Source organism: Papilio xuthus, unplaced genomic scaffold, assembly GCF_000836235.2.
Source record: "Papilio xuthus unplaced genomic scaffold, Pxut_1.1 DF825946.1, whole genome shotgun sequence".
In the NCBI taxonomy this organism is placed as follows: Eukaryota; Metazoa; Arthropoda; class Insecta; order Lepidoptera; family Papilionidae; genus Papilio; species Papilio xuthus.
Window position 1 is genome coordinate 4,469,175 of NW_013532703.1, and position 72,089 is coordinate 4,541,263.

General features: G+C 31.4%; 3 protein-coding genes across 11 annotated transcripts in view; all 3 read right to left on the reverse strand.

The window, feature by feature from the left end:
• Positions 1-223: 223 nt before the first annotated feature.
• fj (four-jointed box kinase) lies at positions 224-30,329 on the reverse strand. The gene is made up of 2 exons (XM_013321691.1): positions 30,067-30,329; positions 224-2,133 (listed from the first exon to the last, which is right to left on the reverse strand). The coding sequence occupies exon 2, from the start codon at positions 2,086-2,088 to the stop codon at positions 349-351; it is 1,740 nt and encodes a 579-aa protein (XP_013177145.1). The 5' UTR covers positions 2,089-2,133; positions 30,067-30,329; the 3' UTR covers positions 224-348.
• Positions 30,330-59,284: 28,955 nt separating this feature from the next.
• snsl (snustorr snarlik) lies at positions 59,285-65,268 on the reverse strand (the record flags this gene model as incomplete). Its single annotated transcript, NM_001312592.1, is given in 5 exon segments — positions 59,285-59,636; positions 59,788-59,870; positions 60,077-60,175; positions 60,358-60,438; positions 65,091-65,268. Coding segments are annotated over 5 exon segments (636 nt in total). The 3' UTR covers positions 59,285-59,306.
• A 5,746-nt stretch (positions 65,269-71,014) lies between these two features.
• Positions 71,015-72,089, reverse strand: part of Wdr62 (WD repeat domain 62) — a 64,000-nt gene continuing 62,925 nt past the window's right edge. For all 9 annotated transcript variants that reach the window (XM_013320995.1, XM_013320993.1, XM_013320991.1 and 6 more), the window contains one exon: positions 71,015-72,089. This exon is cut by the window's right edge and continues 246 nt beyond it. The gene's annotated coding sequence lies outside the window, so the exon portion shown is untranslated.

The following is a 72,089-nucleotide window of genomic DNA, read 5'->3' on the forward strand; positions in this document are numbered from 1 at the left end:
ATTAAATATCACTTCGAAATACATACTGGCACATTATTTTACTTTACAATAAATAAGAGTATTTGGTATCGAAAAATGCTTAATAGATCACTCACACGACTTGTACTGAAAATTGTAACAACACACAAAAATTCATAATAAATTGAAAAACATACAAATTATTTTGTTCCATTTTTAAAATTGTTCGACCATTAACACACAATTTTAAAAAATGGATGTTTTTTTACTATCCTTTTTTAAATAAATTTGTTATGATTTCGCTTCACCTAATTATTTCTATATGTATAAGAAATAAAATGAGAAGGGACATTCTGTGGGTACAATTCAGTACAAGTTTTTTGTCATAAATTATCTATTAGCGAACGCTTGTTCACACTTCTCTATCTGAGTTAACACTTTACCTATTCGTTCGTGTAAAATTTTCGCATTTTTCTCCGGTAATGGTGGTAATATGTCTCTAATAACCGCATTGTTCTTTTGATGGAACATTTCACTAAGTTTAACACCCACTGATTGTTCATATAAAGATTTTAATGAGTCAACTGTTCTCTTTCTAAACACACACAAATTGTCTAACATAAGGCTATGATATACATTATATTTTTTCAATAATCTGTACCCGTGGAGAAGTCCGGATTCGTTATCGAGAAATAATAATAATCCACTATCCATTTTTCTCGCTAAATTATGTGCAGGACCGTCCATTATGTTTACATTCCATTGGTAATTGAACAGATTATTTACAATCCTGTCTAAATTCGCTGTTAGGTAATCAAATATTATGAGATCAGACCATTGCGCTAATTCAACGAATAGTTGAATTGTTGATTTCGTCAGCTTCATGTCTATATGATCGAATGGTTCCTCAATATCTTTGTTTGGATATTTATCTTTCTTCGCTTTTAGTTTATTTATCATTATCTGCTTCGATGTATCTTCAATGTCGTTATCTTTTATCGACATTTTTAATACATCAATTTTGTTCAAATGTCTATTAGATGGTTTGAAGATTTCGGGGATTGTTGCCGATTCTAAACTCGGTATGTACTGAGTAAGAACAACCGCTCTGTTTGTGTTCCACTGCGCATTGGAAATATCTCCTGCTACACTTTGCCATAGCTTGTCTTTTAAGTCCACAACTTTAACAACTGAAGGCGCTAAATTAGTTAAATTTAATAACCTTCCTACATAAAAACTGAAAATCTCTCCTTGTATTTGATCAGTATTCTGTCTATACCGAACACAAGCTTGAATTCCATCTTTGAATGTCACAAGTCGATTCTGCATTCTGCCACAGCCGTTTTCCATTTTAATAACCTCACTTTGTTCTACGTATCTTTCCCAAATCTCTGCAGTATTCTCTCCGTAACCTTGAGGCATAGAATTTTCGACTTCAGATCCCCAATAAATATTATCGTATAGCACAGTATTATCGTTAGGAACATAGTCAGTTTTATTGCTAAGAACATTTGCAATAGAATGTTTGTGATGAGAGTTTTTGTTATCTTTTAAAATTTCTTTCATATCCTCAGTTAGACTTTTTGGGTAAACATCTTTAACATATTTTTGCGTCTCATTCTCTCCAGTAAATGAGACTGAAGCGAATTTATTTAAATCTTTTTCTTTTGTTATTTCAACTTCATTGCTTGATCTAACACCATTACTATACTTTAAAGAATTCAAACTCCTTGAATGGATATCTCGGGAATTATTCAATCTTAAAACTTTTCTAGAGCTTACAGGACTAAGTACTTGAGTTTGTGGCGATCCCATTATGACCACACCAATCGATAACCCAAGTATAAAACTAATGCAAACACTAACGAAACAGTAATTATAAAATCCATATTCCCTTTTGATTGACACTCTTCTTGACAATTCCTCTTTGTAATGAAAATTTTTATGCATAAAGTAGCTTGGTTTCTTCATTTTGCAATAATTATTTATTATCGTTACTGTTTTTAAGTTATCTTTTAGATCTTTCGGGTCGTTAGGAATATTGTTTTTTAAATCTTCTAATGTTGGAATCCTTTCACTCTTCCCACATACTTCTACGTTTGTTTTCGTATTTCGAGCGCTGTCCTCCATTTTTATCTTCTATTATTACATCTAAACGATGTATTTTTGATTCATCTGTAACAAAAGAAAATAGTTTTTTAATGATTTTAATATTTTATGACATTTTTTATGTAATTACTTATGATTATAGGTATACTGGTAGATAACAATCCAGTAAATAAAGTAAACAACAGGTCTTAAATAAATAATTTGTATTAAGTTTTTTTTTTATTAAGTCTATTTGTTGAAGTATAATTAACGTGCAAATGTAAATACAAATGTACTTATATGTATATCATAAATGTATTTGGCTGCAAATTATAAGCCTTACACTGAAGCGTAACAGCGGTAGATAAAAAACTGAGATATCGCACGAATCAAAGTAATTAAGTGATTAACACCGCTCGTAAAAACACAGTACGAACGGAACAGACAGACGGACAGAAGTACGAGTGTCAATCATTTAAGAGATTACGGATGCATTTGACATGTAACATTATTATATCGTGTTATTAAAATAAACCCGTTTATAACGCACGACTTAAAATATCGTCTCGTATACGGATCGGAGGACTAAAAATTTTATCTTTTCATCTTTGCTTAAGAACTAAGTTGATTGATTGAACAAATCCTTTGATGCTTAAGATCGCATCGTTGTCAATGTTTTGAAATATTTCTTGTATATTTTTCTTCAGTTATAGATTCCTTTAAGCAGATAATGTGACGTGCTTATAGTTTAAAAATATAAAAGTAAAGAAATCTTATATTTCTAATATTACAATATTAATATGATTTATATCAAAAACTTAGAATCATATTCACCTATTTATGACAAATATAAGCGAGAGATATATTCGATTTATTAATAAAGATTAAGGACAAGGATATACTAGCTGGCCACATGGGGCGTGTAGGCGGACGCCAGAATATTACGAATGAATATATCTCGAATACTTATAACGGTCCTGGAACACATTTGTTTAAGACTTTATTATTATGATTCGAACAATATTTCTACAAAGAATTTAGTAAAAGAAGCTACCTTTATTTTCTTTTGGTGATGTTTCGATGTTTATAATGTTTTTATTAAACGTTATCATTGACTATATTTAAGTCGTATTACAAGCACACAAGTCTGTTGTCTGATATTATGACGGCTTAACACACTTTCCTCATTTTATAATTAGATTTGAGACGTTCCTAGTTAAAAAATCTAATTGATGAAGCGCTTTATATCTAAATCGCCCCAAAGTTGATAACAACAGAGTCCTTAACACACAATCCTTAAATCAACATTTTTAATTTAATTTGCATACATTCAGACTTCAAGGGAACTTCGTAGGGAACGCAAAATAATAGTTATATACTCCAAATGTTGAGTAACACCGGTCGATAACCTCAAAGCTCCAAAAAAATCTGTTAAAACAACAAAGCAATCAATGTGTTAAACAAATTGAAAATTAGGCGGTGCTGCTAACACAGCCCTTCAATTATTGTGTTAGCCGGCAATTTACTAATAATAATTCAACTAGGGGGATCGGTGTGCATATGTAATTGTTTTTATGGAACCACGCGGTCAGTTGTACGCCCCTCCGGTCGCGTGCCCGGATATATCTAGAGATGATAGTACCACTATTATTTACATTTTATCAATGAAAAATACAACTTTGGATGAATAAAGAACTGGTTTTACAATTTTGTATTTACAAAATGCAATTTTTTTATAAAGTTTGCTCATTTAATTTGCGGAAAAGGTTTATTTTAATGAAATATGGATATTCGGTATTCACAAATTAAGTTGATTTTAAACATCCATTTATTTCATTTTAATTTTCCCTAAGTTTTTATTGAAGGTAACAGTCTGCGAGTAAATAAACTAGTTTGATACGAAATAGGGTGCATAGACAACTCTATATAAATCCCTCTAAGTCAACTAACGAACCTTTTTGTTAGCAACGGGCCCGATGCCGGTCAACTTCAGTTTTTTTTTCCTTTTTTTTTCTTCGACTCCCTCGCTTGTAGATCGTTTTTTAAGTTTGACTGCTTGTAAGAATTTTGTAAAACACATTCTGTGTCACGGGTCGTTGGGAAGTTATTTTTTTGTACTTGTTTTGTCAAGTTATAGTCAAGTTAAGCGTTTCAAGTTGGGTAGTTCCTATTTGATTCGTCTAATATAGTATAGTTCTCGTTTACTATGACTGATTGACGCTTTATACGCTTTTTAATCTATGATCAATGAAATTATACATATTATACAAGTCGATAAAAGTTTTCGATATCGTAAACTGGTTTGTGAAATGTCGTTTCGTTTATGTTTAATCGTTGTTAACCAGTTGTTTATTTTAGACTAATAATGTAAAGCATGGTAGTAAAATATTTAATTTATAATACTTATACTTATTAGAACGTTTTACACACATTGTTATTTCAATTGATCAGAGTTATTTTATTTAAGAATGACATCATCATCTTCATTAGCTCACTATACGTCCCCACCGAGGGGTTCGGAGCCTACCCTAAGTTAAAGGTGATTAGGCCATAGACAACTACGCTGGCCAAGTGCGGGTTGGTTGACTTCACACATATCTTTGAATTCCTTTTCAGATATGTGCAGGTTGCATCACGATGTTTTCCTTCACCGTAAGAACGTCAGATAAATGTACATGTGTAAATCGTAAATCGAAAAACACATTGGTACATGGCAGGATTCGAACCCAGGGCCTGCAGATTGCAAGTCAAGTGCTTTTCCATTGAGCAACCGACGCTCTTATAAATATTACATACTCTGTTTTATTTTAGAATATTGTCGATATTTAACTCACAATTGTTTTCTGTGACTACAATCTCTGTGAAAAACATATCGTCATCCCTGTCATTATCTTTGAAAACACAGAGACCACAATATGTTTTAAACGGAGATTTTTGTCTCAGAAACCCATTGCCAGTGAACTAAAATAACCTATGTACATTAAACATACTAGTACCTTTTTTAGTCCTATATACTTTGAAAAAATTAATATTCTTATTTTTGGTGAGAATTATTTTGTTTCTTTTATTTGTGTTTGAAAATCTTCGTTTTATGTTTTAAAATTGTTCCAATCTCATCAGTCTAGACATATTAACCTTCAAGTTTTGATGTAGAATTCGTTTTAGAACATTTACAAATCAAAGCATTGTATAAGATCTTTATTGTGAGCAACAATTATACATTCGTGACGGTGCTACCTTCACTAAATGAGAATAAGTTAATTGTTTTCATATTTTTTAGTTTTTGTTTTAAACAAGCGACTATATCAAATCACTCAATATTAATTCATTTGAATGTACAGGGTGATTTTGTGCCCCCTCTAAGGGAAGTCGGCGACACAGAAAAAGTTTCCTTTGAGTAAAAAAACATATCATACTAATATTATAAATATGAATGTTTGGATGTATGGATTGTTATGGATGGTTTGTTAGAAAGTATCTTTAGAACGGCTAATCGGATATCTATGAAATTTGGCATAGATGTGGAAAATAGTCTGGAAGAATACATGCCTACTAAGTTTTTCTTTAATTCCGCGCGGAAGGAGTCGCAGGCGACAGCTAGTTCGTTAATATTTTAGAACAGGATGTTTCAATACTATGACAAAATATTTTTTTTTAGCTTTAATTGAATATTCCGTAAATTCGAGTACAACAGACCGATTTTATTATAATCTTCGTCTTACAAATCTAAACTTATAAAACATCTAAATATTGAGGCCAAAGTATTCTTTACCATGAATCGTTGATCATCGCAACTCAAGTATACGTTTTACAGTTAATTTTTTTATATTTTGTTTCGAACAGGTCAAGTAGTACGTTAGCCGACTTTCTAAATTCGAATGCTATGTTTACTTCGTAAAACGTCATGTCATCGGCCATAATCAAATTAATTTTGAGTCATAATATTATTAGTTTTCCATCTTAAATGGATACCATTATTATTTCTGTATTCAATGTTCCGTTACTATTCGTAGTCAAATGCCAAAATGTTTTATGGTTACATTTTTGTGATCAATAGCTTTGATATTGATAAAAGAAAATATTTATTGACACAATTTAAAAAAAAACATATATAACTTCAATTAAATAGAATTATAAGCTACTATTTGGAACTGTATGTTATGAAGACCGAAATCATTTGCAAATAATTTAACAAAAGCTCGAATTTAGGATTATAAGCCACAAATTGTGGATGTCTATGGGCAGCGCTCGCTTCGTTATCGGCACTTTATAATATTAAAAAAATGATTTTGGAAGTAATAAAGAACCAACAACACATAGCCTTAGATATTACTTAAAATAATGATGGGTTTCCATTGTAAACAAGCGTTAAGAACCATTAAAATTACTGTACCGATGGTCTATAGATGACCATACAAAAGCATCCAGTTTGCATTAAGGACGGGGCACCGTAGTAGGGCCGGGGGGCAGCCCTAGTATGGACATAGTGTTGAGCGTTACCGGGCCGCACCGTTACCGATGTTTCCGCGATCGAGACCCGCTGATATCGATACAAAACAGATACAATATCGATATAATCTATATTGAATGATCTATTCCAATCATACAGCGTTCCCAGGGTCAACTTTGTATAAAAACGTTGCAGGAATCGTGATAGTTTTATAGGTGTTGCTATTTTTGGTATACATAACTGTAAAAGTCGCGCAAGAGATCACTAAGATTTATGCAATGCTGTAAATATTTGTAAGGCCTTTTTATTGATATTTTAACTTGCATTTTTATCAATGATGCAATTAAATCTTATCACTTATTTTGTTCTTTCTTTCATTCAAAAAAATATTTTAGTAGTCAAAGAAATTATGTTTATATCAAATTATAGAAAGGATTAATCCATGCAATAATTTTGATTTGCGTTTGACTGAAAACTGCAAACTGGTAAAGACATAACCATTATTCAGACCGAACACCATTTCCCGGCCAGTATTTCCTTTGTTTAATCTAAACGCTTTATGTGCTTAAATTTTACATTGCGGGTAGATAAACAAGGAAATCACCCTCGAGCCGGGTCCAATACCAAAGTGATATATTCACGGAGTCGCGACGCGTGGGTGGACACAAACAATAGGCAGGCGGGTAAAGACCGCGGTGTGGGAGACCGTATTTGAACAGGCGTCAATAATAATAAAATTATTACTGTAAACCTCTCTATAAATAATCCACTGTAATGTCAACTTAAACAATACAAGTATTCAGTTTATTATTTATGCATTTATCTATTGATAAATTAAAACTAACAAGCTGTCTATGGGATACTTTTTAAAGGTCTAGATAAAAACATCTATAATATTATAAAGAGGAAAGATTTCTATTTTTGTATGTCACGAATAAACTCAAAAACTACTCGACGTATTTTTATAACACTAGACTTAAGTATTTTTTACTAGTTTTTTTAACTCCGCGAGGACAGTCACGTGTAAAAACTAGTAAACTATAAATTTAATAACATAGTTATGAATCAATGTATTCTAGTCATTATTGACTAAATATAAGTAAATCATCTCCATGCCATCACAAAAATCCTTTCCCTGTCCATCCTATTTTCAGGTAAAAACCACATGTCACATTATTGCTACGAAATACCTGTAATTATTCAATTGGATTTTTTAAGAAAAAATTGCACATAAAAGTTCCTTTCTAAAATGTTTTCTCAAATATTACCAAACGCACATACTATAGAACACATAATTTTTTAATTTACAAGTTATACAAAAAGTCAAGTATTGTAAAATCAATTTTTTACTTCAAACACTTGAGAAACGAGCAATTCAGTTACTACTTGTGCTGTTAAAAATCAAATATCCATTGTAATTGTAACCAATGGTTAGGAATTATTTTGTATTGACTTTGTCACGATGACGATGCACTTTCTAACTATTCTTGATTCGAATGATTAATGATAACAAACGGACAGACGTAAATAGTTACAAAAAAAGATTCAAACAGTTTCGTAAATTAAAGGAAAAATAGAATGAAGAGTTCAGAGTGCATAGTGAATTTGATTAATATCGGTAACAATACTTACTCGTAGTTTTCTTATTTTATACTAAGATGACTCCGTCAAAGCAACTTAAGGTAATATTACAAATTAATATTTAACATAAATAATTTTGTATAATTCAATTTTTATCAAATTCTAACGTTTGCCTATTTCTAAATGTTGGATTTACTACAGAACAGATTGGAAACACCCGAAGCGCGCGGATGTGAAAAATTAGTAGCCTATGTGTTCTTCCAGACTATGTTCTATATCTAAGCCATATTTTAGCGAGATCCATGCAACCCTTTTGGAAATATCTTCTTACAGACATCCGTCCAACCATGCATCTTAACAATCGCATTTATAATATAAGTAAGGTTAGATAGAAAGTAACTAGCGTTTTTTTGTTGTTGTAGTAAAAGCGTAAAATGTTATTAAGAGGTAATCTTAAAGGGACCTATTTTATTTTATCAGAGTGTAAATCCTATCAAAATGCTCCAAGTGTCTTATAGTCACAAAACACAGTTGCTGAATAAAAGGCAACAATTCAAACCGGACATTTCGCTGTATGCCCCATTAATCATTACTGCACGCGACATGCTCCGGGCCGGGTTTACTTGCCTCGTAAAACGCGACCTGAAGAATGTTAGCCGGTGTACACTGCTTGAATTCTTTAACATTTTTAAAATATTTAAACGACATAGACTAATTATTTAAACCACTGCAAACAAAGTAATAAATCTAATTTATCAGATGTAATAAAAGTTCGAGCGAAAAGTTTACTAAACTAAAAAAAAATTGTTATATATTTTGAATCAAGCTTTCTTATTGTCGGGAATGAAAATTGATTGTATTTGTTATATCTATTAAAGCCATGTCAAAATATTGTTTAAAATAAAAAAAAAACGCTTAACTATAATATAATAATGATTTCCACTGAATTAACTAACGTATTTTTATGGTAGTACTACGGTTTCATTACGATTTAATTATAACAAAAAAAAACTGCAATACTCCCTAAAGTATAACAAACGAGAGTAAACGAAATAAAAAAAATATTACGCAATTTCCATCACAATGTAGTCATTGTAAATTCCCCTCCGTGTGAACCGGGCTTAACGTAATGTGTTGTTATAGGTTTGATTTAATTACTGAATCTGGAACCATTCAATGCAATGTGGGGGTTGCGTACTTAACTCAATTAGGGCTCGTATTATAACTCCGTACCAAGGAGGTGGACAATGAACTAGTAAATAATGCTTCAAATGAATTGAAATTTATAATAAGTCAATTTCAATCGTATAAATTTTATTTTAATTGCATGTTAAGGTAGGGATGTAAATTACGTTTGAACAGCCGGTTACACATCATTATAATCACTTGAATGATTTAAAATTTGTTTGCATCAAGATTTTTAATGATACACCATAACTTTAAACTTATAAGAGTTGTTTATATACTTGGCAAGGACCTTACACTTATCTCTTTTTATATTTATTTTCCTGCTTCAAATAAAATGGGTATCATAGTGATAATTTTTGTTCGCATTACAATTTCCAAAAGAACATGTTTAAACTACATATAAGTGCTACACACCTGTATTAATAAGTAAAATATTATAGAGAAACAATCACTTTGTTTCGAAGAGCAAAAATAATTGTTTATTTTGTTGGAAAAATTATGTACAAGACGGATTTTTATCGTAGAATCACCACTCACGTTTTATCTCTTTACTTCCACAATAAATTGACAGTAAAGTCAATATAAAAAGTAAAAGTCAACGCGTCTGTGTACGTACCGGTAAAGGCACAAACCGACCTTCAATACTATAGGAGATATGCAAGTTTTTATTTTATATTTTATTTTCCATTATCCGATATCTTGTTTCAAAAGATGTTAAAATCGTAACTTTACTGACACATTCCCGGCACGGCGATCCCCGGCCATGATCCCAACAGCAATAGGCCGATAAAAAACGTCAAAAATAAATTTTGCATACATTTGCGCCAAACAGCGGGAGCCGAACACAAAAAGATCCCGGAGCCACTCAATCGATCACGCTCGACGGATTTACCGGCGTATAGTGTTAATACATTCGTACCAAGCTAATAAAAACTCTACACCTCAATGATAAAACACAAATTACAATGACAATGTTTTTCAATAATTCGTAAGAATAACAGAACAAATTTTTCGCATGTATTCGTCGGAAGTGTTGTTGTGTGGTGCGAAGATTGAGTTTGACGCGGCTCAGTGTAACAACAAAACGCGTGTTTCTCTTGTTTTGTTTCCACGTCATTTGTTTTTAAAGTACTGTATGAAAGTGTAACAATATGTCAAAAGTTTACGAGTTTATAGCTTTCCTTTGGAAGTACGGTTAACAAAATATAAAAAGATCATCATAATTTTTTTAAACATTAATTTTATAGATATGCTTAAAAATAAAATATATATCATATTGACTGTATAGTTTTTATAATTTTTCTATATCATTGACTGCCAACTATTTTAAAACAAGCAAAAAACACGCACGCAATCATATGTCCCAGCAACACTCATGTCACGAACTAGAACTACAGACTGTCAAAGTGAACTTAAATAATAAATTCCAAGTATTTATTTACTACTTGTATTTTAAGTATGTATTAATTATCATATTTTACTATGAAGTGAATATTCTATGATAGTATCTACTGTTTGGATTATTTAGTGTTAAACAAATTTATCACAAGTCATTGCTAATTCAAAATAACAAGCAAAATTTATTTGACGAAGTGAAAATAATCATTATCACTACTTACAACTTACATCCCACCCTTTTTCTTATGAGGAGAGGATTTCCGGATGGGAGGATGCATGGGAAGGGAAAATATTCTCTTCTGTGCATCCCCTCCTCCGTCGATTAAAGGTAGGCAACGCTTCTGCAATTGCGTATATCAATGGACAACATTTGCTTCGCTATTCCAGGTATTGCCGTGCATCGTTTGCTATCTTATGATATAAAAAATGATGAGTTGTGCAAAGAATGTGCCAAATTGGAATTCATAAACTCTACCTACACATAATCGTAAAGGGCGTACGTATTTACAACATAAATAACAACGTTAATACAATATTAAAACAATAAACAAAATCACACGGCATTGTATACCAAATGTGGTGAATCTCGCAAATTGGTTAAATAAAAAAAACAAATTTTACGACATCGCCTGATATTCAAGTGTCAATAATAGCCAATCGGTATTTCCGACGGCTTACAGATATGTATCAATACCGCTTTCGATAAGGTAAATGACATGTGCTTTTAACATCTCAATTTTGTATTCGTATCTTTTATTTGTGTATTTTTTAAAGATTGAATATTTTATAGTTCTGGTTCGAACGCGCGTATATTTTTAACGATCTAAAGTATAAGTATAAGAGATTGGAAATATCATGTGATCAGTATTAATATTTGTTACTTTGTTTGTTTTGAAGAAGGAAATTCAGATAAGTTTAACATATGTTGGCAGACTTACTGTTGGTTTCTTAAACCAAAATCTTTGTTTAAAACATATGTTCATCCTTGTCACAGTCTTTATCGAAACAGAGATAATATTATGTTTTAAATATAGATTTAGTTCTAAGAAACCCACGGTTATTCCAGTAACATCAGCTTAAATTTAAATCATAATGATATAGAAAACATCCTCTGTATACGAAAAGGGACTTGCGCAGGTTCTGAAACTCCTGAACTGTTTGAGAAATTCTTTCACTGAGCTACACCATCAACGGGTGACATAAGCTATATCTACTCGTATTACTACACTTTTATTTTAATTTCATTTAAGACGTTGAAACTCCTAATCACATGAAAATCCTGGGGCTACTATCAGATTGTAGTTCAAAGGGCCACCCACCAATTTGGCTCCGTTTAGGAAATCTTTTTAGAGCAATAGCCTCTCAACAGCTTTCACTTTATAATAAAAAATGCATCAGATGTGCAAAATGTTAAAGAAGACTTCTGTGTATTTGAGGAAATTCTTACGGGACTAATACATCCTGCGCAGATAACATCTGAAGGTACGTTCCATATTATAAAAAAAAACATGAAATGACTAAAGAATTTCATGGTTTAAATTGACTACCGTTATATGCATTCGCAAACATCGCAACTTTGTTTATTTATTTACGGTAGGAGGAGAATAAAGACACGGGAAAAGGAGAGACGGAGAAGATAGAAAAGTATCAAGGTATTGCAGAGACTTCATTTTTAAAAATATACAATGCTAGCTGTTGCCAGCGACTCTATCCACTTGGTGTTAAAAAAGATAGTAGCCTTTTCACATATTTACTGAATATGCCTATGAAATTTCAGAAAAATCGGTCAAGTCGTTTTAGAGGAGTATAGCAACTAAAATTAATAGCCATAAAATATAATTTAAAACAAAAAAATAAACAATGAGCCTTTCAAAACGAAAACACAATACTGGTAAGCGATAATGCCAAGTAAAACAGATACACAATACGGCAAAGTGCGCGACAAATCACCAGGGTAACAGAACAAATATGAGTTGCCAGTAATACTGAGCGTATTAACACTGGGATATTCAATACAAGCCAAAGTATTGGCAAACTGCGCACTTATCTAAGGAATTGTACGCAGTAGCGAAGTCAGAAAGTTATTAAAGAGTTTTTTTTAAAACAGAAATACGCATTTAATATTATAAAAATCTAAAATGTTTGTTTAAAAAAATTGCATTATTGCTTACTTGACGGACTCGAGTTCTATAGATATGTAAGTAGTCCTTTAGTTCAGATTCTTCATATTTAATGTAATTTAAGGTCTTCCTTAGTGGTAATTTAAACACCCTGACTAATACTTTTAATAAAATACAGAACTAATTTTAAATCTACTATTCACATGACTGAATAATTATTACAATCAACATTAGTTTTTATTACGTCCATGATAGAGAAGCAAAAAATATATTTTTATACATTGAGAAATATTTATGAACAAAAAGATTTCACGTATCAATGTGTACAGGTAGCCGACCCGTGAATAATTAAATTCAAACTTATTCGGGGCGGCTTTTATTTTGACAGATAGTATCTCGCCCATTAAAATGTAATATGTTAAACTTCCTTTTGCTTAAAGTAGGAATGACATTACGAAATACTTTTGTTTTTTTTAATAAATTTTATTTATTACATCAATTGCCATTCACATATTTATGGGTTTTCAATGTTGACACATTTGTAAAAAAATATATTTCCATCCCGTTCGTATTTTAAAAAGAAGATGATGATAGCTATCAGTTTTTGCCATGACTATGCCATATTTTTTCTTGCCTATCTTTTGGTATATAAATGTTATTTTAACGCTAGTGTGACTTGACCCTATATAGCATTGCTAGAGATTCTCACCGCACGAAGTTGCGTTTCGAACGAGTCAACAATGGAAACGCGATCGGTCAAACCCTTGCCCGGATCATATTACAGGCCGGTCACATCGTGCGATTAAAGTCTAGTTAGAAAATTTATCAGACAAATGAAATAAATCAAGAGCAATAAAAATATTCATTTATATTTGATATTGCTTTGTTTCTTTTTTGATCTAGAATTCCACGAACATAGCTACTTATAAAACACTCCTGGACACTAATTTCTTAAATACATTGACATATTTTTTTTTATTCTTTAGGAAAAAAGTTAATGACAGTTATTTTATATTGAATGTTAGTGAATAGGTACTTATTAACAGTTTAAAAGTTATAAACAACTTAACTTTTAAATCCACATCAAATTATCAGTATAAAAAGAGTCTTAAGAGTTTTCCTTTTGTCTAGAAAGTCGTAAGGTGTATTAATTAAATAAAATAACACATTTCTAAAGACGTAAATACGAGAAGGTACCACTTCCTCATAATAAAACGAGCCAATGTTTAATGTTTTATGTCGCTACTTTACGATATTATATAATCGTTGCTATAAAATTTATTGAAGTTATTTCATTTCTTGTAATTTTTATTAACATTAAAAATGTTTATATCGTACGTAATTGAAAAGTGTCGAGTATTAACACTGAACCTATATAATTAGTTAATTAAGTTATATCAAACAAACACTAAATAAGCAAAATACGTATGTATATAAATACAAAATATATTTTGCACAATTTTAACTTACATAACTGTAGTTTAAATTTCAATGATTATTCAAATTCAATTGTTTTAATAAATGTCTTTTAGTGTGTAAACAGCCTTAAGTTTTATGGTTTGCAGTTTACAGGAACGCTCAAGATGTCATTCTAGTAACAAAACTACTTTCAACAGCCATCGGAATACAAACGAGCCTTATCGTGTTACACATAAGTTTCTTTTTGCATCGTAAACTATTCTTAATGACAAAAATAAGTACAAGTTAGCCGAGGCATTTTGTTTTGCTATATTAGGTATCAACAATTTGTTGGATCGTAGTGCTTCGACTTTGAATTTTAATAGTAACCTTCTTTACTATTTGCATCGGACATTTGTCGAACTGATACTTAAACAGTTGAATACACCAACCAAAATATTGCGTACATTATTATTTAATATACATATACAAACTTTTAGATGTAGTTTTTTTCTTTTATGTTACATAGTTGAATTCAGTCATACCATGCTACTTTAGATTACGCATGATAGATATACCGTGGTTGAAATTAAATAAAAATATAAGAATGTTTACATAAAAAATCTTTCGATCACGATTAACTTGTAGGCACCTGATTTTTTTAAATATCTTCGACTTGCAACATATTATTTTCAGAGAAACTAAAGCACATAATTACGCAGACGTACGTTACGCAGAATTTAAATTATTAATTCTGCAGCCGTCCCTCACAAAAATAACTTTTTTTTACCACAAATATGGAATAATACAAAAAAATATTGGCAACGATCTCGTGGCCGATAAGTTACGGCCAACTTTTTAAGAATATAAAAGTACATACGCACATTAGCGCTGCGCCGGTGCCTCACGGCGGTTGAAAAAAAGTAAAAATTTAAAAAAAAGAGGCAAAAGAACACAGGTATACATGTGAGCATGAATGATACCAGGCCTGACGCTTTCGTCTACCGTTAGCATGCTAATTGGGAAATAAAAATTTAATTTAAACCAAATAAAAATTTATCTTTATAACTTAATTAATTAGGATCATGTTAATCGAAATAATCATGATTCGTATTAATTTTCTTTATTTACATTTTGCGACGATTAGCAACCGAATATAACACAGGAATGTCATTAATTAAGTTTCTTTTAATCTTTATAAACTATTAACTTATCAATAATGTTCACAAACATTTGAAATAATTTATAGAACTACATTAGATTTATTTTAAACTATTAAAACAATTGTCTCTTTGGGAATGCTTGTCGTATGAGTAACGAATACTTTAATCAATTTATTAATATTAAAGAATTTTTTATTCAATACATTCAAATTTAAGTTACTCATAACTCATAGTTTATATTGTAAAAAAACTTTTATACACCATCTATTTATAATAAAACTTTGTTGTAAGATTTATTTTGTTGTCGGTACGCGCTATCTCTGTTAAGAATTTTTGGAATACCGTCTGACGGCGGGCGGCCCGATGTTATCAGCCGTTCTAAATACGACTTCGATCCCTCGACCGCGGCCGCGGTCGACCGGTCCGATAGACGTCTCTATCCACCACCACGCCTGTCCGATGGATACCAGGATATCAGACGTTATAAAAATCCATCATTGTTAAAGTACAAGTTATGCGACTTTAACTTTTTTATTCGTTAATTCTACTTTAAATTTTTAACCTAAATTTACTAAAAGAGTGTCGTCTATCTATTGCAGTGAAAAGTTATTAAATAAGTGTATTAAAACATCTCTATCGTTTTCTTTTAAAAAGCAATGATAGCTATATGTTATATTACGGTTTCGAAATTTTACGGTAAGCCTGTGACATAGCTACCACAACTAAGGACCGATTTTATGTGATTTTTAATGTTCCAAATTCGAATGTTGTGGTGGTTCCTTTTCTGGGTGTAAAAAAATTAACTGTCTTTGTGTTGTATTTTTTGTTACAATTTTTATGAATACTAAGCTTTCGTACATTATGTACTTGCTTTACTATTTTAACATGATGTATCCAAAGAAATAATCATACAAATATGTTGACGTTTCTAAATGGGTAGGGGATTAATTGACTGATACGTGATATCATCGAGCTGTCACTTTGAAGAATGACGTAGATTCGAACAATGTAAGGTTCTTTTGCATAATAACATCTTTAAGTGCCTAGGCACTTGAAAGTAGATAACAGGCAAGATAATGCGACCTACAACATTATTAAAATTGCCTTTAATTTGAACCTTGTTGAATGTTAAACAACAAAATATGCATTTTCTTACAATGAAATTCCATTGCAGAAGTACTTATTTTAAAACATACTAGTGGTCGACACTCGATCATAATAAATATTATAATCAAAGATTATTTTTATTAAAAATACCTTTTATATTATTATATTGTACATTAACTTTAACTATTTCAAATTTCACGTTCATTCGTCAGGGCAAATAGGGTAACAAAGTTTTAACTCGACGTATTCTTAAAAGTTATTGTTATCTCAATTTTTTCAAAAAGAATGCAAGATATGTCACTATATTTTTGTATAAATTTTTGCAGAGCATACTCACTAAAAATCTCCAGTAGACTAAATGACAGGAACAAAAAAATAGTGCTTCCGTTCCCAGAGTAACGCTTCCTGTGAGTGACCACAGCACGCAACTGACTACCGGATGACATTTGCACAGTGTAAAAAATCTCTAGTGTAAATATAGTATTACAAGTTATAAGTAATATGGATAGTTTTTATTTAGTAATATTCTTCACTCAGAATTGTTAAGTGACTACGTGAGATCCTTAAAATAGATTGTGTATAAGAAATCTTACACTAAGCCGCTACGAAATTTAAGCTTGCATCTCTTTACAGATAAGTAATTTATGATTATTAATTTCAGGGTAGCTAGGCTACTATAGCCTAGTCACCCCTAACATAGGTTAGGCTCTAAGCCACTAGGTGGGGACGTATAGTGAGCTGACGATAGAATTTCAAAGTGATTCTCTTTACAGAATCAAACATGAAATGTGTGAAAGTAAAGTTCTGTCTTTTTTCCAGAAATCTGAACACAGTAATAGATAAATGTCGACACCATTAATGTTAGCCATTTTAATTGGAATGTGATTTAACAAAACAAATCAACTTTTTAAGAATTAATTCGGGTCTCCTTTTAGCGAACAATCGAATTCGTAATGTGTGTGTTCGCTCGTTAATAGCTCGTTATGGTCAACGCGTGTCAACTCTGTGGGAAATTTTTATACAACTGTCTACAGCGATTTTTCTGCTCAAAAACAAAACTAAGGCTGCATATTTGAAACCGATTATATTACAGAGTGAAAAGGCAAGTGTGATTGTATCAGTACCTTAGTTCGCGCTCGTTTTTCCGGAGGTTCTAAACGTTCAAGGGACTTAAAGGAAACTGTGTATTGTAAGTTTTCAATTCTTCGAAACTCTTCCGATTAAAAGCTCAGTAATCATATAATGTATCGCACTTATGTATACAATTTTTAATGTGTAGGTTCTTGTTATTTTTCATTTTAACATTTTTTAAATATATAAATAACAATGAAGTATATTGATGTCCGTCATGTTGTGTGTCAAAAAGAATTTGGTTTGACGTACAACATATTACCATTTTTTAAAAATTCACTACAAGTTTTCCTCGAGTTTATGACAGAAGTAATACAAATGTACATTTAATTCCCGCGACATAACACGATACCTAATTTTTATAGACACCTCACAACAGCGACCGGTTTAAAATAAAATGAAGAAATAGTGACGCGTTCCGCAATAAAATTTCATTGCCTGTTTGCATTTTACGTCGTTTAAACTTGATTCGAGGTGCTTATTAATGGCCGCATATTTTTGCAATTCAATGCCCATTGTATATTTATTGATTATTAAAAGCATATGATTTTAGACAAGTTTTGATTTGGATGTCGATGATTAAATGATGATTGGATCATTAATTATAAACAACTTTTTCATTTTATTAATGTCGTATCAATTTCGAAGTCGACATTTCGTCTTGTATAATTTAGCTTAGATTTTGCTGCTCCTAGATTAATTAATATATTTATTTTTAATTAATTCATCAATGATCCTTAAATTCATAACCACATTACACACCAATAATATTGATGATGTAAATTACAAAAAAATTGATTTTCAATGAACTATCATCACTCTCTTATACGCTATCATATCTAAAGGTAAAGGAATGTAAAATCAGTTTATCCGTAACTTTATTGAAATATACAAAAATGTTTAAATGTTATGAATTCCCTAAGTTTCGCTTTTGAGATTGAAATTAATAAACAGACCAATGTCTTTAGATGTTTTGTTACAAAGACATCTCAGCTTGTTTGACAGGTTGAGAATTAGACGTTTAGGTTAAGAAATCAGAGCGAAACGCAACGAAGAGATAGACGGACGCTTTGGTTACGCGGACAAAATCGAATTCCGAATTTTGCCGATCGCCGTTCGAGTCTCGTACAAAAACGGCGACGCATCGTACGTTGTCGCTAATGACGAAGGAATCTCTTTGTATAGGGCTCACGGTATTTATTCCCCGAAGGCCCGATCGGGATACAATTAGACGTTTTGTGGTGCTTGAATGACCGATTTTATATTGTTTTTAATTGTTCCAAGTTTTTAGAGATATGTTGAGTTAATTTCAAAAGTTCCAACTGTCTTAGAAGTGGAGGTGCAAGAACGATGTATTCGCAAGACGGAGCTAGTGGTCGCAATCCCTGAGGCTTGTAACGTGGATGTATGAAAAAGTGGCCAAACGGGCTCATTGAGCGGTATTCAAAGGGCTACGGACGTGATAGAAAGTGTGTTGAGCTGCAAAAACAGCTGGTACAATGTGTAAACATTGCTTGTTAAGAAACAATGTATGTAAGATTTAACGACCAAGTCTTTGTAGACCTTTAGTAAGAAACTTACTAGAAAATAAGCCTCTTATTCATAATACTATGAAAATGTTCCTGATCTAAAACAGCATTAATTTCAAAGTTATGCACAGAACAAAATGTTGCATACGCGTTGATGTCTTTTCTATCAAACACAAAACACGGTTGTGCGTTGAAGTCTTTTACATGAACATAAGAGATAACTTAATCGTAGAACTGTAAAATGTGTACTTATTACCGTTTAGAGTTATGGTTTCTGCAATTAATTGTAGACTATTAAATTATATTAAGTCACCCCTAATGGGTCTAAATTCTAAGATAAACAGATTAAAGTTGTACCTAACTTATGTTTAATTGAAAACTATGTAGTTCTGTAGACGAGATTCGGTTGAGTGCATGCGTCAACTTTTGAACTAGGAACAACTAGTCAATGACATAGAGAAGTGTTGCGTAAGCGAGAAACTTGGCTCCGTTCATGTTACAAGCTTTATTGTTATCGTGTTATTTAAGCTGTGGTAATTGATACCCTTACGGTCTATTTTAAGCATGATAACATATTCCTTAACAAGTATTATACCAAACACATGAGCTATGTACCAGCCCAAACTTATTAGGTAAGTTTTCAATGCAAACAAATTCGTAAAGATGTTAATCATATTTCTTTATATCCGACGAAAAGAGTAAAATTATTTATTATGCACTTACCTAACAATAAAGTAACAATTATTTTGTAATATTTTCTTTCTTTTCTTAGTACATTATTATATGTTGTGATATATAATATCACAACAGTGTAATGATGAATCGCCATTACAAATAAAATATATGATGTAACACATTCACAAATTATAAATAAAGGTAATAAATCATCTAGTCTTAGTTCGCTATTTACGATACATAAAGAGTTACTACGCTCCATCTAAATTTTTACGTCACCGCGCAAAAATATAGCTCTATGGTGATAATAAATTAGGTTTTACTGTTTAACCGCTTTGAAACAACAATGTTTACGTCATGAATAATGTAAAATAATAGTTGCGCTATACTAACATTAAAATCATCACAATAGGGGTGTGCGAATAATTCTAACTAACGAATTATTCGTTCGAAATTCGAATGAAATAACTAATATTTGAGCGATATTCCTTAATAACTAATAGCATTCCACGTCATCTCTGTAGCTAAATGTTCCGCTGAAACCTTTTTGGTATTGACTTTTATATTTAAATAAATCGAGTTTTTGAATTATTCGATTAGAATCGAACCATATTCATAATCTAAGGGTGTATCACGAATGTGCATTTTGTGATTGTGATTTCTAAAAGTTATTAGTTTGTGATTATGATTGTGTCCTAGTTTCTAGTTTTAATCAACACTTGATGTATTGTAATTTTTTAAAGGATATTAATGTACATTTAATATCTGTATTTTGCTACTAAATTAATTTTTAGTATCAAATTTCAGAATGTTTTTGTATTTAATAAAATTGTTTACATCCGGTTTTGTACATAACAAAGGTAAGTAAACCAAGAATGTGACAAGAAATAAATACATTTTTACATCTGTCAACGACATTAAATAAAATGTAATCAATTTATGTATGCGCGCAGGTTGATTTATGTGTAAACAAGTGTAAAAAATATAAATCAAGTTCGGCGCCATTTTGAAATCGGTTCTTTAATGGAACCCACGCATACGTAATATTGACAAATTTCTTCGCTTAATTTGTTTAAAAGCAAAAAGGAAATGTTCTTTATAATAATATTAAAAAATACTGATAGAACTGGACAAATTTGTGACAAATTTATTGGTCGCCGCTGTAAGTGGTCGGACCGGTCTGGAGCACAATAAGCTTAGAGTTTAATATTGAAATTTGATCGGTCATATGAATAAAAATTTAGGAACAGTCGTGACTTGTCTTTGGTATATTCTCGTATACTTAAAGTACCAAATTAAAAAAAAAACATGAACTATGAAATATTTTAAATATAAGTTTCTTTTAACTTATATCTCTAGCCATAGTAGATTCAAAGCTTTGATTATTTATCAAATTCCTTAATTAGACTTTCATTTATAAAAACATACATTTTTTATTAAAATATTAGCAGATTTTTATTAATATACTAAAATTTCTTGTGCCATTCCAATTAAGACCTATGCTTGTGCTAGGACATGGTTTAAGATAATAATTGAATGGATGGATTCGAACCCTAGACCACGCGGTCGGAAATCCGTACACTTAACCGTCATGCTATTGACTATTACGTCAAGCATAATCCTTAGTATATCTAATTCTTATATTTACGTTTACGTTTTATAAAAATTACCATTTTTATCTCGAGGAATTAAAGTTACAGACAAACCAAAATTACTTCAACGTATAAACAAATCGGCTACAACTCATTGGTGAGCGAACATGACCATAAACTAGACGATACGCCGACTTTAAGATTAGAATAATCAAATTAAGAGAAATTATAAACCATCCGAATGAAGCTACGCTAATCGATGTTCAGGGTTGATACATTGTAATAAAATTCATTAAGTTTTTTTTTTTTGAGATAAAAAATTTAATGAATGATAGAAATTTATTGAAGTGTAGTAAATATTGTACTAGCTTTCCATAGGGAAAAAGACAGGTTGAGATGATTTTTCGAAATATAACTAAAATATTAAGAAGTAGTAACAATTTTCCTTATTTTACAATGTATGTATGAGAACTGTACAATTTTTATAACGTTTCTTCTACACAAACGTATAAAATTTTATCAAGTTGCATAAATCAAGAACAAACAAGCGCGGTAGCCACATTTATTCCAAAGAACCTACTACACAACTGGCGGAATAAGCTTTGAGGCTTTATAAATTCTGGTTCGAATTATAGTCTTGGAGCAAATTGAAAATTGTGGCAGCCCTAAAAAAAGATTAAAAATTAGCCAACCAGTATTATAATGCTAAAACAACAACAGATTTTAATGTCTTAATTACCGCTGGCTTTACTACCTGAGCTTTTAAAATTTGCGTAATAAAAACGTCTAAATAATTCTCTGTGAAATTCTGGCCACTTAACCTATGGAAATTAAAAAAAAAACGCTCAATCACTGCATAGATTATATATTTTTATGACAGCTGTTGCCGTTTCGCGCCGAAAAAACATGTTTGTTTATTTTTTAATTTCCATTTCGTGTTGGTGAGTTGTTAATGAGGTTATAGCAACACGGCGTTTGGAAATTTTATTGATCTATAGACCGATGTTTATAAAATGTAAATTTGTTTACATTTAATGTATAATTCAAACATTGGTAGCGTAATATCTGTTGGTATTTACTTATCGCTAATTATGAGTTATGATGCAGCATTTTAGTTACGCTTTCATAATTTATCAATATTTTAATGATCACCATATCGTCGTTATTATTGACTTAATTTAAGTAGTAGTAATAGTTTCTTAGCAATGTAATTTTGACGCTTCTTGAAATTTCTAATAGTTGTAGTTTGGAAGTAATATCTTGAGCATATTAGGTGATTCCCGGTGGGCTAATCAGTAGGTAAAAACTCAACTCGTTCTCTGTATTTTTATCAAATAGAATGAGAGAGATAACACTATATTTTTGTCGAAATGTTTCCGCAGTAGGCTTACGATCACTTTTACTTTGTACCGTAACTATCTAAAACATATAATTAATATTGTAAAATTGTACAGTATGGTAATAAGTTATAAAAAAATAAAATGTTTTCATGCAAATACTGCATATTAATTAGTAATTGAATAACTTGAATATGAAATGAGATAACTGGACATAAAGTTATAAAACATGAACATATCTTCCGGTTTCTTAAGACATAGAGTAAACGAAAATTCTAAGGTAATATAACGTTAATTGCTCAAAGATTACACAACTATGCAATTGTTTTCAGATTATTTTTGACTAATCCATTTTCACGAGTACATTTTAAAATTACTAAACAGTAACATAATCCTCTAAACGTAGAGGTAATTTCTTCTAAATTTATAATCCTAGGTGTAGTTTTCTAAATACATTTACTCTAGATTATTTCAAGACATGACTGGAACCATATAATGTCAAAGTTCCGTGGGAATGAGTACATAGTGAATGCAAGACCGCATTGTCGTTGTAAAAAATGGAGTCATAACAATAAAGGAATGGTTGAACTTCGTGATAACTGACCAAGGCTTGAAATCGCGGGGTCACGAACTTATCACACGGTAGATGGAACCACACGCTTCATCCCGGTCATCCTATATTTTAGAATTCCATGTTACAAGAAACAGTAAAATAAATCTATTTTACAATCCCTTACTAAGTATAAAGATATATTTTTATAGAAGGGGATTATTAGAATAATTTACTGATATTTCAACTAAGCTTAAGTCTTCTGCTAAGATATGGCGAATATCCATACTCTCTACTTTGAGCCTTCTTTCACATCAGACTAAATCGCTGAAGAGAAAAATAGTATTTAACAATAAGTTATGAACTAATAAATTTAAATTAAATTATTTCTCATTACGAGAATACAAAATACTATTACAATTCGAGACATCATATAATAAAAACATAGTTGAGCATGACCGGATTTTTAAGTCACAATGCCGTTTAACATTTGTACGAATAGTCGTTTGAAACGAACAAAAACTACATTTTTAAAATCATACGCGCTATAATATTTTTAAAAACTAACTGGAAATGATTTCAAAACTCCTATGATATAAAATTTATACTAAGAGAAAATAAGGGACACCAGTCCAAGTAAAGATCGATACAAATTATATAATCTTGAACTATGTGGCCGACAAATTGTGAAAGTCGCCCGCTTGTAATTTTCTTCCGAAAATTACCTTTTACAATTTCCCTAGGCAAATTACTATCGGGCCGCATTCACAACCGTTCGGTGGCAAAGGTATACCGAGCTTGGATAAAAGGTATTGATTTAGACGCATAGCCAAAGATCTCGATGTTTTCAATTCAACTTTACGGTTTTCGCGCAAATTTCTACGTCGCTCAAGGTTCTTACTGTGAAATTCAACTGCATGGACACTTTTATACACACACTAGCCGTCGCCTGCGACTCCGTCTGCGCGGATAAAAACGGACTGTTCTACATCTATGCCAAATTTTAGTGAAATTCATGAAGGCGTTCTGGAGATAGGTTCAAACAAATATTTATCTATTCATCCATCAATCCAAACATTCGCAATATAGGTAAGATATTATCGTCTCTTTTATTTAAAGAGAATGAGAGAGATGATACGATTTTGTATTACTTGGCTTCTTTTATTCCAATTGGTTATCCTTTTATCATGTAAAATGATAAGTATGATGAAGAAATTATGACGTAAAAGTGAGAGGCAGTGAATATCAATGAGATCAGTTTTGGAAATGTTGGGACCAATTGCAAGTGACGTTAGGTCACGACTCCGCTCTGTAATTGACAGATATTTAAGTGGAGACTTTGACTTGATCGGTTTGACAAAAGCAAGACACCTGTATCATTGTGCTCAAATATGTAATAAATTCACGAAATGAGAGAAATTCTGTAACTTTTTGAATATATAATAGAATTTGTCTACTTATTACATTAAATAAATAAGGAGTAAATAATGGATATGTTACAAATGACGTTTATAGAGATATTATGTATGTGGTTATTTCTTTTCAAAAAATCTACTGCTGCTAAGACTACGTAGTACATATACAATGTCGTGGAAATCCTAAAAAACACATTTCTGGTAATTTATAGATTCAATCTGACAAATATACCGGAAACAAAACAAATTAGAATCACCCGAAACTCACAAGAGAGGCGTGACAAACGAAATCAATGAACGCGTTGACAAATGCATTCACTCCCAGCGCACTTTCCCATTTCCAATAAAACGCATGAGCGAGCGATTACTATTGTCGAAATACCATTATCTACATTCTGTGAAAAATTGCCCTCGAGATATGACAATGCGACTATCCGGGTCAGAGACTCTTAAAACAATAGACAGCCGATAAACTATGTTTGACAATGCAAGACTTGCAATTGTCCAAGCAATTCTAATACAGTCTAACTGAAAAGCAATGGACGGAATTTTGGCATTTATTTGTTAAGCCTAAAGTTGGTTGCGATATAATTATAATATTAAAAAAAATAAAAACCTCACTCACTAAACATCGCAAAATGCTTGAGTTTAAGACAAGTATAATCTACACCGTGCAAGATATAGAGTGGTTGGTTAAAGCCATGTTTTTATAATGTCATGTCTTAGCAAATTGCTGTGTTGACAAGCTGAAGGAATGCGTGAGCTGTCTACCGATAGAGCTGCCCAGTAGCCTTTCAACGAGAGCTCGCTTCATTTGCTACCTAATTGTACTTATTTATTGGAGCGCGATACGAATAGTCCAACATGTTTACTGCACTTATTTACTGTTATATTATTTAAAAAAATATAGTTAAAAATAAAAAATAAAAAAAAGTGATTTTGTTGCTAACAACTGCAAAGTTACAAGAAATGTTAGTAAATAAATCATTTATCGTTATTAATAACGTTAAATCGGGTCGTATTTTGGATCGGCAACTATGACAAAGAGCTTTATTAACTATGCTATAAGTTAATGCCATATTTTAAGCTAATACTTTAACCTTTTCCATAAAATAAAAGAATTATCAATCAAATAAAGTAGCCGGACCTCTTTGCAATTCAAGTGACATTACTAATCTGACGTCGGCCATTTTTTAATTTGACATTAGCTAAATGTCAAATTTGACAATCAACATAGTTCTGCGCTTAGCTTTAAGTTTTAATTTATAGCAGAGCAAGCGCAAAATGGCGCAATAGGCGTGATTAATGACAGCGTAATCGAAAGTTTTTGTTTTGTTCTGTCTCGAGAATGTGTTACGGTCTCACAAAACAGGGCAAAAAATACCAAACTTGATGACGTACGAAAATCAATTAAAACATGCAATATTCAATATAATTCAGATTTTTTACAGATTCAATGAAAAAAGACAAAATAAGATGTCTGCTATTCTGAAAAGTAGAGACAGACCAATTGAAATTTTACGTTACAATCAATACAATGTTAACAAAAATCTAAACACTTAAAATTGTAACAGAATATATTTAAATTCATTCTTTTTTTCTTTATTTTTGAATTTGGAACATTTAATTTTTAAATTACGGTCAGAATTAAAGCAATTAAATTTGAAAAACACTTTCTTCGGATTATTAATTCATCCAATACATAGAAATAATACACGCAATATCGCATTGAGCAATATGTAAATGAATTTAGAAAGTAGAAATATAATTACAAAGTTTAACATAATATAACAACGATCGTAGACTATTAATATAAATTATAACTTTATAGGTTAATGTAAACATATTTATACAGAATGGTAACCATCTATGCCGTTGCGTTGGTTTCGAGACTATTATAATGACAAATATTTCTTAGTAATAAGAAATATTTGTTTGTTTGTTTGCATTAAAAATGGTCTGAAACTACTGAATCGTTTTGAAAAACTCACTGTTAGGAAGCTACACCATCCCTGGTTGACATGGGCTATATTTATTACTTGATTTTTAATGCAGCGCGGACGATGTCTCGGGCAATTGTGTCATATCGAGGATATCCACTACCTAAACATGTAGACAAACAAATTGCTATCCCTTTCATTCTCTTATTTCTTAATATTTTGACCAAGTTTTGACAGTTTTATGATATTATACTTCACATTAATGGCTATATAACAGTACAAGTGTTTTAAAATTTTGTAAAATAAAATTGATTTGGGTTTATTTTTATAGTTGTATATTATATTTTTGAGCGTCGGTGGCTCAGGGGTCCCGCTATGTACTAATATGTTTTTCGATTTCCGATTTACATATGTACATTTATCCGACGTTCATACGGCGAAGGAAAACATCGTGATGCAACCTGCACATTTCTGAGAAGAAATTGAAAGATATGTGTGAAGTCAACCAACCCGCACTTGGCCAGCGTAGTTGACTATGGCCTACTCACCCTTAATTTAGGGTAGGCTCCGAGCCCCTCGGTGGGGACGTATAGTGAGCTGATGATGATGATGATATTATGTTTTATTAAAATACGTGACTATATCATTACTCTGTAGACCGTGTGGGCAAAAGTACACTGCGAATAATAAAACCAACAATTCAAACAATAGTTTTGTTATTAATGATGCCCATGTTTTAATGTTCATTATATTTAGTCGATAATTAACTACTGTCCGTTTGTCCGGAACTGTATTAACTTGATGAATTAAATTCGTTTGTATTATCCGGTTATTCTTCCCGGATATATGATCCAACTAGTATACCAGGTACACCAGGTCCCAGGTAACAGTACACCAGTATACCAGGTTCATATTTTTCTGCTTTTACGAGCACGTTACACATTGTCGATTTTATTTTAAAAATATTTCGATATCAAGTTGAAATAGAACAGATGGCATCTTTAAGCAAATTGTAATTTCTGCGTCTTGTATCCTTTCATAATCTGTCAAGTTTACCGGATAGTATTGTTCCACCAATCCAGTATTTTTGTAAACGAGACTATTCATACATTAATATAAAACAAAATTCCAAAAAGAGTTTTTAACATAAACAGTGTCAAAGTAACTGTATCATTTGTTTTCAGAATACCGTTCCAAATTTAAATCCGATCAAAGAAAGCTCACTGAAAAAAAAATCAGATCGTCCTAACCATTTTCTCATTTGTATTTATTTTCCCGATTCATTACAATTGTGGTGTGAATCGGTTCCCGCGAGAGAGTTGAGTACCACGTTAATGGTCCACGCTAAACGTATACCTTGTTTTACTATCAACTGACATTTATATCTATTAAGTAACGAAATATATCGTTTGCTTCATGTTCGTAGCGAGGGTTTCTTATCTTGTCGCTTCTACAGTTTATGGTAATCTTACAACTTCTGTTCACTTCGGATCAAGAATTTTTATATCGTTCCAAAATTTTATTGATCTGTTTTTTTTTTTGTTTAATCAACATTGTTTACAAGAGTTTTAATACTTTATTTTTAGTGACTTACGTTCTTGTTTATTGTTTTTATATTTCATGTCTTATATGCAATCGTGAAGTATGTAATCTCTGATACTATAGAGAAATAATTATTCCAAAATCAATTGAATTTTCTCAAAGTTATATCTTTGTATATGTCTGATTGTTCTTCGGTTAGCTAGTCATGTCTTGATCATTTAATCCATTCATTCGTGAATGAATGCATGAAATTTTATAGCTTATTTTGATTCACGTCCACATATCCGGTCGACCTCAAACTTTGTACAGATGCTTCAACGTTAACTCAATTAAAAAACCCCTTCAATTTGTTCTCGCCTTAATCTTATTGACTCTTGAACATATGGATGTTAAACTTTTCTATTCATTCGATTTCTTTCCTTTCTAACTATAAGATATGCAACTATGTATCTCTGTTTTTTACATTACTTTATTTACATTACGTCTATATAATCCTAGAAGTCCCTAAGTCCTAAAATCATTAGACTTTTCAATTCGAAAACACTATAAACTTTTTATCTCAATATATTCTTACGCGTTGATCTATAAATTGTTAAGCAAAGAACAAATAAAATAAAGCCTCTTATGTACATTTTCTAATAGAAATAATTCTTACAATCTCTATGATACAAGATCCATCAGTTCCTTCCCTAAATGGTATTAAAAGTAAAGAAGATCGCTCAAGTCGTACAGTTCTCGGTCTATCTTAAGTTATAAAGTATAGAAAATTGAACCACTCCAAGTGACGATGCTAACAAAGTAAACAACATAATTAAACGTCCGCAAAGGCGTGTAGATATTATCTTAGCGACATCTTGTTATAAGGTACGATATAGCATTGAGCAATTAATTAAAATTAATTCGTTAATAAAATACACCTACTGTGGAATAACACAGCGATACCTCAAAGCATTATTAACTTATTGCCGGCTCCGATTGAGCGGTCAATTTACATAATTATCGTTATGTATTATATAACATAGACTACATGCTTCATGTTATCTCTAGAAGTGTTATATGACACTTCTGACTACAAATTTACACTAAAAAAACTAAAATTATTTAGATAGTGTAACCTGTTTAGTCTAATACTGTAGCATGTGTTGTGACCATGTTTTTTTTTGTAACAAAATTAAACGTTGTATATGGCATTATGTACAATATAATGTTGATTGAGTCAAACATAGTTTCATGAATATATAAAATAGTCTTTTTCCCTGCGTAGAACTATTTAAAGTACTTCGTAGCACTGTTTTTTTTATTTTCTCTGTAATACATTTATTTCTTAATATCACTTAAATGTTAATATCAGTTTTAAACCATAAATTTAAAAGTGAACGCTTATATTATTGACTTCAGACTTAAATTGATATGAAATTAATTTAATAAAACCATATTGTGTTAATAACAAATATGTTTGACTTACCACAATAATTTAAAATTAAATAAACTTAACATTCAAAATATAGTTTAAGTTATTAGTTCTTTACATCGTTAATTATGATTTATTTTATTGAAATATGCTTACAGTAACTTTATTGTCATAACAACTTTAGCATAAAACACTTAAACTTTAAAGTTTAAGTCATCATTAAGTTATAATTCACAATTTAGTCTAATTGAGCCTTAATGTACCATTTGTTTACATAACCCGTGAAAGTTAAACATATGATAAATATTAGTAACTAAATCATATATAAAAGCTTATTGAAAACACCACAATTTTAAGTTACAGCTATTCATAAATATTTTTTATTAACTTTAACAAACAAATAACTAATTGGCTATAGAATTTGTAATTTATAAATGTCGTACTAATAAACAACACAACACAAAGAACGATATAAATAAAAAAAATAACAAACCTTTGAATTCCAATGATAAATGATTGAAAGAAGACTCGAAATCCCAGTTTACGAAATCACAAAGATATATCACATTACACAATAATTCTAATAATATTTGTCTATTTCAAAACGCACTCTTCGTATACAGTTAAAAAATTTAAATCTTAACTTATGAAAATTTCAAAAACACTTTCGTCGCGCAAAAAATGCTAATGATATTAACAAAAATATAGAACAATATTGTTCGTTCCGCTTTTTACGGAAACGTGGACAGCCGGCAACGTCCCGTAAAAGACTGACGGGTCCAAAAACATGTACCTTGAATAAGAGCTATACCTGATTCTCTCCAACGGAGGTATTTCAGTTTATTAGAGCGGGACAGCAACAATGGCATGCATTATGGTACTCTGTCTCGTTGGACTTTTTTCCGATGATTTCTTTGAACGATTCAGTGTTGGGATCTATACGATCTATAGATAGTTATAGCGAGCCCCGTGAGTTATGCCTCCGTACATTGATTCATTGATACGTTGTGGCCACTATAAAATTATTGTATTTGCTTTTAATTCTATTTAATTTGATGAGGCCCTGTTATGAATGTCTTCAACTTGAACACGCCTACGAGTTAATCGGAACTCAATAACTTAGATACGAAATGGTTTGCGATAGATGATTTAACTATTCGATTTCAATTGTTTTAGTTGGTACAACGCTTTGATATATTTATTTATGATTATCGTTTTAAGTTCTAACAATGTTTATGTCATTTTAGAATATACTACTAAATAATAAATTTCAAGCAATAAATGATTATACTATTTGTACTTAAATATTCTTTATAACAAGATTTACATTAAATTTATAACGACATCTTTTAATTACTAAGTTAAGCTATTTTTATAAATTTGTCTAATAGCTTTAATTCAGAATTTTTTACAGAAGATTTGTTTTTAAAGAACAAAAATCACTTATCAAACAAATGCAACCGAAGTTACGGTTAACAGTAAAATCTATGTTTAAAATATTTTACTATGATATACATCAATTTCAAATCAATATCACTAAAATTAACTTTCATTGCCCACACGTATTTAATTAGGGAAGTGCTAGTATTACTAAAGCTCTTAGTTTTACATTTTATAGCTAATAAAATTCATTTTATAGAGACACGTTGTTTCGCAATATTAAGGGATCTGAAATTAATCCCCTTTGTAATAAGGCATCAAGTTAAAGACCTATAAATATAAAATAGTTATGTATTCAGGAATATCGTGTTGGTATCACAATTCGTTTCAGATATTTGAAATTTATGATTATTTTGTAATATTACGTAAAAAAGATCTTTCTCCTTATTGATTTTAAATAGATATAAAAAATATTCACGTAAATGAAATAATGCTTTAGCTAATTATGTTTTGTAAGAGATTTTTTGTTTGGACACCTTACTATAGGGTAGTTTTAGTATACACCTTAGTGTAGTTTAAGTAACTAACGCTAAGGTTTTCCCTGACTCTCGAATATTTTTTTCTGTGTGAGACAGTAAGAAGATGTGTAAGTTAGTAAACTCTAGAAGAAATTTTTTGCAACACCGCGTAGTAACAAATTAAATTGTCAAGCACTGAACATTAAAAAAATATTCTATAATTGAAATAATCAACACAAGATGCTGGTGATTAATTAAAATAAATATTTTTCTTTTAAGTATTTCTTTTATCTTCGTTAACTAGAAGGAATTTTAAAAAAAACATCTCGGCCGCGGAACCGATGGCTGAGGGCATACAACAAGTTTTTACACATTCTTTGCTGTTATTTGCCGCTAAGATGTGCCCTCTACGGCATTTTAGACAACCTGAGAAATGTCCTTATGTAATAGTCTGATACAAAAAGTGGTTAATGTAAATTAAATGCTCGGAACTCGTTCTATGAATAGTGCAATAAATTTTGTTACGTATTGCCTCTATTTTTAACATCTATTTATCTTTTTGTGTTCATTTTTCTTTATAGTTAATTGATGTAAATTGATATGGTATTCAGAAAATTATAAAGCTATTTTTCTTCGAATGCTTCAGTAGTATTGGACTATGAACATACTTAGGTTCTTTTATTAGAATCGTATAATAACAATAACATGCTTATATCCTTTTTTATTATCTACTTTCTAATAGTAGTACGTATATATAGGCTGTTTGTTACTTGAATAACAGATTTAGCTTTGCTATTAACTAAAATCTGACGTGTTAACCTTCCTACAGCTTAAATTGCCAAATAAATAAATTAAAAGAAATAAAAAATTTACAATCCAGTTATCATTTATTTTTATTTTATTTCCTGGGGCTTGACAGCGGAAATTCCTAACTTAAGTGTAAAATTATTTGCCAGATAAATATCTAGCTGCAGCAATATTATTCTAGTTACTCGAATCAATTTTTTTTCCCGGTCTTGTTGGTGTAAGAAATAAATTTTCATAGCGCAACGTCTCAAGTGTTATTCTGTTGATGTAAGAACAGACAGTTGGATAGTCGCATACTAAATGCTTTAAAAGTATTATTTATTATATCCGTAATAATTTTAAAAGTTCGCACGTACGTAGATAATTAAATAGTGCTTCTAAATTGATAAATTAAGAACTTTAATAAGCAGCAGAACATATTTTTACAATTTTCCACGTTCCAATGTTCCCGCGACAAAGTTCTTTCACATATTGCTTTATAGCTTTAGCTTGCGACTCAGTCCGTGCAGAATTTACATAAAAACGTAATTGGTAGCCTATGTGTCCTTCCAGACTTTGTTCTACATCTTTGCCAAATTACAGTGAGATCAAATGAGCCGTCCTTGAGATGCTTTCTACAAATATCCAAACTTTTGTATTAATAATATTAAATTATAATATTAAGTATGATATAAAAGTCTTTATAGTGTTACTGGGCCAATGAGACGTGACTTCTAAAGTTTGAAGGTGAAGACCATAAACGCGATTCGCGCAGTATTCTGCATTTAAAGATTCCGGGAAACACCGCATTGTTATGTGCAAGCTGTCTCACACAACTTGCACGTTAAATAAAACAATAAGAACCTTTAAAAGCAAAAAAATGTATACACAAATATCAAAGGTCTGGAAATATCTCTAGGTTAGAAATATCTTTAATACATGCATTATTTGCGTCCAAATAAATAGCGCCTCAAATAAACAGCAGCTTTAACCTTTCAGAAAAATAATTTGCAATTGATTGACATAATAAATTCGTTATTAATGAATGCATTCTTCCATTATTCTTTTAATTTACATCAGCATACATATATCACGTAACTTTCATTAAAATTCCCTTCAATGAAATATATTAATGTCCCGAAAAGCCAAACAGTGTTCCACAATACACCACCCGCTATGGACTTTTTTTATTTATTTTCCAAATCTAATTATATCAGTGAATCGGAAATTCGCGATAATGATTGATGAACAAGGCGACGTGCACACGGACGGTGACGAATTATATTTGAATTATTATTGCCAATTCCTTTTGGTATGGAAGAAAATCTTTAAAAGGTACCTAGTGTTTAAATAAAAGATTATCGTGAATTTCAATTTTAAAAGATTTTTATTTGTTTTTTCTAAATAATTTTGAAGGAATAAAAATATAGTGATTTTACAGGTATTACAACAGTGGAAGCTACTTCTTATGATAAAAGTTAATACATCAAAAATCCTCTTGAAGATCATTCTAACTCCTATGTCATTTGATGTAAATTTGTTAAACAAATCTTTATTTCAATAGAATATATATATATATATATAGAAAGCTCTGTCACTCTTACATTTAAATATGTTTAGTTTGTTAACTCTACACTATTTGTGGTGTTTGAAAGTTATAATTTCATATCATTATCGCAATCGCTGCCGACCCGCTGTGTCGCTCACCTTGAAGTTTATTGCTTAGTCTAATCCATTCAAACGCTAGCTCACACCGTCTGAGCTTAAATCCGGCATACTTCTAGGTCATACGTGTATTAAAATTATAACACTGCAACGGTGAGTAATATTTAAAAATGTCATCGGATTTTTGAATGAACATTTGAATCACGCTTATTTCTAAGTACCAATTCTTCGTAGACATTATCTTACTAATATTATAAATGCGAATGTTTAGATGGATAAATGGCTGTTTGTTTGAAGGTATCTCCAGAACAGCTAAACGGATCTTGATGAAATTTGGCAGATATGTAGAAGATAATCTTGAAGAACACATAGACTTGTTTCTTTAATTCCAATTTCAATAGTTATTGTGACTCATGTGTTCTTTCTTTTAAAACCTTTTGTCTTAAATAATTCATCAAACTTTAAATATTAAGGTTGCAAAGTTCACAAAAATGGCATACTACAAAAATGCATACTTACTATCGTAACTTTCGTTAGCAACAAATAATAAGTCGTCCAATCTGCATACAGCTTTATCCAGCCAGGTGTGAAATCCATCATAAGGCAACAATGTTAATTTGACAACACCGCAAGAGGTGCCCGCCCCGCGCCCCGCACCCCTCAGCCGCCCCGGGCACTGATTATGCCGCCTCAGTTTGGCAAAAGTTAAAAAGACCTGAAAAACCTTACGCGAGATAGAATCTCGGTTGATGAACTTCGGTGCCTCGGCAAGTGTCTCCCGATTTTTTGCACGAGATTAAAGTGCAAATAATAAATTTTGTCAAATTTAATTCCCTTCTAATTTATCTACGGGTTTAATGAATATGGTGAACCTGGCAATTAATAACCAATTATTCTTTTTCATTCGTTTAAAAATATTTCAAACGTTGAATGATATACCATACTCACATTTATGAAAGTAACTCTTGAAACAAAAGCGCTAATACTAATTGTTAAGTTTAATAAACCGAGATCACTAAGGGAGTTTTTTTTTTAATATATAACAGAAGGAAGCAAACGGGCAGCAGGAACACCGAGGTGTTCAACGACGCCCATGGACATCAGCAATACCAAAGGAACCGCAGATGCGTTGCCGGCCTGTGAGATGGTGATACGCTCGCATCTTGAAGGACCCTAAGGAGTCTAGTAATAAATTCACACTAAAATACCAAAGTAACAATACACACTTCCTTTTGGTAATATTTAAATTTATCTTTAAATTTTCATGCTCATAATCTTCATTTGTTTTACCAAACAAAGATTAAAGCATAAAATTAAATATACAAAGTCTATTGTTATAAGATTCATACGATAAGAGCATTGTTTATCAGCACATACCTTTACACATCACTAATTTATACACAAGAAAACACGTGTTTAAGGAAGTGAAGCTATCAAAGATGATCACCCAACCCATAGGTATAGTACTATTCAAACTTAATGCTAGCTCGAAATTCTAAATGAGACGCTGAGCAAATGCGTAACTAGCAAAGTAACTTAAAACACTGCGGGAGCCGAGTACAACGCTCGCTTTCCTTCAACCGCAAAGAATCCAAATAGTATTCGTCTACGACATGTGCTTACAGCTAAACAAGAGCAGTAATAAAGTTTGAATCTTATAATATCCAAGCGAAGAAGCTGCGCATATCACGTCGATGTAGGATAGCCATAGAAGGTTCGCTTTACCTCAGCTCATTCTTCAGTTCCTTTGCACATCGTAAAAATAAGTAACTGTTCAGTAAAGAAATTTCAATGTAGATTTAAATCGAATTCATCAATCGTTATAATTCGTAAATACTAAGGTGTTATTTCATCAACAAAGTATAGAAAATAGAGTTTATTTGACGTCAAAGATAAGTCAGCAAAGGAAGATATTTAAAAATTATAAATAATACTGTGACACTTTTGTATGTGCCTGTACGCAAGTCTAGTGGTTCGGGTATTATTTTTCGACGGCAGCGGACGCTACGTATGTGATAACACGACGAGTGTTCTGTACTTCACTTCTCTTTACACATCAGTATAACGTGGTTACTTGAAACATATCACCTTTAACTAAATTGCTATGTTAAAATACTGTAAAAATGCTCAATATACAGCGGGTCCCAAAATTCAAATTACGAATGTTTTGGTCCAATTTTTAGCTGCAATGAATAGCTATGTTACTTAGGTAGCTAATACAAATAAAATTGTTGGGATATCTTCATATTTGTAGCCACACTGTCTGATCATATGGTGGAGGGTGTCAAATTATAAGAAAAGTTGTAAATGTAACTTTTAAACAAAAAGAGATGGATTTTTTTTATATTTTTCCCAGTGTAGTTATGGATCTGGCTATACACCATTACCGTTTTATCATTGAATTTTGGGACACGCTGTACATAAAGAATACAGCTATGTTTATATCCTCAAACTTTCTATACAATTTCTCTCGTCACATACAAGGTTTTTTTATGGAGTATGTTCACTAACACGCGGATATTTCTATTTACGGTCAACACTATTCAGTCTGAATGACAAATGGAAAGACCCCTGCTAGGATTTCTTCTTGTACAATACTAAAAAGAGACTTTTAGCTTCTTGAACAACTTGATTCAACATATATTGACCCTGGCCAGCGGTGTCGTATCCACATTAAAACAAAAATACCGTTCGCTCGTCGACGTCACACTGGGCACGCTAGAATAAAAGTTAATGGCAATAAAAAATGACTATACGCCGGTAATCTTCACACGTAATTACTGTTTTCCATGTTTAGTTAGCCGCTGGATTCCAATTACTTTAATTGGATAGGTTTATATAGAAAATGTACGATCAAGTCGTATGTAAGAAAAATCAAATAATGTTTGTGCGTTTCTGTCGCAACAAAAACATGCTAGCCAAGTATGGAGGTAATTGATTTGTACTGATAAATAATTAAAATTATCGAATAAAGATTGTAGAGTAACATTTCACAACTCTATAAGTGAATATTTCCACTTACAATTGGTTGAACGTACACACTCATAATGTTTCCAACATTTTGTATTCCTAATTACACAAAATATTAAACACATTGTATTTTCTTAACATTGCAACGATTAAGATTGATAAGTCAAGCTATAAGGCATTGGAATGCTCGAGAATTATTATTGATATCGAATCAAAATATAATTTTCTCGAAGGAATATCGAGAGAATGACATGTGAATTATTAGTTTTAATAACAATGCAACTTCAGCCAACATCCTTAAGAGCACGGATGTCGTATACACATTCTGCCATTTAAAAGATAAAAATAACGCTGTCTATCAAAAGGAAGCCATATTATAAGCAACTATAAAGTTTTACCCAGTCATATATTCCATTAAATAAGTACCAAACAATATTAACTGCTTACAAACACATTTAATATTCTTAATATTAAATATTACAAGCTCACGTATCGATACCGCGTTCTGGAGGAAGCTGCGTACAATAATATCTATCAGTTTACACGGGGAACAAGAAAAAAACAAACACACAAACGGTGGATCATTAACTACGGCGCGGCCTAAACGAACGTCACAGCACATTCCCGACCTAAGAATGTCTTAACATACTCTATTTAAGGGGCTGATACAAACGACAAAAAGTTATAAACATTTTTTTTTGTAAATAATTTTTGAAGACAAATATATTTTAATTTTGAATTTCAATTTTAATGTTTATTGTTTATTTTACTATATTATACTTAAATATCTTAAAATAAATTCTTAATTTTTTTCTGAATAAATGCATCTAAGTATTAATTGATGCAAGTCATTTTAACTTAAGTTATAACATAATATCTATAAAAATAGATAGGCATAAGAAATTTCTGCTCAATTCCTAGGAAAGCTTCAATACTCCACATCAATTTAAATATGCAGACGTTGTGTGTAATAGAAACGTCGAACCCTTAACAGTGTGGCTGAAGCCTGCGCCTTTGTTCGGAGGATCTTTGAGTCGCTATCTCGCTGATTTATTGTCCGACCGGCTCTCAGTCAGCAGTCGGATTTGGACATGGGAATAAGCGATTAAAATACACTATAGCTGTGAGTTTTCACTATCCTAGCTCTAGTATAAAAACATACTGTCATCCCGTTCATTCTTTTTGAAAAAAACAAAGACAACTATATCTGTTAATGGACACGGCAAAAAAATCACAGTAATAATACGGAAAAATAAAACAACCTTTTAGTAAAATAAGTTGTAAGAATGAGATGTAAATAAAAAAAACTTTAACAAGTGTCATTTTGATTGACGTGATAATAAATTGTGTGAATAAATAAAGCTGAAAGGCTTTTAACACATCTTTGATAATCTTACCTAGAGTTGATTTTACTCTGTTCGTCAAAATATATATAAGCTGCTAGGTTATTTAAAAAAAAGAAAAAGAAAACGGTGACAATACTGCAATGTTTTAGGTCGCAATGTCCTGCGATGTACTTAATAGAGTTAGTATCCCCGCTTTCCGCTGTCCCATCCGCTACCTGTTTGTCCACAGTGTTAGCGGCGTTATTTCTGTGTCCACGGACATCACTTTTTGTCTGCGCGTTTGTCATAATAGGTGGTTATCTATTTAGTGGCTCGGTTCGGGGGTGTGATTCAATCGTTTTAGGGTTCCTTGCACCAATCATTTACATCTCAATGTGTTGATGTTATGAACAGGATTTTTATTGATTATTACTTACTTAAATTCAGTCAAGGAATTGTCAATAATTTAAAACCATTATATAAATTCTTTATACTTTTGAATACTAATTAATATTGAGATGAAAATCGGCTCTGTGTTTAGTACTTCATTAAAAATAAAGTGTCGAAAATATTATAAAGATTATCACACTAAATTTAAAGCTTTTAAAACTGAAGTAAAGCTAGCTAGTACTTTGACTAGACATTTTTGGGAATCAAGCAAACCGCAACTGCGAAAATGTTTTGTACACAAATATAAAATAATTGCTACGGAACCCGTGTATCTATTTCCGTATTGTCATTGTACCAAAATATGTCTTCAAGATTAGTGTGAGGTAGGTCATGATTTAAATTTTTGTTTGTCTTTCAATGTTTTATGTTTTTTTTTGTCATCCCGTGTTGAACAAAGGATTTAATGTAACAATAACATAGTGCCCACTCATTTCTGGAAATAAGCATACATATTTTATTGATTTTAATGTCTTGGTATATACAATAACCAGAATTGTACCTTAGTATTTTGATGTAATATAAAAAGTTTGTAATCATTACTACGAATTGCATTGGGTTATGTGTCCATGTAAAATTTAATAAAAATCTAAGTATGTCGTAGCGCAATTATTGAGCAATTATTACACTGTAAAATACCTTATCCGGGTGAAAATAACCAGACTATTTTCGAAATACCCAGATCTGTTCAGCCGTTCGGCAGCAACAAAGTAAACAACTAAAATACTATGCAAGAACTAATTCTGCATTAAACCTTTCAAACCACAGTTTTAAATATCTCTATACTTTCAACTACAGGATAAACACTTTTAAAGCATTTTAAATGATTCAAACGACTTTTAAATAAAAGAATTGAAGGTGAATGTTATAACAATAAAATAATCCAATCGTTAAAGGTCGGCTACATGATATATCACTACAACGACCTTCTCCGTCCTTTAGCAGATTATACGAATTCAAAAATATTTATTGCGGTATTTAAACGTATAAAAAGTATCCGTTGGGTCCCTAGGATTGTTTCTTAATAAAAACGTCATATGTGTTTTTTAAAACAATAATATTCGTCTACAATAACATGAGCCTTAAGTCAGATGACGTCATGTTTTTACAATGTGCAAGTTTACATAGTGATATAACGAAACATATTAAATTAGGTAGGTCCTGTAGCTGTCGCCTGCGACTCTGCGCGGAATGAAGAAAAAAAAACTTAATTAATAGCATATATGTTCTTCCAGATTATGTTCTACATCTATACCAAACTACAACGAGATCCGTTTATCTTTCATTCATCTAAACATACGCATTTATAATACTAGTAAGATAGTAAGAAGTAACATTACGGTGCAGATATCTTGTTAATGAAACAATGATAATGTCTATCTGTATTTACCCCAGTATATCAAAAAGGCTTGAGCGTATTATTTTTAATGATTCCTTTACAAATAGACGTTTCTCTTCCAAAGGCGTTTGTCGGCTGTTCTAGGAAGACGGCAACCGTCCCGGCATAGTTGCATCTTATCTGATTGATTCCTTTTTATCTTTTTACCGAATATTATTTATTAATTTTGTCTGAGTTTACACATTGTAATCATATAAATATATGTTAGAAAATCATTAATGTCAACTATTATAGTGTGTAACTGCCATTTAAAATATCTTAAACCAATCGTGCAATCTGCATCTTGCACTTGCATATATGAAAAGAAATGCTCTTAACACTGAGCGAATCTTATTTCTTACTAATATTATAAATGCGAAAGTTAAGATGGATGAATGGATGTTTGTTAGAAGCTATCTCCAAAACGGCTGTATGGAACATGATGAAATTTGTGCATAGATGAAGGAGATAATTTGCTGATTAAGTTTTTTTTTGTATTACGCGCTGACTTACTCGGGGGCGATAACTAGTACGATGTATTTTAATAATCTTGACTTACCGTTGGTTTCTGAGACCAAAATATCTGTATTAAATATATCGTTGATATAAATTTTCACAAAAAGTAATATGTTTGCTCGCGAGAACGATCTCGCGGACGACCGCGGGGAAAAAAATCTAATAATAAACATAGGTCATATTACTCAGTGATAATATAATTATTAAAGGCACAATAATTTTGGATATATTTCTGCTTAATAGATTAAACAATATAAGAAAGTTTCTACAATAAACCGAAAAGCAGCAGTCATTTTTTACCGGCATTTATTTATGTCCCTTTGTTAATGATATAGTCAACAATTTCTCGTAACTAGAAAATCCCTTTTAAATGTTATGGAACAGTTAAATGACTCACAGCCCAAATATTCTCCGGCAGTAAATTAAGACAAAAACTTTTTTTTCTCCGTCCCAAAGGGAAGCAAAATGCCGCCCCTCAAGTGTGTAACGGTAGACTTTTTTTTGTTTACAATAATGATATAATTTTATTGCTTTTAATACTTTGTTTACTTATGTAACGGTTTAAACAGTTAATCTTTAGTTTTAAAAACTGTTATAGTATATTCTTTACATCCAATTGTAATTTTACAGGTTTGTTTCCTTTTACAGCGTACTTTGTACGTTGTCTAAATCATTAGAAACGTTTAAACAAAAGAATAATTTCAAATTTATCTTTTGTTTATTTCTTGTTTTCCAAATAAAGAATAGAAAATATTTAGGACCTTAAAGATAAAGGACTGGTATCCCGTTATACCGGTATTCCGCAAAGCAATACTTCAGCTCCGATAAACCTTACGTAAGCAAGATTCCTTTAGATTAGGAAAATTATTATCATCGCTTTACATATATCATACATGACAACCGCAACCGCACGCCTTAGATCGGGGTGCATGATTAAATTGATACCGCGCCTTGTATAAACAAATTCTGTCTCAAAATATGTTATACCATTGAAGGGTTGCTAACATTTTGTCCAGCGAACTGGACAAAGTTTTCGCGGCCATTTTATATGAGTTGACCGACTTAAAGTGTGATTTCGATTCATATTGCATAGAATTACAGAAAGAACTACTAAGATAAATAAGATAATTTTGTTTGGAGATATCTCCAGAACGGCTCGACGGATCTCGATGAAATTTATCTTACATATAGAACATAGTCTGGAAGAACATAAAGGCGACTTATAATGTCTTTTTTTATAATTACGCGTGGTCGGAGTCGCGGACCACCGCTAGTCTAATTATAATATAATAATTGATCATCTGCATTCCAATATGCGTAAATAGCCTTCAATTTATTCCCCTCATAAGAGTTCATTTGAAATGGGGGCACAATTTTTTCAACAATAAAATTTCTTTATTACCTCAACCGCAGGATTATTTTTCAACGCTTGTAAATTGAGATAGCATTGGCGCCTGTTTAAAATTTAATATAAATGCAACAGCAAGTGCGTGAGGTCAGGTGTAACAAAGCGGTGACCGCAGACCGCAAACATGCCGCATTCGCCCACTTTATGGAACGCCATAAGTTATTGTAACGCATGACTTGTAGGTGGACCATAAGTTTGGATTTTTAAAAACTTTTACTGTTTAACTGTTATGTGACAGTTATTCATAAATTGTATCTATCTTGCAATGGGTTTCGACACACTTATATAAAATATTGGTTTTATAAAAAAAAATAATAATATTTGTCGATATTAATTGAATTTGGTGTTGAAATTGAATTTAATGATACTCTAAGGTTCATCTTTACACCTATGTGAGTATTGTAAAGTTTGTTTTATAATCTTTCAAATCTTTCTACCTGTTTATGAATTATTTGGCATTGTGTTTTCCTGATGTAAAGTATATTTTAATTTGTTAATTTTAGTGAGTTTTTTTAATTATTAGTTTTATTTTAATGGAATGTCCATAAAATTTAAATATTATGGAGTTATCACAATATGGGACCCGCATATGCACATATATTTTTATGACCCGATTGCAGAAATATGTCCTCTGCTTACCCTTAATTTTAAATCACACTCAAATTTAAACTTTATTGCGTACACGTTAATATAGAATTTGCTGTTACATTACTTCGTGTTCATTAAAAAGAAAAAGAATTTTATAATGCTAGTTGGATATGGATTGTGACTAATTTATTGTATTATTTATATTTGGTTCGACTCCGAAGTCAAGCGGTTAGTGTACTTATTATTTAGCTTGGGTTCGAATACTGGCAGGCGAACATTTTTTTTTCATTTTGCGTAGTACTTCTACGTCTCTACGGCTGTAAATTGCATTTAAATTAAAGCCATTTAAATCTCTACTATAACATCTAATTGTAATTAATAATTACATCCAAACTCATTGGCTCAACAGGACAAAACGGGTCAACTAAGTTATACTTGATATTTTCATATGGATACTTAATAAGACACTCAGTGTGTCTATGGTACCATTAATAAAGAATTGTGACTGTTTAACCTCTTTCGATTCAATTCTTTTATTTGGCAGTTTTAAAGGATATGTCATTTGTAAATGTGACTAGAAAAAAAAATCTCAATATTAATGTCAATTGTCTCCAAATATGTATAAAACAAAACACAACGAATATAATTCAGAAGTAAATATGACAAATAAATAATTATAAAAATTGGTTAATTATAATTGCGACATAAATTATCGAAAAAATGTCATTAATTTATAATAAAATTCATAACAAATACGTTTTTTATTTAAATATTTATTAGCTACTTTTAAGAGATTTCATGCTTATTTGCTTTACTGTAAAGATTGTTTTAGTATAAAAATGAACCAGAAAAAAACTAAAAGACGCACCTTTATTTAGCGAATCCATTATACGTGGGTGGAGGAGGCAAATTTATAAGATTGTCTTTATATAAAATTTTTCATATTAACAGCAGGGTGCGGAACAAATTGCAATTATTGTGTTAATCTAAAATAAAATTTAGGCACCTTTGTATATCATAAAAACAATTTTAAATCGTTTTAAATTATCGACTGTAGATTTTGGGTATACGAAGCATTGTTTATTTCGATATTAAAAAACATTGAGTTATTAAAGGTTGAAGGGATGCCAAATTATCAATATTGATGTAATAAAATTACTTTTTTTGTGATTATTATGAACAAGGCATCGAAAAAAAAATATAATCTGTTAATTTTTTTGCAACTCGTAGCAATCTAAGTTACATTAACTTCGCTTGTCACATACTTACATTCATATTTAAATTATTCTAAAATCTTTAAAGTATATTTATAGCTATGAAGTTCTCAAAATAGATAATGGGTGCGGAGATCCGTTGTTATCAACATTCTTAAGCAATTACAAATCCATTTTAAATTCACACTAACTCAGAACCTGCCCTTTATTACGTGAAAGGAGAACTATTGCTTAAAATAACAGAAGTCAAACAAATATTTCGTTAAATTCTATACCAAATTAACTTAAGATCGAAGTGATAATGCATGTTTAAATCTGTCAAAAATGTCAATGTCCGATTGCGATTATTAATTAAATAAAAAAAAACTCCATCCACATCGCGCGCATAAGTCAAACGGAGGCAATAAAAATGGGTTGCACAAATGATGTTAAAAGTTTAAAAAATTTCTCATTCTATACAATTTATTCGTTTTGCATTCTTAAATAAGGCGATGTGTACACGTAATAAACACATTTTTCTTTGTACATTTTGTTTACGACAGAAAAAGGAAAGGTAGCATTTGTATTCGATTCTCAAGATGTGATAAGTTATTTTTATAATTTTAGATCTTCATAGTCCCAAATTTACCTAATATTTGTTTATTTTACAAAATGTAAAAAATACAACTTTTTGAAGTTGTATCATTTTGCATACGTTCTTTTAAGTGTTGTCGTTTTTCTGTCAACTCAATTTTGTTGTGGCATATCAATTGCAACACGGGTCTTATAAAAAAAGTGTAAAATATACGACCCATGTGAAAAATTGTAAAACGAACTGACAACGTTGTGTAAATCTACTACTGAACGAATTTTGATTAGATTACGATAAGGGAAAAAATTTGACATCAAAGTGTCGAAATATTTTTGCAAACTTGTCTTACTTTATGAAGATATTAACTAAATATTATTAATTCTTCATAATCTTTTATCATATGATAAGGTTGATTTTTTTTAATTTGAAAGCGCTAATTCTGCAATGCAGTAAATCCTATTTACGTTCTTTCATTTCATACCAAAAGCGTAATCGAACTGTATTAAAAAAGTTTACCCTTTTTCTTACTTTTGTTAAAATGTTAATGGATTTTAAATTATAAGTGTTGGAGTAAATCCTCAATATTTTCCATACACTTTCATTTTCGGTACTTATTTAAAAATAGCACTGTAATAATTTTTTTTAGTCATGTCGTATACATTTTAAAAATATTTAATAATTTGTACGTAACTTAAAAGTAAAACTTATTGTTTTTTTATTCGGGTTTACATTTTTAAAGTAACACAAAATCCGTCCATTGCTCATTTTAAACAAGATAAAGAGATACGATCAATAAAATGTTTTTTATTCAATAAAACCAGATCATTATCTCGCCACAGCTTGCTGTCCTGTCCCTGGGACACCCGGATGTATCAAAGAAATTCTTAAATCCTACTGCTCTATGAGAGAGAGCCCAATAAAAAAACAAACTATGGCCACAGTATCAAAGTAAACATCCAAAATATCCAACGATGTCTTAGTAATATCATTTTTAAATTCTTTATGATCCCTTCCAAAGACAGCTCTCATAACTGACCGTCGAGAAAAAAAACAATTTGAATATCGACGTCCCTCTTCCCTATTAGGTTTTAGAAGAGAACAGACATACGTAGTCGATCGTTTTATCTCAAAGCGCGGGCAAGCGAAAGAGAAACAAAACGGACGGAGCTTCTTTTTTTAAAATTTAAAAATGTATACCTTTTTTAAATAAATAAACGTGGCGTCGCACGCAGGGAGACAAATGTGAACCATTCGTTTTGTGCATGTATTTAGATGTTCGAAATTTGAAGTCCTTTGAACTTTTTTAAGCGCGTGGGCATTTGAAAAGATATGCATTATGTCAAATGTGGCATATGCTTAGATTGATAGTTTAAATAGAGCATATTTGTTTATATTTGAGAATGTTAGTTTTAATATTCTTTAGATCATACCATATACAATAATTACAGTTTTCGAAGAAATTGCACACTTAAAAAAAAAATAGCAAGATTTTGATGATGACCATTTAAATGAAGTTACTTAATCTACTATTGAAATAGTCCAAAATAGTAGTAAAAATGTATTATAGTTTACTTTTTCTTACCTTATTCTATCTAAACTGCAACTTATATTTATCAAGCTAGCCTTTGTAACTTCAGACTATCCAATCTCGTTCCTTTTTCAATTCAGTTACTGTTTGTTCTAAATCCAAATCGCATTATACCAACTTCATGCACATTTTTTATTTTCTTCCATAGTTCCAGTTTTGTTCCCCTATTGTTGCCAGTTGCATCGTAGAACAATGATTAATATGACTGAAACTACGGCTTTTATCAGTGGCATGTTTCTAACAGCTGCGATAATTCAACCCACTTTACTCTTACCAACTCAAGATAGACTGGAATATAATATTGTACCATTACTTTGACTGCTTTTAATATAATTTGTCGAAACTTGTCTTTAGACGAAATTCTTTAGCACACTACCGCTAATTTATAAAATTCTAGCTGTTGCCCGCGACTCCGTCCGAGCAGTTATAAAAAAAAACAAATAGTAAATAGCCTAAGTGTTCTATCTATGTTCTACATCTATGCCAAATTCCATCGAGACCCGTTGAACCGTTCTGGAAATACCTTCTAACAAACATCCATCCATCCATACAAACTTCGCATTCATGACAATAGTAAGAAGTAAGATAAGATTTGTAAGATTTTAATAAGTATAAATATTTTAGCTTTCTTTTCCGTCCCCCGATTAAATATGTCGATGAAATAAGATATCGAAAAGCCAACTCACTGTTGGTATGTTAAAATCATGTTCATATTTTTACAACGACGAGGTGTGATGTAAGTTGTGAAGTTGCTGTTGTGTTAAATTTATTTAACATGCGAACAACTTTGTTTTTAAATTAATAAGTTAATAAATGATAAGAAATTTTACAAACTTTCTTTTTTATGTTACTACTGACAAGAGGGTAATGTTTTGCTCACGTATGTAACTTTGTTTTTATGTATGTGCATTTGTGTGTGCCATTGTGACGACCTAGAGTTTGATAGACTACACAGATTTTGACGAGTGAAGTATCCTTCGATGCGTCTTCTTCCCTGGAGTGTCATATGGATTTATTATATTGGCACAAAATACATATAGTGGGCGTAAGATGTTAATTTCTAAATTAGTGAAAAACGAGTTATAAAATCACTCACCACACATGGAAAAAAAAGTATTTTTTCATATCTCTATTACTTTTTTTATATGTTTCTGAAATATTAAATGTTACAAATAACTTTCCAATTTAATTCGTTTAAATTTAAAAAATCTCTGTTTCAAAATACAACCAACAGATGGCGCTATTTCACCCATTACTGAGCCTGTAAGTTCTTTGATTTTTTTTATTTGAGTCATGTCATTGTATCACATTTGTAGTCCCTACTACTCGCTAGTTATGGGTGTTTTTTCTAAGATATATTAAATGTTTGTTTTGTGTAATAAATAATACAGCGAAATAAAATGTTTTGGAAGCGTTAGTCTTTTACTAAAAAATTATATATGAACAGTCAAACAATCTGTTTTAAGTTTTATATTATAATTATGTAAGTACAGTCAAGGTGAACCTTTCAAGTAGCTTATCTGCGGTGACCTAAATCGTGTAGACAGGAGAATGTAACAAGGCACAAACACACAGCCTTCTCCGTCATAAACTCATGCATAACAACTAGCAAACCGACTTGGCGACGCTCTCCATAGACTTTTTTCAGTAATTTCGGGGAAATTTAATGCTTGGTTTAAATATAGAAAGCGATGTTATATTACCCTTATTGTTGTCAAACTTACGAGATAAAATAAACTGAAATTTTATCTACAGTTTATTGTTAATTTTATTTATGTTACTAAAATTTTATTAACTTAATAATTGTTTATTAATTGATTAAATAAAGTTAACAAGAATAGAGAACTTAATAAGTTCTTACTCGTGCTCTTTTTGAAATTTAAAACTTATAAATTTTAAATTTAACCTTAATTTAAAATATACAATAATGTACAGAGTCTACTTTTATGAAGGCAGTCAATTGCCATACAGGTTTACAGTACATTTAAAAGAAATTTCGAAGAGAAAATTTCACGTTATCTCCACAACGATCAGGTCCGGGGCATCGATGATCTGGATTCGCTTCCTGGTATTGAAATTAAAGTGTAAATTCAAATAACGGTCTCATTAAAGTCCATTCGATGTGCGAAGCCTTTGATTTTTTATTTATTTTTTTTATTGTAAAGAAATACATAATAACAAAATTGTTGGTCCGCATAATTTATCGACGGCTGTTTCGGATTCAAATGTCATATTGAATGGAACGCTCGAAAAAATATGGACGTCGAAAATGATTTTTAGGCAAAGGACCTCCAACGTTCAGCCAATGAAGTTGTTATGAATATTAAAATAACAAAATATTCTGAGATGATTTTTTTAAAGCGGTTATTTTGAACTTTTAAAAGTATACGAGTTCATACTTTGATACCGTTATATTATTAAAATTATAATTTAATAACACCTGACATCGAGTTCGCGGAAAATAACAGTTGTTAAAATCGGTTGAACATAATATAGTAAGATTTAATACCATCTAATAAGAAATACAAACGCAGAGCCCAAGATAGAGTGAACTGGCGGTGCACTATGGACGCCCTTCGCCCCACTACGGGGACATAGGACTTTAAGTCAGTAAGTCAAGTAATAAGAAATAGGTACAAAACTTTTTTTACAGTGGAGAAAATACTTATATCATCTAGATAAGATAACAAAAGACATCGCGAAACAAAAGCTAATAATGACCTAGAAATTATAAATCAAATTCGTTTTAATTTCTTTACACTGGAACGTGCCAAAACACTTAATCTGTACCATCATATAACTAAATAAAAACTAACATAAGCTGGACGTATAAAGTATGCCACTCTCTCCTAATACTTAAAGTCCAAAAATTAAAACTAAAATCGATAATAAATTATAATTAATTGCAGTTCGAATACATTGAATTAACTGCCTTATCCAGAAGTCGTATAATCGTTTTCAGTGGTCTTCGACAAAGCAAACAATAGTCATTGGTTAATAAATTTTGTAATAGACAGATACGCTTACAGACGAAGCATACCAGGCGTAGCTTGCCCTGTTCTCTTCCCTTTAAAAATATTCCTCGCATGTCTGCCCTATAGTCATCAATAATAAGAACTATTCAATCGTCTTTTTACCTTACGTGACGACTACGATAATGCTACGACTTTATGTAACATATTCTTTTAATTTTTATCAATGACTAACTGTCGCCCGAGACTCCTTAAAAAGAATGTGCCTATGTGTTCTTCCAGACTATTTTCTACATCTATGCCAAATTTCAGCGACGGATGAGCCGTTCTAAAAGCACCTACAAATAAACATTCGTCCATCTAAACATTCACATTTATGAATATATCGCATTTTATAATTATTTTAATTCCATTTGAATTGTATGATTAGATTTATCCACTTGCTAATTGATAATATAAAATATAAATTATAAAGAGGAATTTGCTACTTCCAATTAAAATTTACATTTATGATAAAATCATCATAAAGCTACGAGACGGATTCGTGATAATAAATCGTAATTTGTAAATGTTATGACCTTTTTAATGTCAAAATCGGTTAAATACGGCGCGGTGACTTATGTGCTTCGGTGGCGGAATGTTTAAAGTATTTTTTTATCTTCTTGTCTCACAAAAAGGGGTAACCTTCAATGATTCACCCGTGTTTTGTGCTTTTACATGTTTTTTCCTTTTTACGTTATAAAAAAGATGTTATTATTTATTTTAAGGTTCCATCGACTCTTATTTTCTTAAAAGTAAAATCTATTTACCAGTATTTACTGTACTTGAGTCTAATTTTACTAAATATGGCATCGAAATATTGTTTTACAGGTTTCGTGACAGTGGAAACTCATTTCATATCACTGTGGCTTTTGATTGCTTGCCTTTTATATATAATCATATATATTGTCATTCCGAACACTCGCTTTGAAAAAATATTCAAAATTTGAAGCACCAGGACAACACAAATAAAGTATCTAAATGTAGAAAACAAAATTAAACACAGATTGTTATATATAAAATATAGGTTATGAAAAACACAATCAAAATGTCTAAAATGTCTGAATCAAACTATTAAAACGTACAAACACTTTACTATTATACTGAACCCGATATTAAAATTATAAGCAGATATTTTAGTGCGAAACATATCTTTAGTGAATTTTACGACCGTTTAGTTTTTTTCAGAAAAAAATGTTATGGCGTCTGTCAGAGCACGCGTCTTGTTAAACACGGGTCATATGAACAAAAAGAGCGCAACTAAACTATGTCAGATTGTGTTTTATTAAACAACTAAATGCTGCCAGACTTTGTCTGCTATTTAACAATAATACTTCTTTATGTGCTCCAATCGCGTCCATACTTAGTAATCAATAGGAGAATAGAAGTCTACACCTTTGTTTTCTGTCTTTTCCTGAACATGGCATTTATTTATTCTTTCCAAATATTAAATGCATGCATTAAAGATTTTTAATTTACATTAATCCAGTGGTGGATTACTGAAAAAACGTAAACAAACACTGGAACCCTGCCAGTGCATTGAAGTCCGCACTTTAAACAGAAAAGTGTACAAACCCCGCGGTTTGAATTTCCCAGTCGGCAAACGTAGTTAATCTAACTTTGAGTCACTTGAGGTAACTTAGTGTATATAAATCTGTGCTAAGGGATGCCCTTAAAGTTTCTGAGAGCAGTGAATTTAATATTAAGTATGTCAAAACTTCGTGTCGTAAAAAGAAATTCTCAGACATAAAATGTTTTGTTTGAAGATGACTAAATGGGAATTTTAGTTATTTGCGACGTATGTCGGAGCGGCCTAATCGGATCCTTTAAAGGGGATAATTTACCAACAGCGATTTTGAACTTTAAAATGAGAATATTTGCCGCATAATATAATAAAGTCAGGACCGCCCGCGATCGGAACTATGACCTTTAAGCAACAATGTTGATGGACACTTTTTGAGAAGAATCTATTTAAAAAAAGTCAGTTCCAATTAGCAAGGTACCTATGAACCCAAATAGCAAATAGCTTCAGTATTGTTTTTTGTTTTTATTAAAATTGTATTTTTTTTTTATTTTAAGAACTCTTAGAAAAAACCTCAGAGTAAAAAGAACACTGATTATTTCCCATTTTCATGTAAAAAGTAATTCCGATATTGTAATGTTCACTCTAATGTGTTATATTGACGTGGGTCTGGTTTTAATATTGTTTAAGGCATGGGTAATAGTAATAAGTTATTTTTACTAATTATTTTTGAGCCCTTCTATTATATATATATATATATTTTATAAATATTCAGTTTAAAATATTTTTACGAAGAATAATGTCTCAAATAATTACAAGGAATATTCAAACTATATATACCAACGCACAATATGGGATACGTCAGGGGCGGAACAAAATATGACCTTTTCTTATCCCTAATTTTTTTTTTAATTTAAATCTTTTCGGTAGTAAATAAGTTAAATATATTTTATAGTATAAGTAAATGTGTTCAGTGTCGTTGTGTTGGTGGCAACGCGGATAGAATCGGAACGAACATACTCGCGCGCCGGTCGTATGTCATTTCGACTTTATCTCGCACGTCCGATATCGAAAACGCTTTCGAATGCGTTCAAACACGCACACTGTAGACTAGCTTTTTTATTTCTATTGTCAATAGAAATTATAAGATTTATAAATGCTCAGAATATACTGTGTATTTCGATCGAGAACCCTTAGTGTTGGTACAGATAGCAAAAAAATCAAGTTTTGGAAATAGAAAAAATAGATAAAAGAAGTCGATTTATTGCAGCTGAATCGCTTGAATGTAGTCATATTTTTTCACCAATGAATCTTCGCCTTAACACATTAATTAAAGTCAAAATCGCGTCATTTATAACCATCCGTCCGTCTGTCCGGTGGTTTGGCGATTTTTCATTAATATCGCGATAATTATCGGGAAATAAGAAGCAAAGTGAACCGAACAATAAGTCAGTTCATTATTTATGCGGCTCTTTATTTGGCAGGAAACCGTACTTTTTAATTTATTGCCTTGTCCACTTGTCGGCTTCGGTTCTTTCAAAATTATATCGATATTTTAATAATAATCACAACCGCAGTGTCTTCGTTGCCGACGGAAAATTTTATTTTATACTTTACCTTGGAAATTATTTCTTACATTATATCAAGTTATTGTTTGTCGTAATAAGTACATCTTAAAACTTTCATCTTCTCTCGTTTACTCTCATTGAGGGACTTACTGAATCTCTTATAAAAGGAAAAAAGACAATCATAAATGTATAGAAATGGTGACAACAGCGACACAATAACATAAATAAGATTAGCGCAAATTACTAAAATATAATTGAATCTAACACAACACAAATGATCTATTATCGTCTTTAATCAAACGACACAAAGTTCGTTTTTCCACACACATACTAAATAACAAATAATAAGGCACGAGACAGGTAACAATGTACGAATGCCCGATTTCTCCACTCGCCCGTCTCTCAGGCTTTCGAGGAATGCACTCAAAGGCTCCACATGAGAGGGCGCTGTAAAAACAACGCTTCTTGCCCTAAATGAAAAACTCCACGAAAAATCTTACCGACCGTTACATCACATCATAACTCTACTGTTTGTTGAGCGATGAAGTTTTAGAGGTAGCATTTTTTAAAATAAAAGTCCACGACAATCATAACATCTTTTACTTTTGTTAAAAAATATATTATCTACTTTAACGGACACTAAGGTTCATGGATTTAGCAACATACCATACAATATTATAAATGCAAATGTTTAGATGGATGGAAACGTAATCTGGAAGAACACATAGGCTACCATTTAAGTTTTTATTCAATACCGAGCGGACGGAATCGCTGCCGACAGCTAGTTTAGTCGTAAATTACAACATAACTTTTGTTTTAATAAAAAAAATAAAAGACAATCATTTAAATTAATTACTATATTAATTTTAGCTGACTTCATAATACCATGTTACTTAAAAAAGTGATACAATTATTAATGTTTTCAAAGAAATTCTCATCTATACTTAGTCGTGTAATTTTCTTCGTCCACTTTGTTTGCTGGAATCTTCACTGCGAAGCTTTTTCAAGGATTCCATTCAAAGTAAGGTTTTATTACACGTCTAAGCAATATCTGGTTCCTATTACAATGTAAGATACCGGCAAGATTTACTGTTGTTTAAAAAAAAATAAGCATCCACATTCGGATTCCATTTTCAAAACATAAGCTTAATTGTAACACATAAACAACTCCTAATCATAATTAATAATAATAAATTATTAATGCGAATGTCTGAATGGCTGTATGTTAGAAAGTATCTTCAGAACAGCTGTATTGATCTCGCTGAAATTTGGCATAGATGTAGATCATAGTCTGAAAGAATACATACTACAAAATTCTTTATTTTTAGTTCCGCATGGACGGAGTTGCGGTCGACAACTAGTAAATTCATAAAATTAGTAAACACGTTTTATCAATAGAGACTGCTAAGTATACGTAGTTTAATTTTGTGCCTATAATATTTCATGGAATTAGCCAGATGGCTGTTTTACCTTCAATTGCTCAACACAACAGACAAAGCCAACTGATTCATAACTCAAACGGGTAAATGGCCACTTTCTCCAGATTGCGAAAGTACAATAGTTACAGGGTTGTTCTCGTAAATTGTTCTCGTAAACTTTTAAAACAATGACCGTAAACTATCTTAGAATAACCGAATTCTACGAGTTGTCATTTTAAAAGAATAAGTCTTTTTATATAGCACAAGGTAAAAAGCAAGTATACATGTTTTGCCCTGCTAAAATCACTTCCCTTTTCCATTGATTTACCGTGAGTTTCTGAGGCTAAAATCTCTGTTTAAAACATATATTATAATTATCAATGTTTTGTCAAAAAAGAAACAATAACATGATGTGGCCACAAATATTTATATCTAAACATCAAATAATTTATTAAATCAAAAAAATAAAGTGACGGCTCTACATTTCACATATCATGTAAACCTCCAAATACCGCGGAAGAGCTATAAAGAAAAGACACGACCGTCTTCGAAAAAAAAGCTAAAATACCTACGAGAGGAACAAAATGGAGCTAATTACTTACAATTGCAGTCAACCCGTTCCGTACCATCTGCTTCCCTTTTAGGCGGACAAGAAACTAATTGTTTAAGAAAAATAACCCGTATTTTGTATACGTTAAAGTTCAAGTATAACTTCAAATATGTTTACTTACGTTTGCGGTCACATATTACAATTCTCGACTCCGCCCAAGAATTGTTTTTTGTTACCGAAATTACTCGATTTTGGGTGTGGTTTTTGGCAGTACCCACCCACATCATCGTGGGATGGAAAATTTTCGAATTACCCCCAGAAATTACTGACATATTTTAGCGATGCGTAATGTTCTTTTAATAACCAGAAGAGATACAATTTAATGTCATGTTAATATTTTTTTTCTTTAAACAACTTGCGTCGTACTTATTCGTCAGTTTTACTTGAAAATATTGTAATTTGAATTCTTCGTTCCGTTGTGGGCTGTAATAGTTATGTTTATATGACATTATTTTTTATAACTCCACTTTAACGGATATGGGCGCTCTTTTAAATATCTCTGCATCTTAACGGGTTCTGTTTATTTATTACAAAACTAGCTGTCGCCCGCGACTCCATCCTCGAGGAATTAAAAATATACTCAATACATCCTTCCAGACAGTGTTCTACATCTATGTCAAATTTCAGCGAAATGTATGCAGCCGTTCTGAAGATACCTTCAAACAAACAGCTATCCATCCAGCTATCCAAACATTCGCATTTACAATTTTAGTAAGATTCTCTTCTTAAAATTGTATTTAACCTAAAACGATCGATTTTAGAAAATACACAAAGATTATCATGCATACATCCAAACATTCGCCTTTATAATATTATATTAGTAAGATTATCCGTTTTCAAACAACCAACGAGGAAGTTGTTCCATTGAACAATAGTTCCTTAAAATAAGCAACAGAGAAAATTAATAACAAAACATTTAACTAATTAATTAAAAACAGCATAATCATAGCAAATAGGACATAAAGTGACAGCAATAGAACTCAAAACATCTTCAGCATTTCAGCAGAAAAGTTTTACGACTCTAAAGTAAACAGGCCTCTGTACTTTTTCTATTATGTAACGTAATTTACCCCTCATATTCTTTTATAATAATTTCCTATAACTATAACTATGACAAACAGCATTTATATTAGACTAGCAGTCGCACGCGATTGCGTTTTTAATTGTAGCCTATGTCTTCTTCCAGACTATATTCTACATCTGTGCCAAATTTCAGCGCGATCTATGCAACCGTTGTAGGGATGCCTTCTAACAAACATCCATCCATCCATCCAAATATCCGTATTTGTAGTATTAGTAAGATAATATGATATTCAATATGCTCGCTTAGTCCGTGTGCTATTAAGAACAGAGCTCTATCCTTGTTGTCACCAAAAACTGACATCATATAAAAATGAAATAGATATTTGATATTATTTTATTCAATTCATTGTAATTTAACTCTATATTATAATATTCGATTTAAAACCCGTTTACCAGTCACTATTTATAACCGGAATTGAATCTTGTTCCCAACAGTAGCACTAGGAAACAGGCTTTGTGAAATCAATTTGTCTTCACGTATGGAATTTTAAGTCGCAAATGTAATAAAGAACTTGTGTTTATTAATCATACTAATTAGCCAGATGTTTACTGCCACGGTTAATCGTAAATGGTCACTAAGGAAGACTCTTAGTGACCATTTACGATGAGAAGTAAGGGAATAATAATGTTGCTTCTTATCTTATCTACTAATATTATAAAAGCGAATATTTACATGGATGGATGGATGTTTGCTTGAAGATATCTCCAGAACGGCTGAACGTATCTCGATGAAATTTGTCAGACATATAGAACATAGTCTGGAAGAACACAAAGCCTACTAATAAAGTATTTTTTAATTCAGCGCAGACGGAATCGCGGTCGACAGCTAGTATTATTAAATTTCTCGTTGTTATAAAGACAATTAGCGTTGTTAGTAAAACAAATAAAATAACAGTAATAGCGCCAATGAAACATAATAAGAACACCGCGTTTACAATTACACAATCACAAGCCGCCGCTACTCAGTTGTAACAAGAAACTGGAATAATCCTTAACGGGTAATAGAACAACGATCATTTATAATTTCTCATGCAATGTGTCGTAACATAACAATATAGATTTATAAAGTACCAGCGATCACCCGAAACTCCGTCTGCACGGGATTAATAAGAAACATAGTAGGCTAAGTGTTTTTCAGACTATGTTCTATATGCCAAATTTTTCGAGATCCGTCCAGCAGTTTAGGTGATACCTTCAAACAACCGTCGATCCATCCAAACATTCGCATTTATAATATTAGTAAAAAGTAAGATTTTTAGAACTTCCTTTCAAGAAAAAACGCATTTATTTAATCTATTTTAGTTGTCTATATTAATTAAGGGATGGTAAATAGCATAGTTACTTTATGCTATCGCAACTAAAAATTTTTGATCGAAATAAGCGCCTTTTAAAAATAAATAGCAAATATTTTTTTTTTTTTAAAAAGGTTATAAAAATATCGGTACATAAAACATATTAATCGTTCGATTGGAATATCAATAAGGTAAAGGATTGCAAATAAAATATCACGTAGGTAACAAAAACTGCGTAAGTAAGTTACATGCTGCGATGTGCGATCGTAATTTATTATTGCGATTTGGTATTACCATAAATAATGCGTAAAACAAACCGTAGGCGCGTCCCGTCGCACTTGCATTCCGTCAAAGGGGATGTGTCTATTAGGCTTAAGCGACTTAACATCTCGATTCCTTAAGCAAAATAAAACCATTAAATACTTGCGGCGTATGTTACGAACTTCGACGTTACAAATTTAATTCTAGATGTATATTTTACGGTCATTAAGAAACATACTTAGGTGTGAATCATTACGCGACCACCCCGAATATACCAATGTCTTCAGCTCATATACATATACTCAGTCCGCGCGGAATTAAAAAAAAACTTAATTATAGCCTTCCGACATAGTCTATGATCTACATTTGTTCCAAATATCATCACACATTGAACTGTTCCTGAGATACCTTGTGACAAACATCGATCCATCCATTAACAAGATATCTCCAAAGAGTTGCTCAAGGTCCTTTCCAAGTTAGGGTGAGCAGGCCATAGTCAACCACGCAGGTCCAGTGAAGGCTGGGCGATTTGACACATATCTTTGAATTGTTCCACCGATTGTTGTTCTTTTTCTGGTTGCATTATAACGATCTCCTTCACCGCATATGCGAATATAGTAATACTTATAATATCGATTCATTCATTTACACTAAGTCTAAATTTTTATGTTCTAACAACTTGAAAGTACATTAAGATAGTCACTTCTTTATAGTTGACTACGCAAACTTACTAATGGAGTAGTATGAAAATGTATTTGTCCAAGTTTTTCTACAATGAAAACTCTTGATTACTAAAATCGCTGTCAGGATATAACTTAAACTATGCCATTCTTTATCTCTTAATAAATTAGTCGTAAGTGGTCATATGACGTCTTAAGTACAGGCGTTGTTTTTGGATATGTATACAAAGCGATGTGTACATATTGCGTCTGTGTGTCAGTACATTTGTCTGTATTAATATATTCCTGTAGGGTGTGTAGTCGCAGATGCTTGTTTTATTTCTGCAAAGTGTTTAATGTATTGTGGTATAAATCTTATAAATAATAATTTTACTAATGACTAATCACTTTTTATATGATAACTATCTGTCGCCTGCGACGCTGTCCGCACGGAATTAAAAAAAAACTTAATAAGTAGGCTATGTGTCTTTCAGATTATTTTCTACATCTGTGTCAAATTTCATTGAGAACCGTTCAGTCGTTCTGGAGATACCTTCAAACAAACATCCATCCATCTATATAAACATTCGCATATATGTAAAATAAAGCCTGATAAAAATATATCAAGCATATCATGAGGGCTCCAAAATCCGTAGGAAACTGTAGGAAATGTAGTACGGTAGTCTCTGCCTAATCCTATGGTTTATGCCCGTATTACTCACGTTGTCGCTTTTGTTTGTTTTTTGTTTAATTCCGTAGGTTCAACAGTGGTAGAGCCCGCTTTAACATCTTCGCACGAATCGGCCCGGCTCGCCTGGTGAAATACCACGACCACACAGAAGACAGGCGTGAAGTGGAAGCAATTCCGCGTTTCGTCTGATGAGTGTGCGTCCCGGAGGCCTAATTTAGTTCTCTTTCCCTTCCCACCCTTTTTCTTATGAGGAAAGGATGGGAAGTGGAAGTGGACTTTCCGGATGAGAGGATGCATGGAAAGGGGAAATATTTTCTTTCTGTGCATCCTCTCCTCCGTCGATTAAAGGTGGGCAACGCATATGCAATTGCGTATGTCTATGGGCAACGGTCACTTCGCTATTTCAGCGATTTCAGGTGGCCGTTCGCTCGTTTGCCACCTTATGATATAAAAAAAAGGTTTTCTTCGCAATAATCTTAGCTTAATATGTCAGTATAACACTTATTTATGATGCTACTATTATCTAGATATTGTCTTGAACACAGTTAAGATTTTCCTTAAAGAAAACAACAAGTCGAAAGAGTATTTTTGGTGTAGGAGTATTCTTGGTTGCTGATTCACACATATATTTTATTTTTATTCATAAATACAAGACGAAATAAATATAGCTACAGAAAATAAACAACGTTATAACAACGAAAAAGATCTAACATAACTTGTTCTCGGGTTTCCTTAAAGTTTATGAGACGCTGCGGACATTTTTAATATTCTCAGGAAAATAAACATAAGTAAGCTTATAAATTCCTATGTAGATATTATACAATCTTATATTTTCTGATGGTGGTATGATTAAGAGTTATTTTAGTGTGATTAGCTATCGAAGTTTCATTTAGAATTTGCGTATTTTATAAATTGTGCCAGTGTCTTCATTCCGCCACTCTTTGACCTTGAAAAATGCATATTGTTTTTACACTATTTTTATAGAGAATGAGATGACAACGTAATCTTACTAATATTAAAAATAAAAATGTTTGAATGTAGATGTATGTATGTTTGTTAGAGGGTATCTCCATAATGCTTTCATGGATCTGGCTGAAATTTAGCATAGACATAGTCTGGAAGAACACATATCCTAATAAGATTTAAATTTTATTCCGCACGTACAGATACGCGGGCGAAAGTTAGTTTTTTATAATATTTTTTGCCAGTAGAAATTCACAGTTGTAAAAAAAAACACTACACATTAATTGTTATCTTTTTTTTCTTAATCTAAATCAACATTAGACAGATCTTCAGTTATTTTTCGTACATCATCTTCTGTTCTTTTCTGGTCACTTAACTTCTGTGCTTCTTCTTTCTTCTGTCCATAAAGCCTTTTCAGTTTATCCAAAACATATTGTGGCATATGTCCAGGTTTTGGTTGGTGGATCTCATATTCTCCTTTATCATTCTTAACTAATTCTACCATGGAATCTTCTAGATTCATTACTTCTCCCGGTCTACTCGTATCTGGTCTTTTGTGTACTACTTTTGATGGGCTCTTCATCTTTTGTGCCCAGGTTTGTAAATATTTTCCAGCGTCACTTTGTAGGAACTGAAAAGAGAAACATACATTTTAACATTAAAACAGACACATTCACTAACTTTAACTATTTATGAATTAATAATGATTTCGTAAATAAAGGTGGGCTTTGAAATTCTTATAAGAGCTTTATCGAAAACGAAAACCAGCAAGCATCCGTTACCTTTTCCCTATTTTTATTAATTTTCGGAGGTGACAAGGCCGGCGCTTGTCGCTTGTTGTTCCCCGTTCCGAAAGGTTGTCCAGCTAAAAAACAATAAATAAGAGTTAAAACAATCAGTCCATATTTTTCATTTACGTGCCTATCAGAAAAAAATAGCAATGTTTTTCCTCCGCTGTCTTTATATATTTTTTAATTAAATATTACAAAAAAGAAAGAATTAAAGCACAGATTATAATTATACTATGAAAAATTTGAATTAAATAAATAACTAGATAATTTAATATCTTACTGAGATTCATAGTGTTAGTCTGCGGCCCCAGTTCGAACATGACCTGAAAGTCGGCGTGATTACCGAACGCGAATCCAAAACCCACTCGTGAATCGGTACCTGAAATTATGCAAGAAATAATTAAGTTAAGTTCAGTTTTAATAAACAAAGACAATGACAACTATAAAGTACAACGATTTTATAGATTATTTTAAAATTTGATGTTTAAATTCAAGTTCATCCGTAAATATTATATGGAACTAAATTTACATGTAATAGATGAGAATAGTTATGGGGCTTACCTTTTTTAATAGGAGGAATATTTGAATAAGCAACGGACAACAGCGATGGTAGCTCCTCGGGTATGATCACGGAGCATTGTCCTGGAAATTAAGAAAAGTTAACATAATCATTTTTTAACTAACTGTTAATTATTTAAATTGTTTATATAGAAAGAAATATCTATAAATAAGAGTCATTGTCGGATCCTGACGGAAGACCTCCATAAGCGAGAAAAATCGCTTATGCAGGTTCGATTATAGATCTACATTCCTCTCTTTCCCTTTGAAAAAACCCAGATATTATAATATGTTTTTACTTATATACTTTTTTTATTTCGTGAATTAAGTGGTAAAAGTAGTCAACAATAAGTTCTTCCCTGACTATACGAGCTATACTTTTTCTTAGTAACCAATATTCTCATTAACATATCCGCAACACAATAGCTATTGTAAGCTTCACTAACGTAACTGTGTGAAATATAAAGTAACCGTTGAATTCCACTACTGTATCCTCTACTGTCACTTGTATCAATAAATATTGTAGTCCTTGTTTTCTCTACAACGATAAAAGGGATGACAATATGTTCTATATTACTAATCTCTAGTTGTAGTTTAGAAATGACAGCCTTTGCCTTGTTCCGAAGCATTCGCTTCAAAGCGATTCCATAGCGAACTTCAAAATGTATGGAACTGACGCACGACAATCAACGAAAGTTACTGTCAGTTCCATACATTTTTGAAGTTCGTTATGGAATCGCTTCAGAGCGAAAGCACTTTGTCTAACCCTCCTGTTATAATTATTTGTTCGAATTCGAGTTCTACTACTGGCCACAACCACCAGAACTAAAAAGAAACTGTCCATTTAATAGAGATCTGTGTTCTATACACAAATGTGAGTGCAGTAGAACTCTACTGTTATAAAAAGTTCATGCTTGACTGCACTAACGATACGAACCTTGAGTTATTTAATACATACTAGGTCTTGTTTCACGCCTTAACTTGAGTTATTTAAAAAAGTAGTCATTAATAGAGTCTCAATTATGTAGAAGATTCGTTACGTTATTTTATTACATTGTACTAAGACTAAACGTAAATTTATACATAAAAACGGAGAGAGTTTGAACATGTAATATTATCTTACAACCAGGTTATTAAATATTATGTTAATATGTAAATGTGAAATGTACAAACTGTTACGTCATTATATCTTTGTGGAAATAAAAATATATTTAGAATACTCTTTCAGCTTTTCATATTTCTACATGCTTGATATAAGGAAGTATTCTCAAGTTAAGTTATAATTATTTAAAACCTTTCGACTTAACTACATTTATGAAAAAATACTATCTGTCACCCTTGCCTCCGTCCGCGCGGAATTAAAAAAAATTAATAAGTAGCCGATATATTCTTCCAGATTATGTTCTATATCTGTGCCAAATTTTATCAATATCCGTTGTACCTTTCCAGAGATACCTTCTAACAAACATCCATCTAAACTTTCGCATTTATATTATTAGTAAGATTATTGTCATGACGTTTCTTTGTTCAATTTTCTTTATTTTTTCTTCAAATACGACTAAAAGAGATTATATAACTTTTGTACTGTTGTAGGTTCGAATAGCTTTCAAAGAAATTTTTGGGCAGCATAGTCAAATCAATATGTGAGGCAAGTCACGGCCGCTCGACGTAGAGGTGCCAAAACTCCACTACCACAATACAAATTATTCACGATGTCTCATTTTTGGTGAACATATTTTATATAAAGATCGTCATATCCTGACTGACAAATTGGTGATGTTTTTTATTTGTATAGGATTGTATGTATACGTAAATTCCATTGTGACTGCCTACAACCTGAACTGATTTAACAATTGAGTCATTCGATTCGTTCCCCTGAGTGTCATAGACCTACAGACAATCTTTTTTATAAGAAATACTGTTATTTACTCTTTTATTTATTAAGAAAAGTTCTGTGAAAATTGATCCAATTTCAGTAAGGTTTCTCTTACAGGCATATAATGACGTGAAAACTACACAAATGACACCATTTGCAATAAAAAAGAAAGTAACTCATTACATCCTTTATAGTGTTGTATCAATAGAATTATTTGTCATATGTCTGGTTACAACCACACATAAACGTGGACAATAACAGCTTTTATTTTCAATAAATTACAACTAACAAAGTGGTCCTCGTATTTGTTTTCTATCACAGGCACTGGAGAAGTTCCATCCATTTATACTTTTAGAAAAAACTCAATCTTAAATATGTCTCATTCAGGCCGTATTATAAAAGATTATTGCACTTGGGTCGAGCAGGACTTTGTGATTAAATAAACATGCAAATTATATTCTTCTGCACCATTTGTCACGCTTGAAACTTCACTGTTAATCGATCAACAGTTGCTGTCAACTTTTTTTTCAGAGAAGAATGCTTTATTCATACTCCGCGCCCCAGAGGGGACGCGGTAGTTTTGTGGGATTCTCCTCCTTATCGGAGGCATACCCACTAAACTTCTCTGTTTCGGGACGAGACCACGGGCAAGCTTTCGCTCTCCTCCGCGGCCCAGTTGCTTTCAACCTAACTATTTTTGTACCTCACACACACAGACACTGCATACATAAATAACACAGGATTCATTTTGTGGAACACTAAAGATATTTTTTTAAATTTTGCATGCACCAAATTGCATATAACTCAAATGAGATAATACTAACCATCAATAGAACTAACCTATAAAATCTTCTAAACCATAAATACTAGAGTTTTGGAACATTCATAAATATATTATTGCGTGCTAAAATCTGTTTAGTGTGTAAGTGCAAGTTGTCAAAAGATCGCAACCTTACATGGTTTGTGTTGCGTATCTGTTGTATGTAGGTCAGGGTTTCCCGCCTTTACTCTAACTTGTTAAAATTCACTTTTAACTTGTGTAACCTTACAACAAGAAATACAATAGAAAAGTAAGACAGTTACAAAATGCTTTTATCAAAAAAAAAACAGACAAAACTGCCAGGCTTATTTTGTAAAAATCATACGAAATTTTCATATTTTATCGATTATTCAACCTCCTTATTTATTTTAAAAACATTTTTGTTGAATAATTTTATATAAAAACTACACCTTGGCTATAACTATTATTTATTTTGAGGTCAATTTTCAACCTTGTTAATTTCTTATTAAATATTCATCGCAATGCTCTGTTGAACAAATGTTATTTTTTATATTGGATTAAAACTTAACATTAATGAGTATTACATAAATAAATCCTATCAATATCGTATATATATAAAAGAAAGTCGTGTTAGTCACACTACTTATAACTCAATAACACCTAGATATAGTTGAAAATTGGTGAGGAGGTAGCTTAGAGCCAGGAGACGTATATAGAGTTCTATTTATTATTATTTTTTTCGAATTTATGCCTTGAATAGGCTTATCATTTTTATTTAACTTATCTATATATTAAGTTTTTTATATATACACGCGGACGGAGTCGCGGGCGACAGCTAGTTTACAATATATCTCTAACGTAAGTAGTTTAAGAAAGTCCAAAGAACAACCTTAGGTTAAGAGCAAAGACATCTTAACTAACGCAAACCTGTTTCTCGCTACGAAATCGAAACCATATTACACAACTACTGCTAAACACAGCTAAAATTACATGACGAACATCTGTCTACTTAAATATTGACTAATATAATTAAATATTAGTTCCAGGTAAAACCTTATAGAAAATAAAAAGATTGAACGCAATACAAATCATACTTCTTATCTTACTAATTTTACTAATATTAGTAATGCGAATAGATGGATGGATGTTTGCTAGTTTCATATTCAAAACATCTAAATGGATCTCGATGAAATTTGGTTTTGATGTAGAACATACATAATAGACCACTAATTTTTTTTTAATACCGCGCGAATGGCGTCTCTAGCGACAGCTAGTAGACTGATAAACCAAAGAGTAAGGAAGCATAGTCTCTTCCTTAAAAAAGTTAAATCCAATTTCTACCACTAGCCGTTGGTTTCTGAGACTGAAATCCCCGTTCATAACATATTGTTATCTCTGTTTTGTCAAAGATAATGACAGGAATCACGGTAAGTTTTATACAGATTTTGCGCAGAACGGTTAGAACATCTTCATGATAGTGCTTTTGTCTATGACTACCGTAAATTCTTATACTGAATTAAATTAACGGTCCTTTCATTAAACTTTAAGGTTTTGAAAGTTGTTATTGCACATAAAGTAAAGGGGTAATTTGTGGTAACCTTATTATTATGCTTTTGAAGGTTAATAACATATATTAACAGTACACAAAAACAATGTGAAGGATTTAGATCGATTAATATAATTATGCTGTAATTTATTATCCCCTCGCCGTTCACTTCGTATCCTTTTAATTTTTAATAATATTCAAAGTAAACGATTTGACATTCTGACCCAAAAGAATTTGTTCTAATTCTTTTAAAAATATTTATTATATTATTTTCTACTTATTTTCTTTTATTAAATTCAAAGTAATTACTCTTATTTAATTATTTTTGTTTATAAATAAATAAAGAGATAAATTTATCTGTTTATTATTTAATAGTGTTTAACACACGGCTACAGATTTGTTACTACAGTTGAAATATGGTTGAAACATTATCATTTCATCGATATTGTGAATAAATATTAGAAAGTTTTATAACACAAATACTAGTCAACAAATACTAATCCTAATTCAGTATACCCCAAATATTTACTTGCCTAAGGAAAACAGGAACAACAGATATATAATTTTCACCGTCATTTTAAAAACAATTTCTGTAGATCACTGTTTCACGTAACATACACAAGCATCGTAATAAAATCCAGTCAGTAAACTCGCATTATACAATTGTCAATGACTGAATTAAAAAAAAGAACTGTCAACGCGACTGATTTTGCCGCCAAACTAAACGTAGAAACATATGACGACCGACAAGGGAACTTTCACTATTACGACAACGATTTATGTCTTCTTAATAAACTATTAACTTATTACTTAATTTGTACTGCAATTAGGTTTACATTCCATTGACATGAATCATGCAGTTTGTACGTTTGTAAATTCGCAACATATTTCACTAGTGTTCGAAATTCAAAATCCCCGGGTAGTAATGCTCTTAATACGGTCAAACAAAAATAACCCCTAAAAGTAAGCAGCAAAAAGCTTACTTTACAATAACAAGCAATCATGCACTTGACATCCGTGTGTGTGTTTCCATTCACCACGCTCTAAATATTTGTTTGCAGCAATAACTGCATGCCAAAAGGCCATTCAACTTTCGTCTTTAATAGAAAGTGATAAGTACTAAATTAACATGAATAAAGTTCTACTTATGATCTTTTGCGGTAATTTAACCACCACTTTCATATTTTGTGAAACCAAGAGTGGTGGAGGTATTCCAACAAATATAGAAAGCTTATATTCGGTTAAGCAATAACAACTTTAGCAATAATAACATCCGCATATGTCATTATTGACAATTTGCTGTACGGGACCGGGACTTAGTCCGCGTGAAATTAAAAAAAAAACACTATGTGTGTATTACGATGAGTTATTGCAAATCTGTCCTACAAGAACGTTTCATATGTTTTATGATCTTATTCACACCGTTCCACTTGGCCTGTTCAGAGTTATAGCTGTAAACAAACATCAGCACATGAAAATGACATGACTTGACGTAACGAGAATAATACATGACGTTGGCTTAGACAGTTGGACTTAATTTATTGAATCAAAAAGCGCCTGATATTTGTTAATAGTTTTTATTTGATTCTACTATTTCACTATTACTAATCAGCAGAGTGGCACAGCGGGACGGCGTCGAAGTGTAGGTGAGGTGTCCGCATGTTAATCACAAGGCTCTCATTCATAGATTCCTATCGTTTTAGGGATAGTTTTTGACGCCCTTTTCTACGTCTACCATCTCTATCACTGCCGAACTTTCTTACTTAAATACAATAATCCGTTTGGGAAAAGGAAAAAATATTTTTTTTAATACTTGTACCACAACAAATGTGCATACTTCTATAAGATAATCATTATTAATTACCGTGGGAACACAGTCCAATGTACAATAGAATAAGTTTTTGCGACCCACCGCGTACCGTACGGCACACCACTCCATCAGTCTTCAATGTCCTTTCAACTCCTTTAGTCTTTTTTTTATTTTATTGGCTATTGAGTGCCAGTACCAATTCCCGCTCTTTTTGTTAATATGTCACGTGATATAAAAGTAATCTGTGCTATTTTTTTCTTATTAAAATGTAAGTTTTTTTATATTTCTTTAAATAATTTACGGCACCGGTTCTCAAACTTTTTTGTCTACGGGACCCTTTTTTTAGAGCCCCAGGACTCTGCGGCTTTACACTTTAATAAACGCTGCTTTATAGAATAGTGTAGTAGGTGTATTGACCTTGTAATTAATATCTTCCTATTCAATAACAAGTCCTATTCGCTTTTTATTACAAAAACAATGAGGCTATCCTCATCTTTATGCTCATATCGTTTCTGTATTTTGTATTGTCCTTAAAAAAACAAGAATTATGAACTACTTTTCCATTGTATTAGTACAAATGCTAACCATAGGCCTTATTTTCAGATACAAGTGCCGCTCATCTTGCCAAAATTGCACCAGAGGATGTCTCTGCAGGTCTAACTGTGATATATGGCTTCGCACCACGATTGAAACTTGGCAAGTAACATATGAATTAGAAATTAGAACTACAAGTTTCTCCAATGTGTTCCTGAAGACTATGTTCTACATATTTGTCAAATTTTCTTCTAGATTGTTGTGAGAAGCACAAACATCCATACATCAAAACATGCGCATTTATAATATTAGTAAGACGTACTTGTACGTCATACGTACCTAAAAAACTAAAGGAATTCTTTGTGTAATAAAAATTAAAAATTATCCGCCCGCATCATCAAGTAACTCGATATGTTAACGGGAATTTCATTAACGTCTGGTCGTGGGAAAAATCTCTACTTAGGTGTTTAGTTTTTTAATATTATATTTTTCTAAAAGGTAATGACCATCGTGTTGGTTTCGGATTCAGATTTGGGAATCATGCAGATTTTCAGATCTTATACGAGTTTGGACCCCAAACTATCACTACTCCGACGCAGGCTATTAGTAAGTTTTTTTTCATAAATTTTAGGCTAAATTACATATGAAATAAAACGTCTTGTGATATAATTCTATCATACATTTCACGAGATATACCTATCAGGGAATCATCATCATCATCAGCTCACTATACGTCCCCACCGAGGGGCTCGGAGCCTATCCTAAGTTAAGGGTGATTAGGCCATAGTCAACCACGCTGGCCAAGTGCGGGTTGGTTGAGTTCACACATATCTTTGAATTACTTCTCAGATATGTGCAGGTTGCATCACGATGTTTTCCTTCACCGTAAGAACGTCGGATAAATGTACATATGTAAATCGAAAATCGAAAAACACATTGGTACATGGCGGGATTCGAACCCAGGACCTGCAGATTGCAAGTCAAGTGCTTGACCACTGAGCCACCGACGCTCCCAATCAGGGAATGACTTATGAAAATAACAATTTTCAACTCACAAAGGTTAGAGATATGAATCTAAAAACCTCACAGTATAAAAATTGGTCAAGCTGATTTGGCTATAGGCGTCACAATTATACCTTTCAGTAAGTCTGACAATTATTATGAAATGTGTGTGCATGTATGAATAATTTCAGAGTCCAGATCTCCCTCGTACCGTCACACCAGGAAGCCACGTCGTCGACCGCTCATAGACCTGCTAATACGAACGGGCTTGCTACGGGAAGTCGAACGCATAGAAAAACATCCGCGCAACACCACCAAAAAGCAATCGAATTCAACACAAGTAAAAGCTTGATTGATTTTCTGATAAATATAGCAAACGTACGTATATCCTCATGTTTTTAACTTCATTTAATTTGTATTGTACGTTTAAAAACCTCGAAGAAGGCACAATGTAGGGCACATACATGCCGGTAAAATGGTTACTCACCAATCCTGGAAGAAAAATTGAAAATCATTTCTGAAGTATACTCTATATAGGTTAAATAAAACGCATAAATACGATTATTTCCTTTGTATTTCTCATAAAAAATGTTTCGAATCACTATGACTAGTCTGTACATATTAAAATACACATAATGTCCGACTAAGTACAGTTTATTGCAACATTAGCATTGAAATTATCGCAGAATACGAATATAATCAATAAAAATCGTGATAGTGCTTTCAAGTCGGACATAATGTGTAGTTAAAACTTACGATGTGAAAATATGTTAGTTGAATCGACTACTAAAAGCAATATAATGTTTCTATAGCATATAAATTAAATATAATATATAATTTAGCTGTAATTTTGCACTAAAAGGTTAATCAAAAAAATACATAGAAGCATGACAACAGAATTTTCTATCATGCATGAGCTTTTATGGAAGGACAATTTTAATGAGCAACCATGGACGAAAATTTTTTCATATGTTTGTCTCACGATCTTTATCTCCTAATCATAGTAAGGGCTGTTCCTAACCGTGCGTTTCCACTGTTGATACATTGTTATAAAACATATCACCTAAATATAAGAGATGTGTTTTCGAGCGTGAATTGGAAGAATACGAGAAGAATTTTAGCAATGCAATATGTTTAAGGTGTCTAAGGGAATAAATGGAAGTTTAATAGGTTATATATGTTTAAAAATGTATCTTAATAATAAGCTTTACTATGATATCAGTATTGTATATACGTTCGTAAAATAACTAGTATAAAAATTAATACAATAATATTTTTAATGTAATACCTACGCCATTCCTTTAACAATTCCATTGTTCTAATCCCTTGAACTTAATGTATTTGGATTTTTTATGAACGCTCTGTTCTGAGGGCTCGGCAGTGCCTCCTACGAAGCGAGTTGAAAAATTGAAACAATTCCATTCCACAATTCCCCTTTTTTCAAGGTAACATTAAACATTTAAACTACTACAATTGTGTAGTTACTAGTGTATGTAGATACACTAATGTATAAAAATGCTAATTATTTTAAAACGATATCCCGTTTGAATCTACGTCCACTACCAAATAACTAAACACCTAACATTAATCGAACACTTAACTTGAATGTTATTACAAGGTAACTTAACGTTCACTTAACCGCAACTGTCAAAATATCTACATCTAAAGACGGCCATTTTGTTTCATAGACACATACTTAAAATCACATTTAATTTATTTTAATTAATTACTTAGCAATGATGACCATTACCGACCTGTGATCATTTTCATATTACTAAAATACACCTAAAATGCAGTAAAAACTTTTTTGTCAAAAATTTCCGTATTGACAGTTAAAAACTTTTTTATCATTAAATAAAATTTTCATAAACGTAAAAACTAAAAAAAAATGTAAATTAAAATTAAAAGAAAAAAAAATAAAAAACAAAAAATTCTTTAATAATGATTGTAATATCGTTTCTAAATATTATTATAATAACATTAGTCTTTTTTATAAATGGCAATACAATTTTGAACATTAAATAATTAAAAAAAAGAATATCTACATACGGTCACAAGACTCCACGGAAAATACAAGTTTCTGCGTATTTGAAAATTGTCAGTAAATGTACAGTTCAATTAAAATGCTAAAAAAATATTGTCTGTATAAAAATGCCCATAATTATTTTCTTTTACATTTTGGATAAATAAAGAGTTATTCCTATACTTTACATAATAAGATTATTTTTACTGATATTTAGTTCTTAATAATTCAATTGAAAGATATAAGTGAATTAATTACAAAATATTTTTAGTTACAAAAAAAATTCCGTAGTCATAAAGGCCCATACAGTTACCGGCCAAAAGTCATCTTGCAAACTGACGATCATATGAATATTTTATATTCAATTTCTTACTTTGGGTGTAGACTAAGCACTTTTATAAAATCAACTCATCTCTTTTATTATTTAAAAAAAAATGAGACAGCAATATGTGCTAATAAGTCATGACAGTGAAATTCTTCAATTCAAATTAACTCAATACAAGCATTTTTCAAGTTATTTGCCGTTTACTATATTTTAGGTAATAACTTGACAATTGTATTGTGTCTTAGTAAATATAATTATTTGGATTGCTTATTTAACTCTGTTTTTTTCATATTCAAAAATGGAATAAATTAATTTAAAACGATTGATCATTAGATTGTTATTTTTGGTTGCATTTATCAAAATAAAAGGACCTATTCAACTGCTTGTTTAAAAAAATAATAACAGATGGAATTGTACAAGAGGAAAATTTAAAAAAAAAATTGAAAAGAAACAATACTAGAACGCAGATATATATAAATACAGATAAAAGCACTATTTCTAGTAATAAAAAATAGTAAGAGAATAAAAAATTATAGCATTTTTTTCATAATTATTTCAATTCAAAATGTCTATTTCTAGAAATAATCATAATATATTCGTAAGGCTTTCACTATTAAAGACTTACAATGCAAGTAATAAATAATATTAACAAAAATAAATAATATAATAATATGTTATTCTATGAGACTTTTCTGATATATTTTAGATATACAGAATTCAAAGATATCTGTGAAGTCAACCCGCACTGGGCCAACATGGTTGGCTTAGTCACCCCTAACTTAGAGGCTCCGAGCACCTCGGTGGGGACATATAGTGAGCTGATGATGATAGAATACAAATAGAAGCTATAGTATTGTTTCTTTACACATTAAAACATATGCAATAATAGAAATTACACATATGATATACACAAACATATATGTTCTAATATTAAATTTACATATATATGTATTTCGGTAAAATGACGACTATGTTCCCTTTAAATGCTGATATATTAAAATAAATCATTGAAAACAGAAAAGTTTCATTATTTTACATACACAAATATATGGAGACATTAAAATGATATGATTTCTTACTTTAATCAAACTGTTTTAGACATATACAACCTCAATCTTTTTTCAGTTACATACTTTAAGACATTGTTAATTCTTTAGCATAAACAGGACCAATTAAACAAGAAATATACATATCAAACATTTCACAGTAACCAAAGATCTTTTAGGAATGGTTTAATTTGAATTATTGTTTATTATTATAGGCTTATTCTGATAGATGTTGAAATGTAACATAATTGTGAGGGAAATAACCACAGTTTTCATGTATATTTATAGACATTTTTCTATAGTAAGCAAAAACAGTTATTTTGGTATCCAGTTTCATATTTTGTTTTGGGCACAATTAAGATCAGTTAATTAATGCTTAATTAATTTCGTTATTTTACTTAAAATATAATTATCTCGAATTCTATTTAGTATCTTACACGATCACAACTACATACACATTTTAAAATTCAAGAGTATACAAGAGTTATTTATAACACAAAGTCGAAAAGCGAATCGATTAAGTTAACTCGACTTATTGAAACTGTACACAATATCCGTACGGGTTACTCGATTATGACGCATTTCTTGTCGTCGTTGTGCTAACTCAACTAATTAAACCTTTACACGGGTTTCGTACGGATAAGCTTTTGCCACACTTCGTAAACTTCCCGTTGACTCGACTAATTGAAATTGTACACGAGATCCGTATGATTAACTCGGTTTTAACGCACTTCATAACTTGGTCGTGTTAACTCGGATTTTAAGCACTTCTGATCAGTCGTTAACTCGACT

Coding starts and splice junctions, on each gene's coding strand:
- fj (XM_013321691.1), bottom strand. CDS start 2,088: ATGGAGGACAGCGCTCGAAATACGAAAACAAACGTAGAAGTATGTGGG.